General features: G+C 31.6%; 1 protein-coding gene across 3 annotated transcripts; it reads right to left on the bottom strand.

Annotated features, from left to right (window-relative positions):
- Window positions 1-49,428: 49,428 nt before the first annotated feature.
- On the bottom strand, window positions 49,429-55,893 carry LOC112288286 (uncharacterized). 3 transcript variants are annotated; one of them, XM_024532326.3, is made up of 21 exons: window positions 55,031-55,676; window positions 54,614-54,746; window positions 54,345-54,515; window positions 54,126-54,200; window positions 53,922-53,993; window positions 53,670-53,744; window positions 53,413-53,556; window positions 53,211-53,282; window positions 52,966-53,037; window positions 52,684-52,761; window positions 52,424-52,486; window positions 52,191-52,291; window positions 52,034-52,099; window positions 51,513-51,931; window positions 51,344-51,418; window positions 51,074-51,220; window positions 50,787-50,932; window positions 50,514-50,664; window positions 50,241-50,390; window positions 49,975-50,107; window positions 49,429-49,711 (listed from the first exon to the last, which is right to left on the bottom strand). In XM_024532326.3, the coding sequence occupies exons 1-21, from the start codon at window positions 55,149-55,151 to the stop codon at window positions 49,668-49,670; spliced, it is 2,508 nt and encodes an 835-aa protein (XP_024388094.1). In that variant the 5' UTR covers window positions 55,152-55,676; the 3' UTR covers window positions 49,429-49,667. The 3 variants fall into 3 exon arrangements, with proteins under 3 accessions (XP_024388094.1, XP_024388095.1, XP_024388090.1); XM_024532327.3 differs by lacking the exon at window positions 49,429-49,711 and having other exon boundaries at window positions 49,779-50,107; window positions 54,614-54,732; window positions 55,031-55,893; XM_024532322.3 differs by lacking the exon at window positions 49,429-49,711 and having other exon boundaries at window positions 49,779-50,107.
- Between the last annotated feature and the right edge of the window lie 16,196 nt (window positions 55,894-72,089).

Below are 72,089 nucleotides of genomic sequence, written 5' to 3'. Positions count from 1 at the left end.
CCAATATGCATTCCAATGTCTGATGCAGCAATTATAAGAGACAAGATCATTTAGTAACAGAATGTCCTTCACCACCCCAAATGACAGTACAATGTACCTTTTGTGGGGATAAGCATATTACCACCAACTGTTGGAATTTACGAAAGCAACAACAACTCAGTAACCAGATAATGATCCAACCGACTTCATGGGACATTATCCAAATTCAGATAGGAAATAAGTTTGGCTGGAACGGAAATCGTTCTAATAAGCCAAATAGAAATTTTTCCAAATTTTAAAATTTAGTATACTATCAGGAATACGAAACCAATGCTCAAGAAATGGTATCAGTAAGAATATTTTTAATATCAATCTTTTTAACAATCAAATTCGGATTCTGCAGTATCAATTGGACAACTAGGATCATTTATCCATCCGACTTAGAATAGGCAAAGCCGGTACATCCCAATAGATTCTTTCAATATTCTTGATGGTGTTGAAAGGAGATCACTTAGATGTTATCATTGTAGACAGATCGGACATTATGCTAGTGAATGTCCCAATCCAAGAACAAGCGATGACTATGCTCCTCTATGTGGAAATTGTAAGCAATCAGGATATACTTATCAGCAGTGCAATGCCCCATTTAATTTCAATAATTGAAACTAGCAAGTTCAATTGTAGAGTAAATCAAAGGAGAATAATTGAGATCCACAAGATTCACTAGTAAACTGGATAGAATGCGTGCATACCATGCTTACAAGGGCCCAACAAAAAGGAAAAGACCCAATCCCACAATTGGAGGAACCAATTTCTAAGGAACAATTAGACTCAAATCCAATAACCGTACTTGGATCGTCATCAGCATTGGGACCTGAATTGTCAAAACAGCCCAATGATGGTTCTGGTACGAGACTATTAATCCAACATGAACCAGTTCTATTACCCTCAAAGGACAAGGAGTGGCCTTACTCACTGAAAGACCCTCTCAAGGTGAAATAGTACGAAATAGCTTGTTCAGCTATTTCGGTATCAAACTTTGTGAAGCAAGATAAGCTATTGACAGGGATTAAAGTGAAGCCTATGAAAAAGAAAAGGGCTTTGGGAATCACTACAAATATGGAACCATATGATATATTGAAGGATTTGGATGAAATCAAACCGTCAATCTCAATGAAGCAACTAGTAGCGATTACACGAGAATGTCATTCTACATTGAATTCTTTGTTAATATGACCAAGAGCTCGGTCTAAGGAAGTTTGAGAAGTCACTTTGAACCTCGATCCAGGAGCACTGACTATTGATGTATCTATTAATGGAGTCCTTATTTTTGGAGTTCAAGTGGATGGAAGCTCAAGTGTAAATTTAATGACAACAGAAATAATGGAAAAACTGGATTTAGCTCAGTTGTTATCCACGTCATTGGTATTAAGAATGGTTGACCACAATCGAGTCAAGCCTATGGGTATTCTTTGCAGTATTGACACTGCTAAAGCAAGGATTATATATAAAATTGATTATATCATTTTTAGGTTACAAAGTTTTATATTATCATATTCATTTTATTGGGACGGCCATGGTTATACCAAGCCTAAGCTAAAAATGACTGGGGCCGGGAACACTAACTATCAAAAAAGAAAGAGAAATAATTATTTTACAAATGTACCCAATCCAATATCATGGAGAATCTCAAATTCCAGGCTCGAAAGTGACATCTAATAAGAAGGGTCAATCTGAGGATAACTATGATGAAATTACTAATGTAATGCAAGTCGACAATGACCCAATTTGTAAACGTAAGGAAGAAATATTCTACCAATATCAAGAACTTGGAGAATATTTTGTTCGTTTGGAGGATGCAACAAACTCCAATCATGCTATTGCCGAATGGATGGATAATCTCGCAATCAATAGAATCAATACATTCGAATCAGAATTGGGTAGTTCTCATATGTTGGATAATATAAGATATTAAGATTAGGAGAAGACAATTAAATCAGAGGTTGTATAAGACCCTAAATGTCAATCCATTAACCTGGGCACCAACGAAATACCACAACAAATTAAAATATATGCCGATATTATAGGTAAAGAATTGGATACTTGAAAATAATTTTTTGTCCATCACAAATCTGCCTTTGCGTAGTCATATGCGGATTTGAAAGGGATTCTAGCCAACGTGTGTGAGCATCACATTATTTTGGACGAGGGTGTTATACCAGTTCGTCAAAGATAACACTGGCTTAATCCAAAATATTCTCTTTTAGTGAAAGAGGAATTGGATAAACTTCTCAATGTGGATTTTATTTATCCTGTTCCGCATAGTATATGGATGTCGCTTATCGTGATGGTACTAAAGAAGAATGGAAAAATCAAAATATGTCAAAATTTTTGAAAGTTAAATGTGGCTACTAAGAAGGACTATTTTTTATTACCATTTACAGACAATATTTTGGACGCAATGGCCGGACATGAATGTTACTCATTTTTGGACGGATTTTTGGGGTATAATCAAATTAAAATTACCGAAGAGGACTAGTTGAAGACTATATTTATCACAGATTGGGATACATTCGCCTATAAAGTAATGCCATTTGGATTATGTAATGCCCCAGCTACTTTTCAATGGGTAATGACACAAGCGTTTCAAGATTACCTACATTTATCAATGGAGATATTTTTGGACGATTTTTGCACATTTAGTACAACGATTGAACATCTAGCATGTATAAATAACTATTTGAATCAATGTGATAAGTATGGAATATCTCTAAATTTAGAGAAGTATCAATTTGGGACACATTGTCTTTGTTGAAGGTATTGCTATGGACCTCGATAAAGTTACTCGTATATTAAATTTATCAAAGCCAGATACGGTGTCAGGCATACGCAGTTTCATCGGCCATGTCAACTACTATCGGTATTTTATTGAATCCTTTGTGATTATCTGTCAACCATTAACCAACTTATCAAAGAAACCCCCGTCAAATGGATCTAGCCCAATATGGACTGAAAACTGTACTTTTGCATTCGACAAATTGAAATGGAAATTGGTATCTGCTCCAATTCTTGTAACACCTTGTTGGACAAAACCATTTTATGTCTATGTAGACACGTCCAATGTTGCTATTGGATCCATTCTCACTCAAAAGGATGAAAAAAGATTAGATCATCCCATATATTGTACGAGCTGATAATTTGTTAATACAGAACAAAATTATAATACTACCAAGTGAGAAGCCCTTGGAATGATCTACTCTGTACAGAAATTCTGCCACTATCTACTTGGATATCCATTTGTGTTCCACGTTGATCATGATGCGCTTAAGTACATGATAAATAAACCTCAATTCAGCGGACAAATTGCTTGATGGATGTTACTTCTCCAAGAATTCAATTTTACGATTAACGTTCGACCCAACAAGAAACATGCCAATGTGGATCACTTATCTTGTTTAGCTAATATACTAGATAATGAGCCGATAAATGATACTCTTTCGGATGCACAACTATTCGCTGTGGATGTCATTACACCTGAATATGGTGAATTGATCCAATATCTAATGTTTCAGACTTTTTTAATTTCTTATAATGAAAAATTAAAGAAGCATCTGATTTTAAAAAGTGCGTCATATACCATGATTGGAGATGCCTTATACAAACAAGGGTGGGATGGAATTTTATGCCATTGCATCTTTCAAAGTGAAGTTCATAGAATTTTGGAAGGATGTCATTTGGACAGTTGTGGAGGACATTTTGCGGATGATAGCACCGCACGTAAGGCTTTAATGGTTGGATATTGGTGGCCAACAATGTTTTTAGATGCACACCAATATGTTCGTCATTGTGATCCTTGCCAACAAATTGGTCGCCCTAATGGAACTTCTACAATGCCATTGGTACCAATTTTGGCACAGGCACCATTTGAAAAATGGAATATTGACTTTGTAGGATCCATTGCACCTGCCTCTCAAAATAGACCAAAACATTATATTCTAGTAGCCATCAATTATGTCACTAAATGGGCGGAGGCTATGGCAACAAAAATTGATAATGTCAATACCATAGCAATATTTTTATATGAGAACATTATCACTCGTTTCGACTTTCCGAAAGAATTGGTGAGTGATAGCGGAACACATTTTATTAATGCAACAATTGAAGCATTAAGAGCAAAGTATGAAATCAAGCACTGTAAAACTATACCTTCTCATGCATGAGCCAATGGGCAAACAAAAAAGACCAACGGTATCCTATGTAAGATCTTAACAAAGACTATTTCATGAGCGGGAATCGATTGAGATACTAAATTATTTGCAGCTTTATGGACATACCATATTGCGTATAAAGTAACTACCAATTCTATGCCATTTTAATTGGTATACGATCAGGATGCAATTCTATCAATTGAATTGGAGGTCCAAAGTTTACAAATTATGTTGGATGAACGTATGGGAGACAGAGAATCTCTTTCATATAGGTTAGTCTATTTGGAGAAATTGGATGAAGCTAGGGCTATGGCTCTCTTGATCATGGAAGCTACACAACGCCGTAGAAAGAGTTATTATGACAGTAAATTATGGCCGAAATATTTTATGCCCAATTATCTGGTGCTACTTTATTATAACCATTTTAACAACTTTTTCGATAAGTTTCAAGTACAATGGCATGGGCCATATTGGGTGGTGGAAGGTTTCCTTAATGGTTCCGTTTAATTAGAAGATTTTTTAGGAACCGACTTTACAACTTGCTGTCATACTGTAAATGCTTACAGTATGTAAAAATTAGTTAAAACATATTATATGTTGATAAATCTAGATGTATGTTAGAGTGACTAGTAGATTAAACTAAAAGGAGTTGGAATAAGAAACTTTACTTTGTTTCTTTATTTCTTTTGATTTTGACCTTAATATATATATATATATATATATAGCACCTAAATGTTAAATATGAAACCTTGGGAAAAGGTGGAAATCTAAGGATGAAAATCTAAAATAGTAGGAAGCTAATTGGAAAGGATGAAAGCAAGGCATGGTCGGATGAAGGCAAGGAATGGGGAACTTCATCCCTATTGGTCGAATACCATGCCCAATGGACTTTGAGGAGGCTGCCTGCGACCTTAAGAAGGGTTTCGGCGACTTCAAAGGGAGCATTCGGATATTAGAAGCTAAGGTTGTAAATTTTAGGGTTCGGAAAACAATTTGTGTACAAAAATTAGAGGATTTGGAGTTAGGGTGAAAAAGTTATAACCGTTTGAAGTTAAGGTGTTTATTTAAGACATACTATTACTCTTTTGAGAGTACGAGGAGTTTTATAGTAGCTTTTGAAGATCGGAAGATACAATTGGAACGGCGATTTCAAGGCCTATATCTTTTATGAAAGAATTATTTCTTTTCGAGTTCATATGAAGGAGTTGTAAGGAGTTGAAGGCAACGCTTCCAAATCAAAAGTAGTAAGTAAGCGGGTTTGTTTGTAGTAATGGTTGAAGCCATAACTTGAATTTTCGGACGAATTTTTAGTTCAAACTTTTTGGAGAATGTAAAATTTTGTGTTAAAAAGCTATACATATAAATTTCGTGGCATTTGAGCTTATATTTTGTGAGGTATGAAGAAATTTGCACACGGATGTATAAAGACAAGGGTTTGAAGTGATTGTTAGGGATTTCAAGATATTTCAAGATCTGCAATGAATTTGTAGTTGAAAATTGTTTTAGAAGTTAATAAGAATACATTAATACCTCATGTAAAATTTGAGTTTTTTTGGACGGTCGGATTAAGAGATATGAGGTGTTGAAGTTCGGAAAAATCTCCACATAAGAATAAATAAGGATTTAGAAGATTTTATCATATTTTGGAAGTTGTGGGTTACTTGAGGATTGTGTATTTGGTGTAATTACTCAAAAAGAGAAAAATTATATATAAACTTAGGGCTTCCCTTATTTTCAAGCTTGATTGAATAATTAGTGATAGCTAGAAGCCCAGCATTTTCTTGAGGCAAACTCTCTCTACCCCGACATCTTGGTGCTTCCACTGAGAAAGCCTTAAGGCACTGATTTTTCAACAAGTTGAAATGTGGGATCAAAATCCAGGGTTTGGATTATCAGGAGGAGTGGGTGTCCATGATTTATTCTAGGCATTTGCTCAATTTATGGAAGAAAGGCAACAGGTGCATGGAGAGGATAGAAACACTACTAAGGCCTTACAAGTAGTAGTGGACAAAGTTGGGAGGTTTGATGGAAGGAATATCACCAGATTCTTAAGGATTTACACATGTGAAATGGAGGTGCATCAAGTTTCAAAGATGAAGTTGATTACCACCTTTGATTTGGCAGTGGTATTAGAAATCAGAGAAAGGGTGCAAGAGTTACATTCTGAGACTATATCATGGAAGAAATTTGAAGAACTCTTGAAAGATGAATTTTTTGAAGAAGATTCAGAAAGAATGACAAGACAAACTTTTTTGGAGTGGATTGAGCAAAGGCCAAGGAATCAATTGACTCCAAATGAATTAATCAGGGAATTTGAGACCAAGTTTGGGCAATTACCTCAACAAGAGAGGCAGCTCTTGAAAACAAGGAAAACTGGATTATTTTTACAAGCAGTTGATGAATATTTGGAAGACAAGCTTCTCTTTTATCTAACAGATAAGACATCTGAGACTAGTTTTACAAATATTTGGAAGCTAGTAAAAGAGACTGTGGGACTTTTGGCTAAACAACAGAAGATTAAGACTCGTGGTTTAATATTGAGATTGGAACCAGTGCCTACATCTCAGAATCAAGGACTACCTCAAAGGATGATCAAGACTATTAATGATGGTACTCTTGAAGAATTGATCAAGGGTATACAAGATTTTAAGATAGAAATGACTGAGTTGAAGAAATCCCAAATAGTAAATTCATCAAAGATAATTGAAGGCTCAAAGGGATTTGTAGAGAGATGTATGTGATGTGACAATCCAAACTACAAGCATGGTGAATGTGATAGCTACAAAGATGCAATCAAGGATGGTATTGTATACTTCAAAGAGGGCAAGATAAGACTCATAGGATCAAATGGACCTTTAAAGACTAATTTTGAGAAGGGTGGCATGAAAAAATTAGTAGAAGAGCAAATATCAAGAAATAATACCATACAAAGAGAAGGAGCTGAGTCTTACTCTCTTACAATTGAACAAAAAGCACTTAAGGCTATTTCTCTACCAACTACAGAAGTCATGATCAGGAGAGCTGAAGCTATCAGAAAAATGACTAAGTGGAATGATCCAATTGATGCTATTAGTATTAAAGCATATTTATGTAGAGATAAATATGATGATGATTTACATGATGCCATGGTTGAAGAAAAAAGAGGTAGAGCTATTCATGAAGAAGATATTATTGAGCCTAAAAATAAGAGGAGATCTCCAAGAAACAAAGAAGCTTTTAAGGAGCAAAAATCGGAGAAAATACCTTCTTCTACTCATCCTGGTGGTGCACCATTACCAAAAGAGTGGTGGGAGAAGAGCAAAGAGAAAGAAAAAGATGATGCAAGCAAACCTAAAGGTAAAAATCCTGCTTATAAGCTTCAATGTGACATTGAAACATCTATAGATATAAAGAGCATTTTGGAAGAAAAGATCTTAGATGCAAAAATTGAATTCACTCTGAGAGAGGCTCTTGGTATAGCTTAAAAGGATTTTCATGAGTTGATCATCAATGTAATAAAGAGGAAGAGGCAAATGACAACTGAAGCTATTATGATAGAGGCATTGGATACTCGAGTAACTATGGATGAGAAAGAAGAGATAAGGTAAGTATTTGCACAATTTGCAATACCAAAAGCTGGAATTAAGGTTGATATAGAGAATGAGGCTTTAAATAAATATGAAGAAGGTATAGATAAGCATCAAATGAAATGTACATCTATAAAAATTATTGGGATAAAGAAGAATGTACAAAAAGCATGTGTGAATACTTGTTCTAAATGTGATAATGATGGAATGGGAAGTAGTAGCTATTCAATTCTTTATTGGGCTAGAGCTACTATGAAGACATATGTGAGGTTGGGAGATTCTAAAGATCCAATTTTGGCTTTAGTTGATCATGGATGAGAAATCAATATCATGTCAAGGCGAATATATGAAAAAAATAAGTGGCCAGTTGATACCAATCATGGTTGGGTAATTAGAGCTGCAAACAACTAACAAGGTGATTTATACGGAGCTTGTCCAGCTGTAAGGACTAGAATTGGAGATGTGGAAGTAGAGCAAAATTTCTTCGTGCAAAACTCTGCTGCATATCCGGTAATACTTGGTCAATCTTATATTACAGCTACTAGAATGGAAACTAGAGTCTTGGATGATAGTTCACATTATGTTAAGATTCGTAGTTGAGATGGAAGGAAAGCTGTGTAGTTTATTATTGTAAAACCTATTCATGAAAGGCATAGAGAACAATTAAGAGGGATGCCTTTGGAGCTAGGAAACAACTTTGTGGATTTTTAGAAAGAACCCTTGTATAGAGGGGACACATGGATGCAAATAAGTCATCTACAAATCCTATTGTAGATAATATGAATTTTGGATTTTTAAACTTGACTAATAATGGATTTGTGAATATTTGAAAGATTAAAGATTTAGATTCTATACATAGAAGAAGGGTGAAGAAACAAGAGAAAAACTTAAAAAGAGTGGATTTAGTTTCAAGTGATGAAGCCATAGTTGGAGTAATAGAAGAAATAGGTTTAGAAGATAATTTGATAAAGGTTCTTGAAAATTTAGCTATAAGCATAAATGAAAATGCTATAGTAGAAATATATTCAAGAAAGACTTATGAAGAATTAGAAAAGATAGTGGTAATTGGTGGGCTTGCTACAAGCTATGGATTGAAACATGAAGCTAGAATACAAACTAAATATAAAGCTGTAGCAAGAAAGGTAAAGCCTATAGCTACTCAATTACCAGTTGATACTATAGATCATATCAACCAAGCAATTAAGGAGCTAAGTCTAAGAGAAGGACGTGGAATTGGGCATCAATTTATTTAAGAATCATTAATTAAATTGAAGATTGGAGGGGGTGATTTCTTGACATCAACAGAGAAAATTATATTTCAAGAAATGCTTATTAGGTATGGTAAGGCATTTGCCTCAACTCCTGTTGAAATTGGATGTGTGGATCCTAATGTTGTAGTACCTATGGTAATCTTTACTGTGCCGCATGTTCCATGGGATTTAAAGCCTAAACCTATGCCCAGAGCTTTACTTCCAAAGTTGATAGAACTACTAAAAGAGAAGGTGAAGATGGGTATTTTAGAACCTTCAATTGCCTCCTATTCTAATAGATGGTTCACAGTATCCAAGAAGTCAGGGACATTAAGGTTTATTCAGGATATGCAATCTGTAAATAGAGTAATTATTCGAAATATGAGATCATGTCTTGTAGTAGATGAAGTGGCTGAACAATTTACAAGTCATGCCATCTATTCTATTGGAGACTTATATTTAGGATATGACCAATTTCAATTGGCTAAAGAGAGTAGGGACTTAACTACCATTAAGACTCCTTTGGATTTAATGAGGATGTGTACCTTACCTCAAGGTGCAACCAACTCAGTGGCTCATATACAAAATGCTATGAATCAAATATTGAAAGAATTTATTCCTGAAAAAAACCATACTCTTTTTTGGATGATATACCTATAAAGGGAGATAAAAAAGAAGACAAGGATGAGACTATGGAGGTTGAAGGTTGTAGAAAGTTTGTTAAGAGGCATATTGAAGATGTGGCTCGAATATTGGAGAGATTGGAATCAGTTAATCTCACGTTATCTTTGGAGAAATCAAGCTTTGGAGTTGATGAGATTCTAATGGTGGAATACATGTGTGGCAGATTTGGTAGGAAACCAAACCCTGATAAAATTGATGCTATATCTAGAATGAAGGCTTGTAAAAATGTTACATAAACCAGAAGGTTTTTAGGAGCATGTGTATTCTATTATATTTGGGTGCCTCACTTTGCCCATATCTCAGAGCCACTATATAAATTATTAAGGAAGGGTAAAAGATTTGTTTGGGAAGAAGAACAAAAAATAGCTATAGAAAACCTAAAAAAGATGTTGAGTTCACCACCTGTGCTTAGACAAGTGGATTATCAATGTGGGAGACCAGTGGTTGTAACAGTAGATACAAGCCCTATAGCAATTGGATGGACTATTGGACAAGATGATGTAAAAGGGAGAAGATTTACTATAAGGTTTGGAGCCAGGATTCTTACAAAGAGGCAAAGGGCTTATCCACAAGTTAAAAGAGAGCTTCTGGAAGCACTCACCACTTTAAAGGTTGAGAGGAATTATTTGATTGGAGCAAGTATGGTTTTGGAAACAGATTGTTTGCCATTACTTGGAATGATAATTAATTGTACTACTCCAGACATTGTCATGTTAAGATAGATAGCCTACATAAGAACATTGAATCCTATTTTAGTACATATCATTGACAAAGAAAACTTGGTGGCGGATATGTTGTCTAGAGCTAGATATACCTTCAAAGAGAAAATGATGGTACTTGAAGGAGGTGAAGATCAAGAAGAGAAGAGTTATGGAAATTCATTTGCTACTGGTGGAATGGATTTTGGTGATAAGGTTCAAAAATTCTATGAAGGTTTGTATGAAGGCAGATTGAAGGATATTGGAATTTATTTAAGTACAATGAAGAAACAAGAAGGGTGGATAGATAAAACTTTCAAAGATATTAGACATCAATCCTATGGTTATTTGCTCAGAGATGGATTCCTATGGAAGAGGCCAAAACGAAGAGATAAAATCCCATTGAGGATAATAGGAGATCTTGAAACTAAGTTTAAGGTTTTAAGAAAATATCATAATACACTTTAGGCAGGGCACAGAGGAATTTGGGCTACATATATTAAGATCAAGGAAAGGTATTGGTAGAAGGGTTTATACAAGGATGTAGAAGACTTTGTGAGCTCCTGCATAGAGTGTCAACTACAATCTAAAGTTAGATACAAAGATGGATTACATCCTACTTATCCACCTTCAATACGTTTTCAATGGGTGATTGATTTGGTAGCTATGCCATTAGGACTTTGGGGTATGAAATATTTGGTTTTGGCAAGAGAAGAGCTATCAAATTATGTTGAAGGGAGGGCTTTGAGAACCAAGACTACAAAAGCAATATGCAGATTTATATTGGAAGACATCTTTAGTAGATATGGTAGCATTGGGAGGATGAGAGTTGATAGAGGAGAATTGGATGCTATTGAAGCAAGAGAATTTTTCAACAGACATGGAGTTCAATTGAAGTTGACTACTTCTTATAATCTAGAAGCCAATGGAAAGAGTGAGAGGGATCATCCTCCTATCATTTATGTATTGATTAAGGCATGTAAAGGTAAGTCAATTCAATGGCCTAAACTGCTTCCATTTGCTTTATGGACTGATAGAACTACTCACAAACCTATCACTGATTATATGCCTATGGAGTTAATGTTAGGACAAAAATCTATGATGCCAGCTGAAGAAACCTATCCTACATGGATGTTTTTATCTTTAGAAGATGATATAAATAGAGAAAGATTATTGGAGCTTTGAATCCAACAATTGGGTAGGTTACTTGAAGACTTACAAATTACAGCTGAGAGGTTAAAGAAAGCAAGATTGAAAAATAAAGAAAGATTTGATAAGACTCATAGGTTGAGGCCTAAGCCTATAGAGATTGGAAACTGGGTTCTAGTTTATGATAGCAGCCTTAAGCATCAACATAGTACTATAAAGAAATTTGCAAAAAAATGGTTTGGACCATATGTGGTGGTTACAGTACATGATAATACGACATATACTTTACGTGAGTTAGATAGAGCTATCATAAGGAATCCAATAGCAGGGAAGAGGGTGAAAACTTTCAAGAAAAGAGATGGGTTATTTCAAATAGAAGACCTTCAAGAATTCTTACCTCAATATTTAGACCAAGAAGATGAAGAGGAGTAACATGTGGCACATACCGGAGGATGTGCAGGTTTGGAAGGGATGGATGTCGTATTGTAAATGCTTACAATATGTAAAAATTAGTTAAAACATATTATATGTTGATAAATCTAGATGTATGTTAGAGTGACTAGTAGATTAAACTAAAAGGAGTTGGAATAAGAAACTTTACTTTGTTTCTTTATTTCTTTTGATTTTGACATTAATATATATATATATATATATATATATATATATATAGCACCTAAATGTTTAATATGAAACCTTGGGAAAAGGTGGAAACTTAAGGATGAAAATCTAAAATAGTAGGAAGCTAATTGGAAAGGATGAAAGCAAGGCATGGTCGGATGAAGGCAAGGAATGGGGAACTTCATCCCTATTGGTCGAATACCATACCCAATGGACTTTGAGGAGGCTGCCTGCGACCTTAAGAAGGGTTTCGGCGACTTCAAAGGGAGCATTCGGAGATTAGAAGCTAAGGTTGTAAATTTTAGGATTTGAAAAATAATTTGTGTATAAAAATTAGAGGATTTGGAGTTAGGGTGAAAAAGTTATAACCGTTTGAAGTTAAGGTGTTTATTTAAGACATACTGTTACTCTTTTGAGAGTACGAGGAGTTTTACAGTAGCTTTTGAAGATCAGAAGATGCAATTGGAACGGCGATTTCAAGGCCTACATCTTTTACGAAAGAATTATATCTTTTCGAGTTCATATGAAGGAGTTGTAAGGAGTTGAAGGCAATGCTTCCAAATCAAAAGTAGTAAGTAAGCGGGTTTGTTTGTAGTAATGGTTGAAGCCATAACTTGAATTTTCGGACGAATTTTTAGTTCAAACTTTTTGGAGAATGTAAAATTTTGTGTTAAAAAGCTATACATATAAATTTCGTGGCATTTGAGCTTATATTTTGTGAGGTATGAAGAAATTTGCACATGGATGTATAAAGACAAGGGTTTGAAGTGATTGTTAGGGATTTCAAGATACCTCAAGATCTGCAATGAATTTGCAGTTGAAAATTGTTTTAGAAGTTAATAAGAATACATCAGTACCTCATGTAAAATTTGAGTTTTTTTGGACGGTCGGATTAAGAGATATGAGGTGTTGAAGTTCGGAAAAATCTCCACATAAGAATAAACAAGGATTTAGAAGATTTTATCATATTTTGGAAGTTGTGGGTTACTTGAGGATTGTGTATTTGGTGTAATTACTCAAAAAGAGAAAAATTATATATAAACTTAGGGCTTCCCTTATTTTCAAGCTTGATTGAATAATTAGTGATAGCTAGAAGCCCAGCATTTTCTTGAGGCAAATTCTCTCTACGTCGACAACACGTTAATGGAAACTAGTTACGTCTGTATTATACGTAAACTCGGGAAAAGTTTACTCAATGGCGGGAGGAAGTCTCCATAATAATAATTACCCGACAGGAATATTGATGGAAAGAATAAAGAGAGTACCAAAACAATCAAAAAGTCTCCGCAATGTGAGGTCTAAGTGTGATCTGGGCTCGCCGTCTCTTGTAGTTATTACTAACATGGAACCGATGATGTTAGATATCTGTTGGTCATTGAAAAGGCAAAAAGATTTTAAAAATGCATAGTTATTTACGTTTTTACGAAGAATGGATAGACTACCACTAATTGATGTAGAACGAGTGGCGGAATATATAAAAAATTATGATCCAGAGGATGGTTCGAGTGTGGTAAGAGGAGTCCTGATTGGGATAGATGAGAATATCTTACACAAGGTCTTGCATTTACCAACTGGAGAACTTGAGGTGTGAGGAGACGTGTCAAATGAGTTCAGACCAGGAAGCTACTTCAAAGGAAGAATGTTGTTTCTCGAGCGAAATCAAGGATGGAAGGTACAGGAGGTACTTATGCCCGAACTTATGGAATGGATGCGGTTTGTTCAGAAGCGATTAGCATTGAATTGGCATACCACCTACATGGTAAAGCGATTACTGTTTTCCATGATAGAAATACTAGAAGGCATGGTATTCAATTGGGCAACTTATGTGGCCACAAGGATACATGCAGAAATGAGAGCTAAGTAGAAGATGGGGAAGTTTGCTTCGCTATTATATTCCAATTATGTAAACTTAGTGATTGAGTATACATTGAAACAGGAATCTCAACTAGTAATTCCAAGTTTACAAACGGGAACAGTTAGTCTAGAGATAATGGTATATGAAGTGGGAGAATCTAGCAGAGCGGCAGAACGAGAAGCAAGACCAATATCTACACCAGAGCGAGTTCCAATTCAACCGACAATAGAGATAATGACACCAATACCAGTTCCAAGGGAAAGCAACCAATTAAGGTTTCAACAGGGTGTAACAGAAGGGTGGAATCTGATAATTGAGTCCTTTCTATGACACCTATATAGACTACTTGTGAGGCCCAAATTTTATTCAATTAATTTTAATTATTAATTTTTTTCTTTAAACTATCACATCTTATTCATAGTAATATTTTTATGTTATTAAAAAAATAAAAGATTACTTACCTAGAAACAAATTGTGACTTGTTTTGTAATGTGCAATTGAATGATTGCACTTATATCACTTGTTTTGTGTTGTTGTTGTTGTTGTTGTTTTTTTTTTTTTTTTGCCTTTATTGCTCAAAATCCGACTTTGTTGCAGAGGGGAGATTGAAACCAGTCCAGGAGCATATACGGTGTTTTGATCAAATCCATGTGCTCTGTGCGTGTAAGTGTGTGTCTCTGGAATCGAGCCGTTCATCTGCTTGCGCAAGCTTGGCCCTTGGATCTTGCCTTGAGCAAGCTCTTGATGGGTGAGAAGGTATTGACCGTGCGCACATCCCCAGTCGGGGAGGCAGTCGGATGGTCATGAAGTCGGGAACTACCATCTGCTTTGTAGGCAAAGCGCAAGCCATATAAACCGGCATTTTCGTTATACCGTAGGGCACTGTTCTTCGTCGTCAGACTAGATGAATTATGTTCTGCAGTTCACTTGAACCATAAGTAAGCAGAGGTAGGCTCTACGGGTGCACTGCTTTGGAAGCCTTGTTTCAAGGATGAACTGACCTCCTGGAATGGGACGTGACGTGCAGTTGTTTAGATGTGATTTTGGAGGCATAGAAAAAAAAACCTCCGTCGACCACGCGCGCTCTAACCCCCCCAGTAGTCTGTGCGAGGGTCCCACCGGATTCAGCTTTGGATGCATTGCGCTGCATGCACTGACAGAGTTCAATGAAGTTCAACTAGTATAAAAACATCAGTGCCCTCTCATACTTCACATTATTCAGTTATCAGATATATAAGTCTCTGAACTTTCAGTGTCCAAGTTCATTGCTTCCTCTATTTCGACTATCGGTATCGAGTTGGCTCTTTTTCGGCGTGATATGGCGTGCTCGAAGGTCACCACTGTGATACATAACCTGACAAACCACGTCTTGGTTCTGAACGCTGGGACTCCACGATCTTCAGCAAAGCTAGCTACCTTAGAAATCGGGGGGGAGCACAAAATAAAGATGGATGTTAACTGGACCTACCAAGAATTCATGTTGAAGGGCGGTGAAGACGTGCAGAAGGTCGTTATCAGCTCAGACGAATGCGTTGATTTCGAGCGCATCGACGTGAGCGAAATCGATGGTAGGTTAGAGGTTCAGAGAGTGCCTCGCAAGCAGTTCGATGATAGTGCATATTCGCTGTCCACAAGGTGGCATAGGACCTTCATCCGCTGGCTGAAGGTGATGTGGGTTTAGTGGATGCAATAGGTAGAGCCGCAGGAATTTTCGGTCCCCTAATTTTTGAAGAGTAGCAACCCTGCCACAAGATTTGCAACTTTCACTATCACCAGTTCATACTCGTAGTTGATGAGGGCTATTCAAGGTTCTCAAGGTTGATCTTAATCGCTGATTCATGCACTTCATTTGACACCCATGGTACTTTGATAATAAAATCTTGGTTTCTGAAAGCATCGTGTGAGTGTGGGTGTTCTTCCGGCCAGGGGTTCCTGGTGGTATAGGATACGCTTGTAAGATCTGAACACCCCGCAACAATTTTGGTTTAGATTCATCACGATTACAAAGAGACGTTCCAGTTTGTTGCTTCGCTGCTGAACTTCAGTCTGTCCATTCGTGTTGTGGAGGAGTCGGGATGAATCTAAAGTGTATCCTATACCACCAGGAACCATATGAGCAAACTATTGCCGACAAAAATTAAGGGATGGGCAACTAATTTCGAGAAGTATATGGTAAATCTACCCTTTCGGTGGGGATAGTTAGAAGCGTCGGCTTACTGCTGGTCTATAAAGTTGTCCATGCAGTCATATAACAGCATTAGGCTGGCATGAAAGTCCAATTTTGTAGGGGTGTATTTCAATTCGTGGATCAACAAGTACTGGTTTGGGGAGGCAGTAGTGCAAAAAATAGAAAGAACTTTTCATCCTCACTCATGGTATAATAATTGAAGTTGGAAAATTAGGGATTAAATCATGAAGAAAGATCTATGCCATGTGTCATGTATGGTGAAATTACTATTTGTTGGAATAAAAACTTTTCATTTCATGTTGGTTAAAAACTTAGATATTGACTTCTAGTATAAAACAAGTTTTTAAGTAATTAAATGAAGGGGATGTAATATTTAGTATATGCACATTACTTTGAATAGATGCTATCTTTACTACATCACAACAATTTGATTTAATATGGTTCACCTAGCCTTAGAAGCCTCTCTATGGATTTAGATTTTGAATAGCTTATATTTTTGCCTTACAATGAGACCTTTTTAACATATCATGTTTTTAATATAGTATTAGAGCTTCTATAGCTTTGAAATCTTCTTAGAGTAGTTTTTGAGATATAGTCAAAAAGAGAGAGCTTTCAAATGAAGATAGCTAGATTGAAGATGTTATATACAAAAACTTTGGCACTAACAAATCTTTTTTTTTATCAAAATTTCTTTTAATCACTCAACTTCATATAAATATAATATAGATCCAAAAAAGTTTAAATAGTATCTTTTATATGAAATTACTATATAATATCATTAAAAGATTAAATGCATCATTTATATGACTTAAAGATAGTATTCTAGCAATACTTTTACATAAGAGTAATTATTCTACTACAAATAAAAGCCATCACTTTAATAGAAATAATTCCAATATTATATGACACAACTATAAATGAAAAAAATATCAACCTTATAAAAAATAATTCTTATCATCTTTTAAGATGAGACAACCATGAAAGTATTGTGATTTGAAATACAAGAACTCTTTATAAGACATAAAGACAATGAAAAAATGATTTTTATGGATATACATAATTACTTAGATAAAAAATCCTAGGTAATAGATTAATGTAGATAGATTTGATAATATCTTATGACAAAGCTTTTTAGAAGTTTCATAGATATAGATTTGACTTTAGATTTATTTATGGTTGATTGATAGGTTAAAAACTTGTTCAATAAGAACCACATGTTGCATGTATTAGTAGCTTGTAGTAGAGGTTAATTCATATGGCGCATATATAAAAAACTTATTTTACATTGAACATAAGACATGTATCTTATACATTGAACATATATTGGAGGTCCTATAAAATATTACTTTGTAACTCTTAGTTAGATAGTATATATAGAGATAAGAGTGAACCCTTCTTCATTCTTGTCAATGTCTTTCAAATCTTTAGTCTTACTTCAAGATTTTCTAGTCTTTTTATTCTTGGCAATAGCCATTTCAATTTTAATACTATATTAATTTTGAATGAATTTATATTCTTTTCAAGTGATATAAGAATACATCAAGTTTTCATTTATTTGAAATTTATGTCTTTGATAGTTTGTTAAAAGTAATAACTTATTATTCTTGTTTTTTAGAAGCAATTTGATCACCTCACTTCTATTATTATATTTTGAAGGTTATAGACTATTGATCTTTAAATTAATATTTTATTTTTTTATTATTAATTAATTTTTTAAAAAAAATAAACTATTTTTTTTAGAAATTTTTATTTATTATTAGAAATCATAGATTACCTTCCTCCAATTTAACTTATAGAATTTTTTGAGTTGTCTATAAAAAAAATTGTGGATGTCACTCTAGGTAGAAATAAAAATAGATTTGTTACTATTGCAAATCTTCACAAGCTTATCAACACTTATAAGATAAAAATCTCATGTATTTCTAATGTCAATCATAAAAGTATTAGTTCTAAGCCTACGGAAGAAGTTAAGAATTAATTCTTTGAAAAATGCCAAAAACAAAGTTTTGCTTGGAGAGGTATAAGTTAAGTTATAGCAACAATTTCTAAGTTTTTAGAAGCTTACTCATTAAAGAAAAATCTATGCAATGAACATAGTATATTTTAAATTTCTTATTAAGCAAGAAAAGACTCAATATCATTAAAAATAATTGTGCTTATATAACAAAGAACCTAAGCAATCTTCTTAACATTGTTTAAAGAAATAATATGACCAAAAAATAATGAACATGGTTACCAAAGAGGATGATGTATTAAAAAATAAGTTTTTTCAACTATAGTAGAAACAATGTGAATGAAAACTTGCATAACACCTAGTTAAGATCATATTCTTGCCTCAAATCTCTCACCTTGTTTTACAATAGAAGTTTATTTCAGGCCAAAAAAACACAAAGTCTATACTTTATTAAATTCAAGAGCCTCAACTTATTTTATAGATAAAGAATTTATTAAAAAATAAAAATATCTTTAATTAAGAAAAGTAAATCCATATATATAGAAATCACAGATGATCATTTCTTATCTTTTAGAGATATTATTCATAAAACTATTTTTTTAGATGTAGAAATTAAAGATCATAATAATTTAGTAATATTTAATATGCATTGATCTTCTTTCAATTCAATTATATTAGGATTATCATAGACAAAGAAATATAATTCTTAAATATTTTAGATTTTTTATAATCTTAATTTTTTCCATAATTTAATTTCAAATTCTTTTAATCAAATAAAAGTTCATAAATTCAAACCAATTAAATCCTTATTGGTAGATATAAGTGCTTTTATGGATATTACAAATAAAGAGTCAACTTTTTTTTATATGCAAAATCTATTTTTGATGGCAAAAAGACTTTAAGTAGAATTTTAAGCCAATAATAAGATTATTAAGATATTTTTGAGAAGAAAGATGCAAATATTATTTTAGAGCATTATTTATATAATTTTTTAATTGATCTTTAAGAAAAAACTCAGCTACTATTTAAACCAATCTACAACTTATTATTGAATAAGTTGGTAGCACTCAAGAAATACATTGATAAGAACTTTGCTAAGAATTTCATATCCCATTCAAAATCTCTAATAGGAGCTTTCATCTAATATGTAAAGAAAAAAAATAAATCACTGTAAATTTTTATAGATTATTGATGACTCAACAAAATCACCATGAAGAATAAATATTCTACGTCCTTAATATCAAGACTTCTTGATGAATTAAATCATGCTAATATTTGTACTAAAATAGATCTATAAGGAGCATACAATTTGGTACATATCAAAGAAGGAGATAAATAGAAGACAATATCTTGAACCAAGTATGGACATTTTGAATATAATATCATATCTTTTGGACTCACAAATGTACCAACTACTTTTTAAAATTTTATAAATGATATTTTTTAAGGATTTTTAGATGATTTTTTCATCTACTAATTAAATAATATCTTAATTTATTCTAAAAATATAAAAAAGTATAAATTTTATGTTTATCATGTATTATAAAAACTTAAAGATGTAGAATTATATACAAAGATTAAAAAAATATATATTTTATACTACTCAAGTTGACTTCTTGGGATACATCATTTCAAATGATGGCCTTATGATGGATTCTAAAAAAGTTCAAACTATCATAGATTGGTAGTAAAAGATATCCAATATTTTTAAGAATTTTTCAATTACTATTGAATCTTTATTAAGAATTTTTTTTGAATTGCAACTCTATTTACATGTTTGACATGCAAAGACAAACTTTAGTAGAACAAAGAAGCCGGAGCAACTTTTAAAGACTTAAAAACATCATTTATTTCTATATCAATTGTGAGCTCTCAATTATACTTCAAACTTATAATTTTTATTATTTCCTTATTTTATGATAATTAAATATATTAGATTTGGATTTATATAAGTAAAATTTAGTTTTATAGAATTTTTAGAATAGTAATATTTGATGGTATAAATCATAGTCGAATTCCTTGCATTAAGTTAATTAGGACCAAAGTGATAAGAGTTAAAAAATTAGAATAGTAATTTAATTAGTTTTAATAATTTAGAAGTTGTTAGTCATTACTATGAAGATTCACTAAGAACCTATGAGTTCACCTACAGTCATTTCATATGATTTAGAGTGAATTAGAATTAGAATTTTTTTAAAAATTTAGTGAAGTTTAGCAATGATAGTTTTAAAGATTTTCTCCAAATTCAACAAATCCAAGTAGCAAAGTAGTTTTTTTAATAAATAGAAGCCTTTCAAAACAAAGGAAGCATCAAATTCACCTTGTGGAGTGAAGAAAAGATGATGAGCACCCTCTCCTTTAAAATAAAAATAGAGCAATGAAATTCTCATTTTTGAAGAATTTACAAGAATTACTAAAATTCTTGTAGGTAAAAATCTTCATAAAAATTGAAAATGAGTATAGATTAAGGCATGTGAGTAGTTGATTTAGCATAAAAAGATATTTTGAACAAAATAATAAAGTTAGATTTATCAAAATAAAACATTTTTTTTGACCACTTATAAGAGCCATCAACCTTCATAATGAAATTAGCTCTTAGATGATTGAAGGCCGTAGGTCTATATAAGAGATCTTAAAAATCAACGATGGAGATGTGGCCGCCTTCTTACAAGCCACCACTAAATTGTATAAGAGTGGCTTGGTTTTCCAAGCCCTCTTTCTGTCACGGCCATAATCATGTAAGCTAATAATTACATATAGAAATAGGTAGAAGTAAGTAAAAGTAGATAAAAGTAAGTTAATTCTATAATATTTAATATAAAAACTTCCTAGAAACTTCCTAGATACTGCTTTGACTTCATAGGTGTCTTTAATTGACTTTTTGGATTAGAAACGTGGTCAACAAGTTGGCCATGTGCCACACATGTTGTTAGCTTGAAGATCAAGCTAACTATGTGGCCCACACGTAGAAAAACTTGCCTTGTAAGTCAAGGCATGTGTCCTACAAAGTCAACACATATTGGAGGTCCTATAGAACGTCGCCACATAGCCCTTAGTTAGATAGTATATATAGAGACAAGAGTGAAGGCTTCTTCACTCTTGTCAACTCCTTTCTTGCTTCTAGTCCAGGTTCAAGAGTCTTTAGTTTCTTGTCTTGTGGCAATAGCCATTCCAGTTTCCTTTTAATATACCTACTTGTTTATATTTTGACTTATTATATCGAGATAGATTTTTTGTATATTTTCCCTCATCGAGTCTTTGTCCTTGACAGATTGACAAGAGTGCACTTACAATATCAGAGCTTTGTTTTTCTTGAGTGAGAGTGGATTACCCCTTTATCTTGACAAGACATAAGCGTATTAGAAGTTTGCGGATTACCCACTTCTAAACTGATATTATTCTTAGTATCTTCTTTGTTATCAAGTCTTTCTTTTCTTTTGTCTTGAGCAGTATCAAACAAATTTTTCTTAGTGTCATTATGGCAGAGCTTGTTGAAATGAAGAGTGCAATGGCACAAATGCAAGAGCAAATGAGGGAGTTAATGCTTGCGATGCATCAACTCAATTCACCAACACATGAAAGAACAAGAATAGCAGAAAGTAGGGATATAGAGATAATCGGAGCTGCTTCAACATCTACAAAAAATCACATTCCTTCTCCAATTGTACAACACCCTGTAAGCATTAGAGAACCAAGAATTGCCTTACACAAGAAATTTGATGGTACGAGATCTAAGTTTCGAGGGTTCATCAATCAAGTACAATTGGCAATTGAACTTCAACCGCAAAGCTATCCAACTCCAGGAGTACAAGTCAGGTTTATTGGCACTCTACTTTCTGGTTCTGCATTATCATGGTTTTCGTCTTTTTTTGAACAACGAAATCCAATATTGGACAATTTGGAAGCTTTTTTGGCGGAGTTCCGATCTATGTATGGTGAACACGATGCAACTCGTGTTGTAACAAATAAGATCCGAATTCTGCGACAAGGAAATCGCTCAGTAACAGTATATGCTTCACAATTTTGACAACTTGCAATTGACATCAAGTGGGATGATGCTGCACTCATTAGTCAATTTCTTTATGGATTGTAATACGAAGTAAAGAAATTGATGCTCAACTTACCTGATCCTCAAACTTTGAGTCAAGCAATCGATTTTGCGGTAAAATGTGATAATCAACTTTTCGAATATCGATCTCAGAATCATTCACGGGAACCTCAACGTTATTACTCAATGGCAACATCAACATCTTTGCCAAACGTACATTCAGAAGTAAAAGACATGCAAATTGATGCGGTACGTTTTAAACCTCTAACTGAGCAAGAAAAGATTCGTCGTCGTCAAGAAGGATTATGTTTATATTGCGGAGAACCTAAGCACACTGCTCAATATTGTCCAAAGAAACGACGCAACTATAAAATGAGGGGTATGACGGTCAAAGAAGACAACATGTCGGAAAACGGATTCGTCCAGCTACAATAAGGACCGTGCAGCTGGAACTTTGTACAATTCCTAATGAAGGTCCTATCCTCTCCTCAGAACCCTCTCCTTGTTTTATAATAGACTTATATTTAGGACCTAAGAATTACAAAGCCTCTGCTTTATTAGATTCGGGAGCCTCAGCATGTTTTTTAGATGAACAATTTGTTAAAAGTCGTAAAATATCCTTTCTACAGAAACCTAAACCAGTACATGTAGAAGTCATAGATGGTCGTCCCTTGTCTTCTGGAGATGTCACTCATGAAACTCATCCTATAAAAGTAACAATAGACGGTCATGATAGCTACATAGCTTTTAACATAATTAAATCCCCGTCCAATCCAGTTATTTTAGGTTTATCCTGGCTAGAAAAATATAACCCTCGAATAGATTGGAATTCACGTAAATTTGACTTTTCCCAGAGCGTTGTCGTGTTGTAACACAAGTATACAGTGAAAATAAAAAGAAAGGGGAATTTTATTAATATTCAGTTACCTCGAATATTGGGAGCATCGACCAACTCCAGTACAAATATTGAGTGGTCAGGTTCAGTGACTCCGTTACATTCAGCCGGAGCATACTGAAATACCCCGTTCGATTCCAATAACGGGAGTCAGCATGAGGAGAAGGACCAATTCACACGACGGGTTCGAGGAGCCAATTGGATCCAATTTTGATAATCCAATCCGGGTCCTCTTACCCAATATGAGACCTGTATTGGTGGGGCAACCCAATGCAGTCTAGTTACGGGAAATCCAGGTCTTACTACGGGTCTTAGCCAATCTGACGCGAGGACCAATTTGACCCAATTACGAGAACATCCAGGTTACTACGGGCATCTTTCCCAATATAGGACCTAAATTGGTCGGGCGACTCAATGTGGTCCAGATTACGGGGTTCGATTCTGTTTCAGGCTGTCCTGTTCTCTGTGCCGTTTCAGGGAACGTTGTTTTCGGTAAATGGATTTCTTAAAGGTAAAAACGGAGGAGAAAGCTTGACGGCGAGAGCCAATTTTGGATCCAAGCTTGAGGTGGGAGCCAATTCCGGATCTAAGACGGAAGATTGAAGAAATTCAGAGGATAAGGTTAGGTGGGATATAGTTTTGGGAAGTGGTTTTTTTTTTTTGGAGGGAAATCGAGGGGGGAGCTAGTTTTCAAGCTTCTGCAAGGTTACCAGTTCGGTTTTCATTGGAGGTTTTTTGAAGATCAGGGGAATTAGAGAGAGGAGCTTCATGCTTCGGGTCGGGGAAGGAAAGACATAGAATTTGGATTTTTCTTCTTCGTAGAGTTTTGGGGAAGACTGAGGCAATCGCTGCTGAAGTCAGTGTTGTAATGGTGAATCGGGATTTTTAAATGAAGTGGGTTTGAATACTCTTGACTGTTTTGTGAAATCGAGTTACGTCTGTGATTGAAGGATTAAAAGGGTGTCTATAGGATTGAGTATGCGGAGTGAATGAAATTTATTGGGTTAATCTAACAAGACAGTCAGTGGATACAAGATCGTAAGTACAAAGCAGTATTGAAGGTTAACAGTTTGGGTTGTACGGGGTTCTCTGTAACGTCTAGAGACCTACCGGCTGGGGCAAAAAGGACTTCGACAAGCAGTCGAAGAGCACCCGTATAGATTTACGGTACATTGTTGCAGTCGTTTATATTCCAGCAGTCAAAAACTGATAGACTGCTTAACTATCGACGAATCTCCATACTACCTTCTACAGCCAGACGCCCGGCGCGTTCTCGAGCAGAAAAGCACGTAATATGATAGCGTTATTAATAGTTCCACTAACCAAGTAAAAAATTATAAGTCTAGTATAGTAAAACCCACACTGATAGGTGCAAAAGCATTTATACACGCAGCAAAAGAAGGATCAACTTTTGCTATTTATGCTACACCTATTTCTGAAAACGTAAAGACTTCAAGTGGCATTCCAAGTCAATATCAGGAGTATCAAGACGTTTTTGAGAAAAAAAATGCAGATATTCTTCCTGAGCATCGTCCATATGATTGTTCAATCGACCTCAAGGAAGGAACTCAGTTACCATTTGGACCAATTTACAGTTTATCGCAAGATGAGATGGCTGAACTCAAGACATATATTGACGAGAATTTAGCGAAGAATTTCATACGCCATTCAAAATCTCCAGCAGGAGCTTCAATTCTATTCGTAAAGAAAAAAGATGGATCTTTACGAATGTGTGTTGATTATCGAGGACTCAACAAGATCACAATCAAGAACAGGTATCCATTACCTTTGATATCAGGACTCCTTGACCAGTTAAATCAAGCTAAGATCTATACAAAAATAGATCTAAGAGGAGCATATAATCTAGTACGGATCAAAGAAGGAGATGAATGGAAGACTGCGTTTCGAACCAGGTATGGACATTTCGAATATAATGTCATGCCCTTTGGACTCACGAATGCACCAGCTGCTTTTCAACATCTCATGAATGATGTATTTCGTGAATTCTTAGACAATTTTATCGTCTGCTATCTAGACGATATCCTGATCTATTCTAAGAACGTCGAAGAACATGAAATACATGTTCGTCAAGTATTACAAAAACTTAGAGATGCAGGATTGTACGCCAAGATGGAAAAGTGTGTATTTCACACTACTCAAGTTGACTTTTTAGGATACATCATTTCAAATGATGGTCTCATGATGGATTCTAAGAAAGTCCAAACAATCATGGATTAGAAGATTCCAAGGACGGTAAGAGATGACCAATGTTTCTTGGGATTTGCCAATTACTATCGGATCTTCATCAAAGATTTTTCACGAGTTGCAGCTCCACTTACACGCTTGACTAGTAAAGATAAATTTCAATGGAATCAAGAAGCGGAAGCAGCATTTGAAGCCTATAAGACATCGTTTGTCTCTGCACCAGTCTTATATCGTGTTGACTTTTTCAAGGCATTTTTTATGGAAACAGATGTATCAGATTTTGCCTTGGGTGCAGTTTTATCACAAATGGGAATAGATGACAAACTTCATCCGATAGCTTTTCATTCAAGAAAATTCTCAGCGGTCGAGATTAATTATGAGATCCACGATAAAGAACTTCTTACGATCGTGGATTCCTTTCAAGAATGGCGTCATTATCTAGAAGGCGCTTCTAGTCTAGTCACTGTGTATACAGATCACAAGAACCTCGAGTATTTCATGTCAGCACGCGTGTTGAATCGTCGTCAAGCTCGTTGGAGTATGTCTTTGTTAAGATTCGAGTTCATTATCACTTATCGACCAGGAAAACAACAAGGTTTATCTGATGCTCTATCTAGACGTTCTTATTTTGCACCAAAAGAAGGAGATGCAGCTTTTGAGCAACAAAGAACGGTCCTCTTGAAACCGGAGCAATTTCATCTCCGAGCAATGAAATCAACATTGACTGTTGATTCAACTTTTCTCAAGCAAATCCAGTCCAGTATGTCCTCAGATCCTCTTGTTTATGATATCGAGAATAATTCTTTCAAGTCTCATGATCCTTCTAAGTTCGAGTTCAAGAATAATCTATTATATTTTGAAGGACGCCTATATGTTCCAGAAGGAGAAGCACGTTTACGTGTTCTTCAAGCATGTCATGACTTTCCAACAGCAGGGCACTTTGGATATAATAAGACTTTGGAACTCATATCAAGAGATTTTTGGTGGCCACAAATGAGGAAGTCAGTCAAAGACTTTGTAAAATCATGTGATATTTGTTCAAGATCAAAAATTCCTCGTCATCGACCTTACGGACTTCTTCAGCCATTACCTATACCAGAACAACCATGGTCTTCTGTTTCTATGGATTTCATCACAGATCTTCCAAGCTCAAGATCTTATGATTCTATATTTGTGATAGTAGATCGTTTCACCAAGATGGCACATTTTGTGCCATGTACAAAATCTATCACAGGTGAAGAAATAGCTAAGCTTTTCATTGATAATATCTATCGCTATCATGGATTACCTAAAGATATCATATCGGATAGGGGAACTCAATTTGTGTCAAGATTTTGGAGGACCCTTTTGAAGATTTTAAAAGTGGACATAAAGCTATCTTCGACTTTCCATCCTCAAACTGATGGACAAACAGAGCGCGTAAACCAAGTCTTAGAGCAATATTTAAGGTGTACTATCAACTACCAACAAGATGATTGGACAACCCTTCTGCCGTTGGCAGAGTTTGCTTATAATAATATGGTACATTCTTCCACGCAACAAACACCTTTCTTTGCCAATTATGGCTATCATCCACGACTTGATACTTTTGATTTTTCAAAAGTTGATAATCCTGCAGCAGAAGATATGGCAAATCGGTTGTCAGACTTACATGCAATAATGAAGACGCAATTGAAGGAAGCTCAAGAACGACAAAAGATAAACGCAGATCTATATCGTAAGGAGCAACCACAAATCAACGTGGGTGATAAGGTATGGCTACTTCGTCGCAATATCAAGACTACTCGACCTTGTGACAAGTTGGACTATCATAGGCTTGGCCCTTTTTCTGTTTCTGAACAAATCAACCCAGTTGCATATCGGTTACATCTACCGGAGTCAATGAAGATCCATCCTGTATTCCACGTGTCTCTTCTTGAACCATATAAAATAGTGGATATACAAGGAAGAAGACAAATGCCACCGCCTCCTATAGAAGTAGATAATAATGAAGAATTTGAGGTGGAAGAGATATTAGACTCAAGGCGGCGCCGAAATAAGCTAGAATATCTTGTTCATTGGTGCGGATATGATATTAGTGAACGCACATGGGAGCCATCCAGGAATCTAGCAAATGCATCAGCTAAAGTCAAAGTTTTTCATCAACGACATCCATCGAAACCAAGATGAAAATCTCTCTTATAAAAGAGACAAGATTGAGGCAAGATAACATTCAATTTCCTATCCTTGTTTGTAACTTCTTTACATTTGTGACGCTAATTAGATGGAGAGGCAACAACCAGCAGATTCAACTCAAGAACCTTCGTTTGTTGACCTGCCGGACGAGCCATTACGATTGTCACAACCTTCAAGACGACGCAATCGAGATGAACATCTTCAAAAACGACATGTTCTTCCTCGAATAGATGGTGAGATACAACGCGTTTGGTATCACGATTTGGGAAGGGACTCCCGATGTTTGGTGATTTTGCTAGAGGTAGGAACAATTCCTGATGGTGTTCCAAATATTCTATTCGAAGGAAGTTACGAAGGCCTTAACAATGATCAAATAACTGGGTGGTCTTTCCGCCCTGGTATGGGACACTACCGATGGTTGAAAGGCCCTATCAATCATCTTCGAAGAGAACAGAGATCAGAGTATGTGGCGAATACAATTCGTCGCATCATAGATTTCCTCAACATATGATGACCGCTCCTCGTGGAACTCGTCTCTAGAAGGGGGGGTAATGTCACGGCCATAATCATGTAAGCTAATAATTACATATAGAAATAGGTAGAAGTAAGTAAAAGTAGATAAAAGTAAGTTAATTCTATAATATTTAATATAGAAGCTTCCTAGAAACTTCCTAGATGCTGCTTTGACTTTATAGGTGTCTTTAATTGACTTTTTGGATTAGAAACGTGGTCAACAAGTTGGCCATGTGCCACACATGTTGTTAGCTTGAAGATCAAGCTAACTATGTGGCCTACACATAGAAAAACTTGCCTTGTAAGTCAAGGCATGTGTCCTACAAAGTCAACACATATTGGAGGTCCTATAGAACGTCACCACGTAGCCCCTAGTTAGATAGTATATATAGAGACAAGAGTGAAGGCTTCTTCACTCTTGTCAACTCCTTTCTTGCTTCTAGTCCAGGTTCAAGAGTCTTTAGTTTCTTGTCTTGTGGCAATAGCCATTCCAGTTTCCTTTTAATATACCTACTTGTTTATATTTTGACTTATTATATCGAGATAGCCTTTTTGTATATTTTCCCTCATCGAGTCTTTGTCCTTGACACTTTCTCTCTTCTTTAGTGAAATACAAAGCTATGCCAAATTTTGGCTTTAAATCTTAATCTTAATTTTATTTTGGATTTTGAATCTCATTGTGAACTTTTTGGATGTATGTGCATTGATTTTAATTGGAAATGATGGTCATTGGGTTTTTAAACATACTTCATTGTGATAGATAGCTCCTTTGGCTTTTCAAATACTCTAAAGATTTCAAGTGCCTAAAATTTCCCTCAATTAGTCATTTGATTTTTTGAGTTTTGATGTGAATTTTTTTTAATTATAGATTTTAGAATTAGCTCCCTAAAAAGATAATATTTTCTCAATTTAGAGTAAGAAAAAAAATTTGGTGAAATTTTGAGTACAAAGAAATTGGCTGCCTTGGCAGTTTAGATCATCTATCTTTGAAAAGGCAGTTCTCAATGCCTTCTATTTGGATTATTGTAAAATTTTGAAAATAAGTGTATCTTTAAGCTGAGCTTCTATTAGCATAACTTCTCTTTGAATTTAAAGATAGATTGAATTTTTGACAAATTTCCAAGTAAAGAGAGGTTGCTTGCAACAACAATATTCATTACTCAATTTTGAAGGAATATTTACATATTTCAATAAATTTCAACTCAATCCAATCTTAGATATTGGATTGAGTTTAAATTTATTGGAGCAAAATTTCGTTTAAATTATATTTGAAAAAACTAAAAACCATTAAATTTAGAGTTATTCACGATTTTTAAAAAAATTTGGAGTAGAAGGGAGTTGCTACCCTCAATTCTTGGATGTTATGAAGGTACCTTCACTTTTATCTAATCTCTCTTTAGATCCATTTTTACTTATGCATTGGACTCTACATTAGATGCAATATTATCACAAATAAGAGTAGATAATAAGCTCCATTCAGTAGCTTTCTATTCCATGAAATTTTTAGCAACTGACATCAACTTTAAGATCCACAACAAAGAACTTTTTGTAATTGTGGATTGATTTCAAGAATGGCATCATTGCAAAAAATATTCTTTTAGTCCAATTATTATATATATAGATTATAAAAAATTTAAGTATTTTATAGCAATATCTATTTTGAATTATTGACAAGCTTATTAGATCATGTTTTTATGAAGATTAGATTTTAAGATTACTTATCAACCAAAAAAATAATAAATTTTGTTAAACTCCCTTTCTAGATATTTTTATCTTATGTCAAAAAAAAATTAATGTTTAATTAACAAAAAAAAAAATCTCTTGAAGCCAAAGCATTTTTATCTTTGAGAAATGAAATCAATTTTGAGTGTTGATTCAACCTTTTTCAAGTAAGTTTAATTAAGTATATCTTTTGATCTTTTTATCTATAATATTAATAATAATTTTTCTAAGCCTTATAATACATCCAAATTTAAGTTCAAGAATAATCTATTCTATTTCAAAGAATGCTTATATATTCTAAAAAACAAATCACAATTATGTGTTCTTCAAGCTCGTCAAAACTTTTTAATAGCTTGATATTTCAAATACAACAAGATTTTTGGAGCTAATATATAAATTATATTGATGGCATCATATATAGAGGGCTATTAAAGACTTTGCACAATCATATAACATTTATTTAAGATAAAAAAATTCTTTATTATTACTATTATGGACTTTTTTAGTAATTACTTATTTTAAAAAAACCAAGGTCTTTTGTTTCTATAGATTTTATCACAAATCTTATAGTCTTAGATTCTTATGATTCTATATTTGTGATAGTAGATCATTTTATCAAGATGCCATGTTTTGTATTTTGTACAAAATCTATCATAGGTGAAGAAGAAATTAATTTTTTTTTTAACAACAACTATTATTATTATAGATTACTCAATAATATTGTATTAGATAGAAAGACTCAATTTGTATTAAGATTTTAAAAAATTCTTTTTAAGATTTTAAAGGTAGACATTAAATTATTTGACTTTTTATTTTCAAACTATTAAGCATAAATTAAATTTTGAAGTAATATTTGAATTGTATCATCAAATATCAATAAGATAATTAGAAAATTCTTTTGTCATTGGAAAAGTTTGACACATTCTTCTATTAAATAAATATTTTTTTTATTAAAATAATTAAGTAAAAGCGAAAGTAAAATAAGTTATATTATAGAAGATATTATCTTAAGTAAGTTGCTATTGGTCAAAAGGTTGACTTTTGGTAAGTAAGAAGACCAAGAGATAAGATAAATAAATAGGCAAAAGTTCTTATGAACATAGAAGATATGCTAAAAAATATATTTTTATAATAAATAAGATATCAATAAATAGTCTCATAGAATATTAGATGGATATATTCATCAAAAGATGGAAGTTACTTATTTGAATAGTAGCCACTATCTATAAATAATAGAGATTAGAAGTAAGAGATATCTTACTCCATCCTCTTTTTGTGAGCAACCTTACTAATGCTATGTGTTGTAACTTCAAAGTTCTTTTTCTTCAATAAGTTATGGATCCACTCACCTTTAATTATAAATTTTAAAGTTATATAAAGTCTTTTTTGTTGTGAAGAGTAGATCTTATAGTTATTGTTGATGTTAAAATTTGATATCTTCTGAATCATCTTTTGTATCTAGTTGTTGATGTAATTTTACTCTTACTTGTTATTAAATGCAATCATTGTCTTAGAAAATATCAACCACCTTAGAGTGATTTTATAGAATACTAATATTATATTTTTTTGTTAAATTACATCATTATTGTATTAATATTATGCTTTCATATATTGAATTTTATAAGAGATATTTTTATAATAATACGAAGGTAATTATGGACTTATAATTATTCTTATGATATAAGAGTGATTAAAGAGTGAAATCATTAATATACTTATAAAGAAGGCATTCAAATAAAGGCAAAGACGTGAAAGAGTTTGAAAAGTTTAGAAGTGACAATTTCTACCATTGAAAAAATAAATAAATAATTTTTTGTTCGCTTCATTTAATCTTTGAGACATTGTTAATAAAAATGAAGAGCCTTCAAGCAACAATGTTAATGTCAAGGTGAAGAAAGAGTATATATATCATGAAAGAAAGTCCTTTGAGATGATTATAATAAAACTTGATGATACCAATTTTTTTACATATAATTGCTTTTAATGGACTAATAAAAGCATTGAAGACTCTTTGTAATATCTATAAAAATAAAAACCTTGCCAATATTCTATGAGCAAAGAAGAAGTTCTTAATGGTAAAGATAAAAGAAGAAAATGACCTCATGGCTTATGTCAACAAGCTAAAAGCACTTGCAAATCAACTAGCAATTATTAACAAGCTAGTTGATGATAAGGACATTATATTGATATTACTTATTAATCTTTCAAAGTCCTACAACTACCTCATTATGGCATTGGAATCTATCAATATAAAAGAACTTACTATAAATTATATAATATCAAGACTAGCTTATAAAGTGACTAAGAAAAAAAAAAAAAAAAAAAAAAAAAAAAAAAAAAAAAAAACTTTATAGTGATGATTTTGCTCTATTTTAAAGATAAAATAAAAATATCTATTTTTACCAATAGATCCAAATCAAAGAAAAATATGAAGAATTTATATATTTATAAAAAATCTATGTCACTTTATAAAAAATTACTACAAAGATAAGAAAAGAGATAGGGAGAATATAAACAATGTTAGTAATAATTTTGGTAGAAATAATTATACTTTTATAGCAAGTAAAGGAGCGTCTATAGCTACTATATCTAAGTGGATTATATATTTGGATGCTACTAAGGGCATGATACCATATAAGTATTTATTTGACACTTATGAAGTAATTTCAACAACAAATGTTTAGTTGGAAGATAATAGCATGGTGCAAGCCATTAAAATTGACTCCATTGTGGTAAAAATTATAATAAAGGACCAAATAAAAAATATTAGATTGAAAGAAGTCTTTCATAAACCAAAGATGAAAAAAAACCTTCTTTTAGTGAACAAACTTATATCACATGGTTGTAAGATTTAATTTGACATGAATGGAAGTTTTGTAAAGACATTGGATAGACAACATATTATCAAAGGCCTAAGAAATGGCAACTTCTACTTTATCAATTGTAAGTAGGTGAATGAAGTTGAAGTTGGGGCATTTGTTGAGTTTTTATAAAATTAAGATAAGTTTGAAATTTGGCACCAATGATTTGATCATTTAAATATCAAAAGTATAAAAGAGCTCAAATCTATAGTAAGTAGCTTAGATCTTCGTCAATTTAGCTATAATGCTTGCTTATAAAGATTGTATCTAAGGCAAACAATAAAAGATTTTATTTTTTAAAAGAATTATAATACATACTAGGAAATTATTAGAAATTGCACATTTTGATATTTGTGGACCAATAAAGATACCATCAATTGAAGGAGTAAGGTATTTTGTCACATTTAATAATAATTTTTTAATAAAGGTTTAGATTTACATCTTTGAGCCAAGAATGAATATTTTTTAAGATTTAAGGAAACTAAGGCAATTATAAAGAAATAGTGTGAATGCAAGATCAAAGTGTTGTATATGGAAAATGGAAGTGAATATATGTCAAAGCATTTTGATGAGTTTTTAAAGAATCAAGGCATCATGAGATAAACCTCTATTCTTTATACTCCATAATAAAATAGAATTTTTAAAAGAATAAATTATATTATTATAGAGATAGCAAAGAGTATACTTTATGCACAAAACCTTGAGCATGAACATGAAGGAGAGGCTATGATTATTGCAATGTATATAAAAAATAGATGCCCTACAAAAGCACTCACATCAATGACTCTACAAGAAGCTTAGAATAGCAAGAAACCTTATATTTAACATATGACGATTTTTAAATGCGTTGCTTATACAAAGATGCTCAATTGTATGAAGTCCAAACTTCATGCAAAAGATACAAAATATATATTTATTGGATATTGTGAAGATATCAAGGCATATATGCTTATGTATTTAAAAACCAAGAAGAATATTAAGAATTGTGATGCAGAGTTTTTGAAGCATAAGAATGCTTGTAAGTGCTTGGAAATGTACCCAAATAGGAATAATGGTATATTTGTGGACATATCTTTAATTTCAGCAAAAGAAAAATGATGACAATAAAGATGGTAGAAATACAAATCAAAATGAAGAGCCAAAGAAGGTAGATCAAAGTATTTCTAAAATTGCTAGAATCAACAATAAAGACAATCAAGATATTGAAAATGATGATGATGAGGAGTATCAACTACTAATTATGAAAAGAAAAGCTTTAAGAAAAAAAAAATATATATATATATAGTAGAGACTTAAAAATGTAATTAGGTAAATCTTCATCAAATGAAAGGAGATATCCTTTGAGAGATAGAAAACCACTTGGTGAATGATAGAAGAACCACATCTTTCTTGAAATATGTGAAGAATATTTTAATATTGTAATCTTTGCTAATTCATTGAGTTTGTGTGATGCATTGAAATCCACGGATGCTATGAAGTAAGAGAATGCTATGAAAAACGAATATAAATTAATCATGAATAATAAAACATGAAAGATATTCAACTTCCAAAAAATTGATCTTCAATTGGTTGTAAGTAGGTATTTAGAATAAAAAAAGATGCAATAGATAATATTGTAACATACAAAGCTAGATTGGTTGCCAAAGACTACTCACAAGTTACTAGTATTGATTTCAATGAGATATTTATTCTTTTGGCTAAATTCAACACCATTAAAACTATTACAAGAATCAGAGTAAGAATAGACCTGGAGATACATCAAATAAATGTAAAGACGACTTTTTTAAATAAAAGACTAGAAGTTTTAAAAATTTTAAATAAATATGAAAGTAAAATAAGTAACATTGTAGAAGTTATTACTTTAGATAAGTTACTATTGATTAAAGATTTGACTCTTGGTATGTAAGAAGGCCAAGAAAAAAAATAGATAAACAAACAAAAAAACTTAAGAGTATAGATATTATGCTAAAGGTATATTTTTATAATAAATAAAATAATCATTAATAGTTTTAATAGAATGTTGGATGGATGTATTCATCAAAAGATGGAAGTTATTTATTACGACAACAGCCACCACTTATAAGTAACGAGTGTTGGAAATAAGAGATATCTTATTCTACACCCTCTTTATATGCAACCTTGTTGATGGCAAGTATTATTATTTCATAGTGCTTATTCTTCAATAGGTTATGGGCATGGTCACCTTTTACTTGTAAATTTTGAAGTTCTTTGAAATCTTACTTGTTATGAAGAGTATATCTTTTGATTGTTGTTCATATTAGAATTTGGTATTATTTAATTCTATTATTACATCTAATTATGGATATAATTTTGTTCTTACTTATTATTAAATGCATCGATAATCTTAGAGGTTATTAAATACCTTAAAATGATGTTTTAAAATACTAGTTGTAGAATAGGTAAATAAATTTTGTGGTAAGTTACTGGTTGGTTATTAACAACCTTGAGAATTAGACTTATGGTTAGGCAGTTTAGTTGGTAACAATAGGTTGTTAGTAGAAAAAATGATTAAGAATTCAAAGGGTCAAAATCTTTGAAATCTGCTAGCCGACTGTCCATCTTTTGGTACGATAAAGAAGTTGAGAAAAGAGAGATCAGTGCCAGACTATGAGAGTCGTAAGTCGGGGTAAGCTTGGTGCTACCTCTTTATTTTCTTTGCTTTTATTATTTGCTTATGAAGAATTGTAATTGAGAGAAGTATTGTTGAAATTGTGATTAGAATATTGTAGAATATGACTTTGGACTGACTATTTTGGAGAAAATCTATGACCTTGAGAATTGAGATTATCAAATTGTATTATATTAAGTAAAGATATTAAATTCTGTGTGATAAATTGACAAATTGAATATGATAAGTAAGCTAGAGATCAGGAATTGAATATATATAAACCGCAAAGAGAGTAAGTGGAAGATGAACTGATAAGAATATGGAAGTATTATTGAATTGATATTTGTAGAATAGATTATGTATTGAATTAAGATGGAAGTAGTAAGCCTTGGTATTTTGTAGTTTGATAATTGATTTCAGATAGCTAGAATACAGTCAATTATGACACTAACAGATCCAATTCATATAACCAGTCTTTTCCCGTTTTCGAATCTACCTCTATTAGTTCAATTGCTTTGGTATATTGAAGCTTGAATATAATAAAAATAATACTAGTATTATGTTTTTTTGCTGATGCATATCATTTGTGATCTAATATTTTGGTTTTATGTTGTAAACTTTCCTTGAGATCCTCTTTTAGTAGTAAGAAGTATTTTATGAGGTTAGAAGTATTTTATGAAAGAAGAGACGTGATTGAGGAGTGGCAAAGCTTAAACAATAGGTTTAGATAGAATACAAGGCTTGTGAAAAGTCCTATAAGTGAAGTTAAGAGTGATTAAAGATTGATATCACTAATTCACTCATAAAGAGGATATTCTAGGTTTCTAACACAACAACATTTTTTTGTTGATTTTGAAAGTTTTTTTTTTTTTTTTGATTTTTTTTGTTACCTCTCTTTTTTAAATATGGCTTTAAGTGAGGGTGAGGATTTGAAAGTGATTGAAAAATTTAGAGGTAAAAACTTCTACCATTAAAAGAAAAAAATGGATATTTTGTTGGCTTCATTAGACCTTTGGAACATTGTGGATGAAAATGTAAAGCCTCCAAGTGAAAATGTTGATATCAAGGTAAAGAAAGAGTACAAATGTTATAAAAAGAAGGCTTTTGGCATAATTGCATTAAATTTGGATGATGCCAATTTTTTCATATAATTACTTACAATAGACTAACAAAAGCATTGAAGATTCTTTACAATATCTATAAATATAGAAACCTTGCCAACATTCTATGAACAAAAAAAAAGTTCTTAATAGTAAAGATGGAAGAAAGAAATGACTTCATGGCTTATGTCAACAAGCTAACAGCACTTACAAATCAAGTAGCAGTTGTTGAAAAGCTAATTGATAATAAGGACATTATATTGATATTGCTTATAAATCTTTCAAAGTCCTATAACTACTTCATTGTGGCATTGAAATCTATCAACATAAAAGAGCTTACTATGAATTATGTCACATCAAGGTCTTCTCATAAAGTAATCAAGAAAAAAAAAAAAAAAAAAAAAAAAAAAAAAAAACTAAAGTGATGATTTGGCTTTATTTTTAAGATAAAGCAAAGTTAGTTTTTTTCATCAATATGATAATTAAAAAATAACATAAAAAATTACTATATTTATAAAAAAATATATCACTTTTCTAAAAATTACTATAAAGTCAAAAAAAATACAAATAATGCTTGTGATAACTTTAATGGAGATAACTATACTTTGATGGCAAGTGAAGGAGCTTCCATGGCTACTTTGTCTAAGTAGGTTATAGATTTAGGTGCTACTAAGCACATGACACCATACAAGTATTCATTTGATACTTATAAAGAAATTCCAACAATCAAAATTTAGTTGGAAAACAATGGTATGGTACAAGCTATTGAAATTGGATCCATTATTGTTGAAATTACTATAAAGAACCAAATTAAGAGGATCAAATTGAAAGAAGTCTTATATGTACCAAAGATTAAAAAAAAAAAAAAAAAAAAAAAAAAAAAAAACTCTTTTCTATGAAGAAACTTATATCAGCTGGTTGTAAGATTTAATTTTATAAGAATGTATGTTTTGTGAAGACATTGAGTGGAAAACATATTACCAATGGCCTTAGAGATGGCAACCACTACTTCATCAATTGTAAGAAGATAAATGGAATAGATTTCAGCATTTCTTGATTTTTCACAAAATCAAGAGAAGTTTAAAATTTGGCATCATCAACTTAGCCATTTAAATGCCAAAAATATGAAGGAGCTCCAACCTATGATAAGTGGCTTGAATCTTGGTTAATTTAGCTACAATGCCTTGACACTTGTTTGTAAAGATTGTATTTAAGGCAAACAACAAAAAGCTTTATTTCCAAAAAGAATTGCAACATATTGTCATGTGGCATGATTCTCTATTGAGGAATATATCAATTATCTAGTTGTAGAAAATTTAACTTAAACTTATTGGACAAGTTCCAATAAATAATATTTTTTTATTATAAAGGCCAAAAAAATATAATAATATCAAAAGATATTCTATTAATAAAATCTTTTTATATTTAAGAAGCTTTATACATATGATTTTCTAAAGGATTTAAAAATATCTTAATAATTTTTGCTAAATCAAATCATAATTAAGTATTTGTTGGTAAGTTTGATTTTCCATAAGCTTAAAGAAAATCTAGAATCCTCTTATAAATATCCATCTTTATATCATAATTTTATCATAGCTCCATATCTCCATCTTTAACATATATATAAATTCTTGGCTCCAAAAAATCCCTTTATTTTACATAAAACATCCAAATTGTAACAAAAATCCTTCAAAATATTTTTCTCCCACAAAAGATTTTTTTTTCTCCGAATTTTAGAAATTCATAATTCTTAATCTAATTATTTAATTTTTTTTCAAATTTTTAGAAAATTTAGGCTATACCTTTAAGCTTTGCAATAAAAAAAATAAACCATAAATCTACTACGGATTATCTGGCATCTTAGAAATCCTAGTAAGTGCATTAAACTCTAATTTAGAAGCACTTTAATACTATTTTTTCCATATTTCAAAATTCCAAATGCTATAAAACTTAAATATAAAAGTTTATTAATATGATAATATATATTTTTAGAAAATTTTAGCCAAAATCTTTTCAAATTACTTAAGATATGGCTCAAAATACAACCACTAGTAAATTGGGTTACTAACTACCCTTAGATTATAAGTTTTGACTTCAATTCATCCTAACTTAAAATTCATCAAGCAACATGCAAATTATATAATTAAAAAAGTTCTTTCTTTACCTCTAGTTGCCAATCCTTCATTACTTTTTATATGCATGTGTTATGCCTAAAAGAGTAATAGTAGGTACAAAATCCACAATCTAACTTTGAGCACCTAAATCTCTTTCATAAAACTCCAAATCATCCAAAATTTATACCAAAACTGTAGCTAAAAATCTAAACTCTTTGATCATAGCCTCTTAAATTTGAATTGCCTTAAAAGAGTAATCCTAATTCCTAATAAGACATCAGGCAATCTCCTTGAAGCCTATTAAGTATGCCTTTTGGCCAATAGCAATGGAGATTTTTATCATCCATCTCCATTTATCCATATGGATGCTGTAACTATTCTTTTTGCTATTAAAACTCCTCTCAAATTCTTTTTTTTATGAGATTTATATTATATATGCTCTAAATATTAAATAAAAGAAATAAAATATAATTTAAAGAATCATCAATGTCTAATAAATGTGGCTCTAAATATATAAAACTATTATCAATATAAAATCAACTTCAATAATAGTCTTTTTAATTAACCATTTTAAATTAATAATCTAATCATATTTTGTGATTAATTAAAATTTAATAATGTGGCTCTTATCAAATTATATAATAAATTATATATTAAATATTTATATTCATTACTTTCATATAATAGCCAAATCACAACATAATAACATATAAAAAAAAATTAGAAATTATATATTTTGATATTTGTCGATCAATGAAAATACCATGAATTAGAAGAATAAGATAAATTGTCACATTTATTGATGACTTTTTAAGAAAATTATGGATTTATATCATTAAAGCCAAAAGTAAATGTTTTTTAAGGATTAAAGAATTTAAGGCTCTTCTAGAAAAACAATGTAAGTGCAAGCTCAAAGTGTTATACACAGATAATAGAGGTGAATACATATCAAAACATTTTGATGAATTTTTAAAGATTCAAGGTATTACAAGATAATTCTTTACTTCCTATATTTCACAACTAAATAGAGTTGTTGAAAGAGCAAATTATACCATTGTGGAGATAACAAGGAATATGCTTCATGTATAAAACGTTAGACATAAGTATTAAGCAGAAGCACTGATAAATGCAATGTATATAAGAAATAAGTACCTAATAAGTGCACTCATATCAATGACTCTATAAGAAGCTTAAAGTGGCAAGAAACCTTGTATTTTACACAAAAAGATTTTTGGATGTATTACCTATGCAAAGGTGCCAGATTATATAAGGTCCAAACTTGATGCAAAAGGTATAAAATATATGTTTGTTGGATATTGTGAAGGTACCAAGGCATATAGGCTTATATTTTTAGAAACCAAGAAGATCATCAAGAATCATGATGTATAATTTTTGGACCATAAGAGTGCTTATGAGCACTTAAAGATATGTCCAAGTGGAAGTAATGGTATGTTTGTGGATACATCTTCAAATTTTACAAAAAAAAAAGAAAAAGATGATGATGTCGATGATGATAGAAATTCAATTCAAGATGAAGAGCTAAAGAAGATAGATCATAATGTGCCTATAATTGCTAGAATCAGCAATGAAGATAATGAAGATGTTGAAAATGATGATGATGAGGAATATCAATCTTTGAATGTAAAGAAGCAAGTTTTAAGAGCAAAGAAGCTTACAAGAAATCTTAGAGTGAAAGAAGGTGAAGCTTCATCAAGTGAAAGGAGATATCTTTTGAGAGATAGAAAATAACTTGGTGCATGGTAGAAGAACCACATCTTTCTTTAAGTAAGTGAAAAACATATCAATGTTGTATTCTTTATTGATCCATTCGGTTTGTGTAATACAATGAAGTCATGGATACTATGAAGTGAGAGAATACCATAGAAGAAGAGTATAAATTATTCATGGACAATGGAACATCGAAATTGACTCAACTTCCACCAAATCAATCTTCAATTACTTGTAAATGGGTATTTAGAACCAAAGAGGATGTAATTGGTAATGTTCTGAGATATGACTCTAGATTGATTATCAAAGGCTACTCACTAGTTGTTGGTATTGATTTCAATGAGACATTTACTCCCATGGCCAAATTCACCACCATTAAAACTACTATTGTAATTGGGACAGTAATAGATTTGGAGATACATCAAATAGATGTGAAGATAACTTTCTTGAATAGAAATCTAAAAGAAGACATCTACATGGATCAACTTCAAAGATTTTTAGAAAAAAAATAATATCTTTTTTGTAATTTGAATAAAGCCTTGTATGAACTCAAGCAATTTCTAAGGACATAGTACCAATGCATTGATACATTCTTTGTGAATGAAGGATTTGAAAGGAATGATTCTGATCATTCATTGTGTATGATGTAATGAAGTGAGTTCATATTGATTGTCATCCTTTATGTTAATGATTCAATCATCTTAATCAATAATATAAAGATAAAACATTGGTTGAAGGCAAAAAAATTTTAAAAAAATGAGATGAGTGATTTGAAAAAACTTCATTATTATTCAGAAGTAGAATTTATGAGAGATCATGCTAAGAAGACCATTATAATGAGCCAAAGCAAGTACATTAAAGAAGTGTTGAAACGATTCAACATAAAAGAGTGTAAGCCTATACATATACCTTTGGAAGCCAATTTAAAGTTCATGAAGCTCAGAGATGAAGAGTATCCTAAAATTGAAGGTCAAATGCAAGGTATTTTATATAAGGCAACAATGGATTCACTCGTATATGCAATGGTTGATACAAAGGTAGATCTTACATATGTAGTGAGTATTATAAGCTAAGACATATCAAAGGCTAGACTAATCCATTGGACAACCATCAAAAGAATGATGAAATACTTAAAAGATATTTTATATTTTAAATTGTGCTTGGGAAGTCATAACATTAGTTTGTATGGTTATTATGATGCGAATTGGATTAGAAATATAAATGATAGAAGGTCAATAATAGGATATGTATTTTTGCTTAGAATAAAAGCTATTTTATGCAATTACAAGAAGTAATCCACAATTGTAAGATCAACAATAAAGACAGAGAATATGGCATTAAGCCATAGTAGAATAGAGGCAATATAACTAAAATAACTTTTAGAGGACATTGGAGTAGTACAAATGAAAGAAATTTCAATAGAATGTGACAATCAAGGATATCTTATATTTGCTAAGAATCCAAAGCATTATTTAAGGACCAAACACATTGACATTCAACATGACTTCATAAAAGAAAAGATTGAAATGGAAGTGATTGATCTGAAGTATTGTACAACAAAAGACATGATTGTTGATTTGTTGACAAAAGTACTAATAAAGGATAGACATCACATATTGACAAAGGCATTAGGATTGAAAGCCTTTGATCAATAACAAAGTCAAAGTGTTAAAATATATAAATAAATGTGAAAATAAATTAAGTAACTTTGTAGAAGATATTAGTTTAAATAAGTTATTATTAATTAAAAGGTTGGAACTTAGTATATAAAAAGGCCAAGAGATAAAATAAATGAACAAACAAATGATCTTAAAAATATAAAGAATATGCTAAAGATATATTTTTATAATAGATAAGATAATAATGGATAGTCTTAGTAGGATATTGGATGGATATAATCATCAAAAGGTGGAAGTTGTCTATTAAGGCAGCAGCTACCACCTATAAGTAATGGATGTTGAAAGTAAAAGATATCTTATTTCATATTCTCTTTATATGCAACCTTATTGATGCTAGATATTGTGACTTCATAGTACTTACTTTTCAGTAAGAACAAAACATCTATATAGATCAACTTCAAGGATTTGTTGAAGAACAAAAATAATACTTTATTTGTAAGTTGAAGAAATCTTTATATGGGCTCAAGCAATCACCAAGGATATAATACCAACATATTGACATATTTTTTGTAAATGAAGGATTTGAAAGAAGTAAAACTAATCGTTCTATATATGTAATGTAATCCTCTATGTTGATGATTTGATCATCTTAATCAATACCTTCAAGATAATGGATATATTGAAGGCAAAGTTAAAAAAGGAGTATAAGATGAATGATTTGGAAGAGCTTTATTATTATTTAGGAATGGAGTTTGTAAGAAATTATACTAAAAATACCATTACAACGAGCCAAAGCAAGTACATTAAAGAAGTATTGAAACAATTCAATATAGAAGACTGTAAGCCTATAAATATACCTTTAGAGACCAATTTGAAGTTGATGAAGTTCACGGATAAAGAATTTGCTAAAATTAAAGGTCAAATATAAGATATTCCATACAAAGTAGCAATGGAATCACTTATGTATGCAATGATTAGCACAAGAGTACCTTTTAAGTAATTTTTAAGATATTTCAAATTGTATCTTGAAAATGATAATATTACTTTGTATAGTTATTGTAATGTGGATTGGACTCAAGATGCAAATAATAAAAGATCAACAATAAGGTATGTATTCTTTCTTGGAATGAGAGCTATTTTATGGAATTGCAAGAAACAACCAACAATTGTAAGCTCAACACTGGAGGTGGAGTATATGGCAGCAAGTCATAGTGCAATGGAGGTAATATGGTTAAGACAACTTTTAGAGGATATTAGAGTTATGTAAATAGAAGCAACTTCAATGGAGTGTGATAATCAAGGATATCTTATATTTATAAAGAATTCAAAGCATCATTCAAAAATCAAGTACATTGATATTCAACATCACTTCATAAGCAAGAAGATTAAAATAGAGGTGATTGATATAAAATATTATACAACAAAAGATATACTCATTGATTTATTATTAAAAATATTAATAAAGAATAGAAATCACATATTGAAAAAAGCATTAGGATTGAAAGCCTTTGACAAAGAGCAAAGTAAGAGTATTAAAGTAAGTAAATAAAAGTAAAAATAAAATAAATTATATTATAGAGGATATTATCTTAGATAAGTTGATATTGATTAAAAGATTGGCTCTTGGTAAATAAGAAGGCCAAGACATAAGGTAGATGAATGGACAAAAGATCTTAAGGATATAAAAGATATATTAAAGGCATATCTTTATAATAGATAAGATATCAATAGATAGTCTTTATAGAATATTAGATGCATGTATTCATCAAAAGATGGAAGTTGTCCATAATTCATCTTTTGTCAAGACTAAGATGGATGGATGAAAAAATATAAAGTAATTTTTTATTTTATCATAGTTTATAATATTTCAAGACCAAAATACTAATCACCTTAATCAATGACTAAACTTATATTATTGCAAAGAACTTTAAGTTATAACTAGATTCTATAATTAATTCCAATTCTTCTAAATATTTCTTCTATCCAACCTATAAGATTACGAAGTAAGACACCTCAATGTCTTACAATAAGAAGTATCAATTATTTACAAGTGGTACTTTTTATTGTAATACCTTCACATGGTACAAGCATTGTAGTCTCATCTTCTATAATTTTATTACTAATTAAATATTTTCAAAGCAAAAATAATCAAGTATTAGATCCAAAATCACTTAACTTTCATTCCCTACAAATCTTCTTTGAAAATAAGAAAATTCCTCCATTGTCATAGATATGGCATATTAATCTTATATCTAACTTTAAATCATGTTCTATTTGATAAAATATATAAAGATTCATTGCTTTTCAAAACCAAAAGCAACCATTGGTCAAAAGATTGAAGAATTTCCTTAATCAAAACAACAATCAACAATATAATCTTAGCAATTATCTAAAACAATGAAAAGTGTTCCACCTCCATATAATTTTGTAAAAAATTATAATACATTATTATTATTACTTAAAGAAAAACTAAAGAAATATTAAACTAAATAATAAGTATTATTTACACAATTTTTTAATGTATCTTTGGAACTAATAATATATGCAAAAGGTATATGTTTTCCAAAAACTAATTAATGACAAAGTATTACTGAAGAATAATTAAATTCACATGCTGCTATTTGAACATAGGTTTTGCATTGACTCTCTACCACAATGACAATAAATTACTTGCAAGTAGATTTTTAAACTTAAGTTCAAAACAAATAGAGGCATTGTACAATTTAAAACCAAATTAGTTGCAAAAGAAATTAGTCAAGTATAAGGACTTGACTTCACTAATACATTTTCACCCCTAGTAAAAATACAATTGTTCAAATAATACTAGCATTTTCTGCTTAGCAAAACCTTTGTGTCATTCAAATGGACGTTAAAACACCATTCTTTAATGATCTCCTTTTAATGAGGATAAGTAGATGACAATGCTAGAGGAGTTTCTCCATCAAGGGAAATAATGGTGTGTCATTTAAAGAAGACACTCTGTGGGTTGAAGAAATCACCCAATGAGTGGTATAGGGTGATAAATGCATTCTTGGCATCACTTGGATTTGTGAACTCTGACGCAGACAGCTGCACTGATCCAGATTTTTAAAATCTTTACATCTTCACACGCAGTCTAAAGCGGGGATTTGTAACCAGACAAACCTGACCATTATTAACTTCGATTGAATTTTAAATTCACTGACGAAAAATCCGGCCGGCCGATTGTAACTAGCTGCCGTCAATAAGAGCCTTGCCAATGTCACACGTCATGTGATGAAATGCGACCAAGCGAGGGCCTCGCTCAGGGAAGAAGGCGGGACCATCCGAAGGTCGATGGGATCGGTTTTCGACGCTCTTGGTTGCCATCGATACTGACACTGCTTTGAATCTAATCGCGAGAATGTCACAAAAGTGCGATTCTTTGGCTGTTGTAGGCTGCAGGGCCGAGAAGGTAGGCCTCTTGACTCGTGTAGAATTCTGATGCTTAAAACGTTACCTCTACTTCGAGGAATGCAATGCTTGTGCAAGAAATCAAGGTCAAACGTGACAGCGTTTCTTAGATGCGGTACTGGTGGTGCCGAAATTTGGCTCTGATGTGGTGGCACCCAGTTATAATCGCTGCACCATCCGATTGCAAAGTAGTTTTAAAAACAATGAAGTTAATTCTCTGCAGAGATGTTGTTTTGCTTAGAGAGAAATGATAATTGTAGTTGTAGCGTTGGATGGTAATATAGTTGGAGTGGAATGCTGTTTGCTGAGGAGAAAAATGCGCAGTGTTCTAGGGGAACATAGTGAGAGCAGCGAAGTTGCATCATTGTTTGGACTAAATTTGAAAGTGAATTGCAGCTGTTTATGTATATGATTCCTTCATATTATCTTGAAATATGGAATGAAAAAGTTAATTTTGAAAAAAAATTATATATATATATATATATATATATACATATATATTCGCTACATCAATGAAAAATATCAATTATTATTTTTTGACGTATATGCTAGCAAAAAAATCAATTATATAGGATTTAAGTGTCTAAGGACTTATTGTTAAACCGACTCTTAAAGCTATTGATAAGCTATGTTTTGATTTTTTTTCCAATCAATCTATTAGTAAAAGACATCCTGCAAAATCTTGCTAAAAAAAATATTGATTAATTTTTTTATTAAGAGCCTCCAGAAGGTCCCAAAAATACAATTCTTTTTCTTACAGGGTCTAAAAGAATGTAGAAAGCTTTACAATTTCAAAAATATATTTTTGACAAACATTGAAAGTGAAAAAATATACAGTAGTTATTTTTTATAACTATTATAACTTTTATTTATTTTCATTTAAAATAATTTCATAATTTTATTAAAACTAATTCGTTTATGTTAAAAATCCTCTAATAATACTTGCATACCATTTTTTAAATTCAAACTATATTGAATTTGGAACAATTTTCCAGGCTGGAAAACTTCAAATTCTGAAACCAAATTGCCATAGAATGAGCTTAGATGGAACCCACATTGTGCTTCTTGGAGGCTTGTTAAAACAGGGAAAGGAAAATTGAAGCTTCAGCTGGAATGCCACATTCTCACTGTGTAATGTATGTGGAGCATCAGATACTCTCATCTCTATATCAGTAAAGGGCAATTTGTTGCCATTGTATGTGGTTTAACCTTGATTGAGATTCCAGTTTAGATGCAGATCCTGACCATGTTCATTTTGAGTGATGTGGTTTCATCTGCCAGATGTCTGGGCTTGAGAAATACTCTGCACATGGTGATCAGATATGATTCTGGGAATATGTCCTGCCTTGCAAAAAGAAAGATTGAATACCTCCTGTTACAGAATTGCTTTGAATTTGAGGTCTTGATTTTGCAATTTTGTGTGAAGTGAGATGATGCTCTTCATTTTGTCAGAGTAGATCTTGGCAAATAGATAATGTTTGTAACATTGTAAAACTCTATTTGTAGCTTTAAGATGCAATACTTATAGATTTTTTGTGAATTTGCTTAAAACACCTACTGCATAACTAATGTTTGGTCTATAATATATTAGATACAATAATTTTTTAATTATGTGACAATAGACAGTAATAATCCTACATTAAGCTGTTTAATGTAGTGCTTAAGATAATAAGACTTGGTAGAGCTTGTAAGGTGATTCATTTTACTATTAGTGCAAAGGTTTCATTGTAGTTTATATTTTTTTTTGTTAAAAATATATTGCTACTAATCTAGCTTTGTAAATAGGTTATTTTAAATTATTTCCTTGCTTAAGCTTGTATATCCATTTAACTAATATATTATTTTTATTTTATGGCAAGGTGAGTAAATCAGGTTTAGGATTTAGGGTTTTTCATGCCACTTTGGATTTTGTACTACCTCATTATAATTTTTTGGTTCTATATTTGTTTTTACTATATTTACTAATTTCCAAAATCTTGTAGGTTTGTATACTATTCTACAAAATTTAGTGACTGTAGAGCAAATTTAAGGTTTTATTTTAGTTAAAGCTAAAGCTTTAAGTTTTGTTTCTAATTCAAGATTCATCCTTGGATTTTTAGCCAATCTTACCAAGTTAGTGGAATCTTAGCTAATATTATTTGGAATAAAAATAATCAATATTATTTGACCAAGTATTTTGATTTTATGTAGTGGTTTGTCTATTGATAATAGACCTAAAAAGAATATCTTTTGAAAAACTACTATGTCTTCATAAGATAAGATTTCTTTTAAAACAAAAAAATATATTTTTGTGAAATGTCACATCTTTTGTAATCCAAATCTTCTTCATATTAGGGTGATAACATCTATAAGTTTTAGACTAGTTATTAAATTCTACTACATTAACAGCTCCTAAAGATAGTTTAGAATCATGGTATTTTTAAATCTTATGAATAAATCTTTTGCAATAAAAAATTCTAAGAAATAATATATTGAATTTCTAATTATAAAGTTTTTTATAAGAAATTATTCTATAGTTAATTCGTGTAGGAGACAAATTAACAAGTAGATTAATTGTATTTAGTGTGTCTATTTCTAGCCATGGTGAAAGTTTAGTGTCAACAAATATTCCTCAAGCCTTATCAAGAATTTTTTTATTCTTCCTTTCAATAAGTCTAATTTTGTGAAGGTTTTTTAGATGTAGTAAGTTATTGATGAAATATATTTTCTTCTTTGATTAGATTGTAGAGAGTTAATTCTTCTTTGAAAAGATTGTAGGAGTTTCTACTTATGCTCTAATTTCTTTGAATACATTAAAAATGATTCATTTTGATAGCAAAAAATATAGCCATGTATATCATGAATAATCATTTGTAAATATAAGAACATAGTTTATTCTGCTCAATGATACTAGTTTAAAAGGTTTACAAAGATTTGTGTAAATAATTTCTTCTAAAATTTGACTACATATAGACAACTCATTGGAAATTGCTTGTTTATATAACTTTTTTAATTGACAAGATAAGCATATGTACTTTCTATTAGATATTTATAGAATATCAATTACTAGATTTTATAAAGACAATATGTATAAGTTAGCAAAGTTTAGATAGTCCATGTATAAATGCCATAACTACTTAGTAATATTAGTTATTTTTCTAATAAATAAGACTAATAAATCTAGACCTTTTGTTACGCATGTATAATTTAGATTTGTGATCTCTATAGCCTTTTTTTTTATTATTTTAGATGGTATAATATTTTTTAATATTACACATTTCTTGGAATCAAATATAGCCTTCTATTTGTAGTTTATGAGTGTTCTTATTGATATGATACTATTTTTAAAGATTGATACATAAAGAATATTTGTGATTTATTTAATTCTTCTAAATGGAGAGCATACATTGAATTTGTTGTCTTATTTAACAAGATGACCTTAGTCATTCACAATCCTAATCATTTATTCCCTTCAGCTGTTAATGAAGTCTTTTAATTTTTTTTTGATTTTATTGACATGTATATTTCTATCAATATTAAGCATCGAAGGCTCATTTTGGTTGTTTTTTGTGATGGCAAAGAAGATTTGCTAAAGGTCTTCATCATCATTAGAATCAAATTCTAAGACAACATTAACTTATTGGTCCTAATTCTTTATTATCAAGTATTTGAAAATATGACAATTTTTGGCCAAATGTCCCTATTTTTTGCAATGTCTATAATATCTTTCTTTAAAAGTATTTTGTTTATTGAAGTAAAAGTTCTAAGTGTTGCAAATGTTTTAATCTAAGAATATTAGTAGTGGCTTTTTGGAAAAATGTGCAAATTGACCTCATCCATTTTTACAAATGAATCCCTAGAGTCAAGCCATTAATACTTGTTCGTTGTTGTAATTTGTGTAATTGATATTGTGTTTCTTTTCTTGTTAAAGTTGACAAGCTAGACTTATGATAGAAGGTAAGGTGACTTTTGCTGATATTATTCTTGTGAATGGTAAGTAACTTGGAAGCAGATTTATCGGGGGTTTGGTAAATCTACATGGGTACTAAGTGATATATGGATTTTTTCAGCGCTACTAACCCTGATAAGATAATCCTAGCTATGTGGACTTGACTAGGCCAGATGACGTATGACTGATTGAGTCATTATGGAATCATTTTCTCAACAGTTACTCTGTGCGATCACTCTGTGTCACCGGGTGGTATACGTTTAGAAACTTGTGCTCATAATGATTAGAATGAGAGTATGCAAATCGTTGATCCGTTTAACGCCCTGTGTAGCCTCGACGTGGAATATTGAAAGAATCATACGAAGAAATCTGGAACGAGTAATGCCTCGCATCTAGCATGGGGGCGATGCACATGCCGATTGGAACATGTCATACTCTTTGGCATCGGGAATGGTGCATGATAAAGAAAAATCTGAACACCGCTTCCAGCCCCATGCTCTTAGTTGTGTAGATGCTTGTGAGTTGCATCTCAGGAAATTAATGTTTTCTTCAATGCAATTCTTCCAAACCTACGTCTATCTTGAAATCTCTCCCTGACAAAAACAATGTATCCAATCAATTACTGTGTCCATATCAATTCGACAAGTCTTAGAAGCTAAGTTAGAGAACACTCGATGGACATCGTTTGTTCGAATTTTCGTTTACTGTACAATATTGTCTACATAATCAGCCGTAAGAGGAATAAAACTTCAGCGTGGATAAAGCACTGTTTGGGTCATTTCTATTCGAGGACTAGCTTCAAGACCATCCATCCTAATACTGCTCGCATCGGAGCCTGCCGTGCTAATGGTGTCACCTGCTGTGCTGCTGTGTGAAGTCGGAGATGGAAGGAGTGGCTGAGAGGGCCATGATTGCAAAGATTGTACTGAAATAGTTTGGGGTGGTTTTTCTGCTGCTTGCAATAAAGGCTCCAGAATGCTCACTACAACCTGTCAAACCACAACTCACTATCAGAATTGTAAACGTCCTTGTCCACAGCGATGACCATAATCAAGTTTCATGGGGAAAGAATGAAACGATAGCCACTTTAGTTGTGACGAGGATGGGAAAATACGAGCATACCTTCATTGTGGGCCGAACGACTCTATTAAAGGATGAACACTTCAATCCCAGATCTACTAGAGTCTCAAACAACTCTCGTGGATAATTTCCCTCCAGTTTAGGATCCACTACGCTTTCAATCCCTTGGTCTGCCTCTCTCTTCTTTTTAGTCTGAACACGATGAAGACAAAACGGTGAACATCATTTTCATTTATATCACAATTCATTTACGGCCTATTTCCAATACTGATAGAAATTACGGCCTTCATGATTGTGAGGATCCGAGTAGCTAACCCATTCTATAAGATTGGATTCCTCGTCGTCAGGGCAATTCATTTCGATTGCTCGTCGCCCAGTCATGAGCTCCAGAAGGACCACACCAAAGCTGTAGACGTCACTGGCTGTCGTCAATTGTCGACGAAGGAAGTATTGAGGATCGAAGTACCTGAAACAGATAGTACGCTGGTAAATATACATGTATTCGCTTTGATTAAATCACTGTGTTTACTAGAATTGAAGGCATAAGTGTGGTTGCAAAGATTGGGAAGAAGACATGATGTGTTGTACCCTAATGTGCCAGCTGGTCCAGTAGACACATGGGTGTCAATCTCAGGCGACTCTTTAGAGATGCCGAAATCTGCAACTTTAGCTACAAGGTTCTCATCAAGCAGGATATTGCTGGGCTTTACGTCTCTGTGAATGACAGGAGGGTCCTGAAAAACCATAAAAAAATGGAAAGGACATAACTAGCTGCAAGGGTTTAATACATACCAATATCTACAAGCTGTAAAATTCAACAATTCTCTGCTGGAAAGGAATGTATGTAAAGATGGGAAAACCAGAGAGTAATGTACCGCAAAGGAATGCAAGTACTCTAAGCCTTGAGCGACATTCACCGCAATCTCCAACCGCTTGTACCAATCCAATGTTGCGCACTTGCCTTTGTTTCCATGGAGATGTCTGTGAAGATTTCCCAACTTCATGTACTCGTAAACCAGAATCTGTTGGCACACGGTACGAAAGAGAAAGTCAATTGAATGGCAGTGCAGAGCAGCTTAGGAAAGTATTGTCATCTCATACCATTTCGGCTGGGAACATTTCGGAGAGATATGCGTAATCAGTACCTGCTGATCACCGTCGTCACAAAACCCATTCAGTCTCACCAAGTTCTTATGATGAAGTCTGCTTAGTAGCAACACCTGAAAAACCAAAAATAGAAACCTGCATTACCGTCCACTTCTAAACTTAATTTGGAAAAAAGTATATGAAAATGTGAGATTAAGAAAAAGGTACCTCGTTTCTGAACTGTCCATGGCCAGACTCTTTGGACGAGCATCGAGTCGGGCCAGCCCGTTTGATGGCGAGCATGCGGCCATCAGCGAAATTCCCGACGAACACTTTTCCAAAACCACCCTCTCCAATTTCATGGGACTTATCAAACCCATCAGTTGCCTTGATGAGATCCTCGATGGAGAAGTGATGCACACCCCTTGGGATTTCCCACGACTGCATGCTACCGAACCTCATACTACACTCCTCCGTTTGGAAGTAGTCAGGATGAGAATGAGATAGGAGCGCGAGTTCCCTTTTGGCAGTTTTGCGTTTAGCAGCTCTCCACCAGAGGTATGACGCCAATAGAATCAGGAGTGCAACCCCTACTACCGGGCCAATCACGGCACCAATCGGTAACTTCTTGACGGAGCTTGTCATTACTGCAGAGTTTGAATTTCAATGGAAGTCAGAGCAAATTCGAAGACTAGATCACAGCGGATCATATCAAATTTAGTAACCGTGTTAAATGTTATAGATGTAACCTCCATAGCAGATGCAAGTCGTGGTATCCACCATGATCTGTCCGCTAGGGCAATCTGGGCATCTTCCTGCCATCAAACATGCGAGCTGATCCATGAGTCAAAGGTTGAGATAGATCATAAACAAAGTCAGTTGATCGTAGGACGTGGAGGAGGTTACCATTTCTTGTATACAGTTGAAAATTCAAGCAGTTCAGAGCCCTAACACATGCCGAGTCCGAAGCAGATTCATTATCCCAGCAGTTGTTGTCAAGGTTGGCTCTGTATCAGTAAAATTCATAAAAGCTGCATGAGAAATAAAAAATTAATTGGTGAAGAAACGTGCACCGAAGGCTTGAAACTGAGGCCATCAAAACTGAGACAGGAAAGGAGCATAAGGTGGAAGAAGCTAACATAATATCACTGTCATTTTGAACTCTTGGTTTGGTGCCCTCCAGGTAATTACACTGCAATTGTCTGCACAAATAAAAACCAAGAGGCCAATCCATTGTTCAGCAATGAATATCTGAATTTCATTTCACAGCTTATAATGAGCTAAAGATTTCAGGGGTTGCAATCAGAGAACCTACATAGAATGCACTTATTTATTTGAGCCAATCCAACAGAGGAAAGATTCAAACTTCATTTAATTACTAGCAATTTAGTGTCCTTACAGATTCTTAAAACTAGGAGCGATGATGTTCAGGACCGATGCGTTGATCGTACCGCGGATCTGGTTGTTGCTGAGTTGCCTGTACCATAATGTTTAAAAAACGTCAGCCCTGCAGTCACCTACATAATCCCAACTCAGTTCTGAAATCCTTCAGGCACAAACTATCACATAACTAAGAAAGTGTTCACTTACTTAGAAGCGGAGGCTATTAATTTCCTCCAACATATAAAAGAAATCTATGCATCATGCGCAGGTTAACAAGAATGGTTCGGTTCAAACTCACAACATGGAGAGATAAGGTTTTTGCAGTAGCCAGGAAGGAAAAGATCCAAATAAGTTGTTGGCATTGAGCTGTCTGCAACCCTCAGGGAATCAATGACATTCAGTACAGTGCCTAGAAATTGCCTCAGCCCTCTAACAGGATGGATTTTCTTCCGGATAAGTGAGCAAGAAATTAGAAGTAAATCTTGCTAATTCAATAACAGTAGGGTTCATCGTCTCTCTAGATTAGAATTTCAGGAATCTTACAAGTCGCTGATGCTGACCATTCCGCGCCACATCTCCGGAACAGGCCCCGTAAGTTTGTTCTTGTACAGAAAGCTGCACATATCACACCAACAAAACGTGAACCATTTATATACAGAAAGATTCGGTGATAGCTCGAGATATTTTCATATTGGCACTGATATTCAATGACACGATTTAACAAAGGAGAATTTTCTTTTCTTACATTTTCTGCAATTTAGTGAGTTTTCCAAGCTCTGGAGGAAGACCACCAAACAAGTTGTTCTTGCTTAGATTCAGATAGGTTAAGTTGGCGAGGCTTGCTAGTTCTGATGGGATTATACCGGTTAAATAATTTCCCCAGATTGAGCTGAAAAAATGCCGCCATTTATCAGTGATAGATATTTGGAATTGGATTCAAACACAAAGAAGAAATGAATACACAGAATGGAGTCAAATACTGGTGAGCAGATATTCACGTACAACTCTTTTAAACTCATCATGGTGCCTAGTATGCGCCCTGGAAGGGTTCCTGTGAACGTGTTATTGCCTAGATATCTGTTGAGCATGAAAACATTAACATATGCTCCCTTTAGTGACATAAATTAGAAAGAAGTGTCGGAAATTCAAATGGACTGAAATGAGGAGACTCTTGATATGACTCTTCTCTTTTGTAATGTTACCAACTGAAGGAAGAAAATGGTGAAAGACTGAAATCGTTTGTTTTTAACTCACAAATATTGAAGATTGCTCAATTCTGCAAGACGCACTGGAAATTCTCCTCCAATCATCGTATTGTCAACCCTTCTGAGAACATTGAACAAGACTCATGTCAACATGAAAATCCCAAATTAATTCCTGAACCACAAAATCAAAGGAACTATTTGCAGAACTGAATTGGGAAAAAAGCACCTGTTTAGAGAATTCTGCATCACTTACAAATTTTTAAGTTTCTTGAGGTGAAATATGGCCGCGGGAAATTTCGAAGTAGCCACCTCATTTGAAGTCAAAATCCTGAAAACAAGAATTCACCCTAAGTCACAAACGCAAACACAAATAATTGTAATGAATTCTAGTGTGGAAATTATGGATTGAATCTCTAGAAATTGCTTAGTTTGAACTGAACTCAATTAAAATTCCAGAGAATGGCTGACTCACAGACTCTCGAGATTAACCAGATTTGTAAGGGGAGCGAGGTCGCCCGTCACTTTGTTCCATGCGCTGCAATTCTTACAGACCTTGTTGTTTCCCATGTCTAGCTGCACCAGGGTCGTGAGCCTCCCCATAGCTTCTGGAATAGGTCCATTTAAGCCCGCATGTGTCAAGTTCCTGTGTAACTCCAAAATTGTAAGCTGCTGCACGAAAAGGGTCCTCGAAGTTGAGGATATTTGAACATTGAGAGTACAGAAGGTTAGACTGAAGCTTACAAGGTGATGACATTGCCTTGAGTATCACAATCAACACCTGCCCAGACTTCGACACAAGGGTCTGTGTTTACCAACCACGATTGATACTTCACTGTAATCCATCCGGAGTTTTTTAATTCCTGCAAGGCAACGCCTGTCCACAACGGAGTTAAATAAACTAATGTTGCTTCGAGGTGCATCCTTGCCATACTCGTAGCCCAATTTTCTATTCCTTGGCTATGAAGTAGGCATCGAGTCTTCAATTTTAGTCCAAGATTTTTAGAAAGGTGTGTTCGTTTTCAATATGTGTTGTTCATATTGAAGTAGGCAACCTACTTCAATATGGGAGTGGTGTGGGCTTTCGATATCCCCATTCTAAAGAAAATTGTAGTTAGAGTGATTGCCGATGCGACGAGCTATACTTGATGGGGGACATACCTTGTTCTAGAGTACCATAACTTGGGCTGCAAAAGAAGAAATATGGCAGCAAGAAAAGAAACTGCAGCGATGATGAAAATGTTGTTTTCCTTCGCCTCAGCAGTGGCGTGTAAGCATCCATCGATTCCGTCCTCTCACACGCCGGGCATTCAACCGGTCCAATACCAAGCCTTACAATTGAGTGTCACAGATCTTTGTCGAAATCTCTAGTCTCGGAAACAGAATTAATCTCCTTGGCTACATTGTGAGGACGTTCTCATGCACTTTCCATGCTAACATTTCCGACATGGTCCTGAAGCAGAGCAAGCTAAACTTTAACCCTCTGCTGCAAGCTCAGTACTATCCCCAGTTCTTTCACTCCGAACGATTACTGTGACAATTAACAGCACTCGTTGTGATAATCGTAGCAACACTCGAGTTAGCTCAAAAATGCTTATTGGATTTCCAGTCTAGATTAATCACATATCGATCCAGACATGGTGGGGGATCAATCTCTTTGCACCAAGTACAAGCACCCGGTCCATCCCCGACTGTCAATCAGATTCCAAACTAGCTCGAAACTCATTGATGTGGCTCCCCCCCCCCCCCATCGTCTCACCATTCTGTCGTCCTCCTCCGAAATAATCGTTGCCCACATTCGTTCCCCAACTTTCTCCTTGACTATTTTTCGCAAATTGCGGCGAGCGTACGTCAGGAGCCAGTCCACTTACTCAAATACCTCCCAACGTGCAGACGCATTGAGCACGTCATGCCATCAACCTCCAGCGCCAAATCGAATCAACCGATCAACTGCAAGACTAAAGCTCACGGTAACCACTGAACCAGTCTCGAAACTCGCACCCCGCTGTACCACACATGCAGACTCTATCAGAACGTACTCGTCCAGCCCTGCAGGACTCCATTATGGCCGCCTCGCTGTCAACAGTAGCCCAAGCGTGACACCGACATCTTCGAGGCTGCTTCCGAGGATACCTCCACATCGTCCCTCATAGTCATTTCAAAGTACTGTCTAGTCGACAAATATCGACGATTCCAGTGACCTACGCCAAAATCCGTTGCCATCGTTGAGCCTTTAGACAAATCGATATACGATTTTAATGACACAATCTGTCATTCACTGGCGATCCGTATCCCTTGGTGCATCGATACAGTTTCTTGTGAGCTTATAGACGTGCTGAATGCGGACTGTTCGAGTCAATGCTCGCGAGTGAAGCCTCCGTTTGGATTGCACCCATTGTGAATCTCCTCAGTTGTCGCCTGTCAGGGGAAAATATTGTGGAAAAATGTAAAAGCCGTGGGATTAAACCACCTGAAACCTGAAACAAAAAATGCTCATCTATTTAAACAACCTGAAACCTGCACAAAAAGCACTACGACCTCGCAATTTACTATGAAACCATGTTTTGCTGGTAAACTGATTTACTAGATGTTGTCGGTAAAACTTCTGCTTCAGTCAATCAAGTAAGAATTCAGTTCGAGTTGGAAAGCGACCTACGTAACGTCAACCTCCGCTCTGATCATTGAATCTCGAACTCGTTGAAAAGACGACACTGTCAAACAGACATAGCTGAGGTTCACAGGGGCCCATGGAATCCGATGTACTTCTCTCTTGTCTCTTTGAGCTTTTTCGCTTGGCAAGTTTATCTAATCCCATTCTCTCTCGATCCATAATAGCCAGTCTGAACGGCAAAATAGTGGTGTGCATTGACATCCACAGTCCCAATTATCTCCTCTTCTTCCTTTTTTCTTATTTTATTTCATGAAGGTGGATAGAGGCAGGCACCCATGTCAAATACCCTTTGCGACGAAACGGCACGGTTACTTCATACCGTCGGTCAGAGGGTCTATTTCTATGGCTAAAAAAGATCATTTCATTGACAGTCTTGAGAATTTGTTGTGTCGGTCCCCGAAGAAGTAATCTATGGGACAAGTTGCTTGTATTTGTGTATGACTGTATGTATAAATATTTATATATGTATATATGTACCTATATATGATTATCATTTTCGTCTCGTTTAGATATTCTTCCTTTAAAGTTCCACTGCGAATAGTGACCTGACAGGACTCCATGCTAAGCGCACATCCACGGATTAGATCTGCACTTGGATGTCTGAGCTTGGCAGTGACAAGCTAGATGTCTATTGTGCAGGAAACCAGAGGGAACGTGGTCCCAATCACAGTAGCGCCCATCAAAACCATTAGGGCCTGTTCACATTTACCAAGCTAGTGAAGTGAGGTGTTCAACTTGATGGAGCTTAGTCAAATAGTATCCAGTAGGGAGCAGCAAAGTAGGGAAATGGATTAAAGATCTAAATTTTGATTATTCAAATATTGAGTTTAGCATGTAATAAGGCTATTCTCCAGAGAGCACAACTGGTTTAAAAAGTTATAAAGAAATTAATCCACCCAACTTGTTTATGATTTGGTTATGAGAAATCTCCACTTCTATTTTGTGACTTTTGAAACTAATGTTTCTAATTTGTTTGTGGGATCAATGCATCTCAAAGGCTTCGATTTTTCATTTGTCCAAATATCTTCTCCAAAAAATTATTTTCGCCTCATTATAATCATAATTTGTCCAACACAATTATTTTTAAAAATATTACTTTTTATAAATTCTGATTTAATGAATAAAAAAAAGAAATCTTGTTAAACTGATAACATTAAAACAATAGAAATTTTTAGAAATGATTTTAACTAAATAATTAATTGATTAGCACATGCTATTTTATGTTGTATCTTTGAAATGAAAACTTACAATTATATAATACATATAGGAATCACTTTATCTAAAAGGGCACTTTAAAGTTTCTCAATGTTCAATAAGGAGATTAAAGCAAAAACATGCAACACTATTTATGGCTTATATAATGTCTTTTTCTATATTTATCATTACAAACATCAATGATCCTACCACCTCTTAGTACATTATCTTTCTAAATTCTGCATCTCATGTACTTAGTTTGACATTTGGGTAACTTTAGATAAGAAAATTCCTACCCAAATTTTTGACAATTTTATGTATATATCTAAACTAATGCAAAAAGAATTTTTTGCAACTTTATCTTCAGAAATTTAAAATCCTACATAGTAATAAATTTCTTTGTGAGTCATATCTAAATGTTCATGAAGATAGGTAATGATAGAATGAAGGTCTGAGTACTCAACAATACAAGCCAAACTGTTATTAAAAAAACTGGTGATAATCTCCACAGAGTGTTGATGCCACATATATACATAGAACTTTACCTAAGTTGGAAATAATCTATACTTCTTAAAAAATTCATTAAATTTTCTATTCCACATTCAAGATAAGTACTTTCATCTATACAAAAAATATTTCAAGATGCACACCAAATTTTTCTTACCTTTTTGTACATATCTTTCTTATTTATTTATATAAATAGATTCAATTATACTATTATTTAGAAATATTCTCTTATTGTTACATTGAATCGTTTCCAATTTTTCTTTGTTTGGTACAAAAAAGTCAGTTTGTACTAAATCAAACTTGATAAAAAGTAAGAAAGCCTCATCATAATGACTACTAATTACTTGTAAATATTCTTTTGCAACAAGACCAGCCTTGTATCAATCAATCTCTCTGTTTGGTGTAATTTTTATTTTTTATTTTATTTATTTTTTGAATATATACTTATAATTTATGTTTTAATAACTTGGAGGCAGCTTATACAACTCTCATGTCTCATTTTTTATGAGGGCCGAATATCTCTCATCCATAGAAACCTTCCAATGATGTTCTTTTATGGCATTTGAAAATTTTATAGAATCAAATTTTAAGCTTGCTAAAGCTTTCATAAGCCATATGTGAAACTTATAAGCACTTCTAAACTCTATGTTGTCAAATTGCTTTACTGGAACATGCTAATTAGTAGACCTCAAGATTTAACCACTTGCTCTTTTATTTGTAGATTTTTCTTCATCAATATTTTTAGAACTACTTTACTTGTTATCACTTTGAATTGCTACTTGTTGTATGTTGGTACTAAAGTTGACAATAAATATAACTTCAAGGCATCTATTGCTCCTAATTTTTCTTGTATGAATAAAGCTCTCTTCATTTAATTTTAATGCAATTAAATGAGAACTGACGAGATATTAATTACCTTCTATTACAAATTGATGACCTTTGTGCTGAGGTATCACGTTGAAAAAAGAGACCTTGTGACTTATATAAATTCTATTTGTAATAGGATTCCATACTTTATAAGTTTTAAAATTATCACAATAATCTGTAAAAATATGCTTCTTGTTCTTATAATCTAGCTTCTATATAAAATTTTCTGATACTAAATTATATGGTTTACATTTAAATTCAAGAATGTGATACAAATAGTTTTTTTATTTTTTTATTTTTTTAGGCCTCAAAAAGAATCTTTGAATTATTGGTAATCAATTAAGAATGTGTATAATGCTAGTTGTTTTTGTTCATAACTTTAGAAGCACATCTAATGTATGTAAAGTGATCCTTGTACTTTCAACAATGGTCCTATTATCATGCTCTATTCTTTTATTTTTTTTTAATAAATATGGTGTGATCAACTTGTGAATGATACGAAAAAAAAAATCAAGCTAATCTGAAAACGATTTGCTCATATACTCTCTTTTTGTATCACTACATAGTTGTTAAATTTTAGTTCTTATATATTTGAATACTCTCTCTTCTATAGTTTTTAAAAACAAGAAAAAATTCTAATATTTTCTTCATAAAATAAACATGGTACTATTTACAATAATCATCTTAAAAGAGAATCAAATTTAGGACTTTTTCTAAAGAATTAATACTCATTAATCTACAAACATCTAATTAAAAAAAAATTTCATTTTTCTTAGCATGGTTGTTGATGTTCTCTTTCAATAACACATTTTTTACAAAATTAATCCAGAATCTCTTGTAATTTTTGAAAAAAACCTTCAACCATCTTTTTTTTGTGCATATTCTTTACAACTTGAAGATTGATATGATTATAACAATGGTGTTATAAAACCATATTATTAATCTAAAAGATTGATGTTAAGGTCTGGACTGCATGTATGTATTCTAAATATTTCATTTTAATATAGATTTTATAGAGCTCATCTTCTCTTATTCTTTTCAAAAACTTAGCACCTTTTTTATTTTGTACTTAGTAATCATATAAATAGAATAGAACTATTATTCTATTTTTAAATACTTAATCAATAGAAAATAATTTTTTTCTTAGTTTAATAATTAAAAAATCACTTATAAAGAATGCAATTATAAACTATATCTTCTTCTTAAATAAAGATGTTGATATTGCTGTAGCCTTTAATTTACAATTGATAATTGTTTGGAATTTAGACAAACCATGTATTATGAAGTACTTACCAAATTTATTGAAACTAAGAACTATTATTCATCATGTGTTTATTTGCACCTTCTTGGCATATTAAATATAATTTTTTATTTTTTTGGTAATAAAATTACAATAAATGCAATGTTGATTGTAGCCAATTTATTTGCTTCATTTTTCTCATGTTGTATCTTCTTGGTATTTTTTTTTATTAGAATACTTTTTTCTCTTATATTTACATGCCTAATTGTCCTTCTTAGTATATTTATTACAAATGATCTTTCTCTTTTAATCTATAATAGGCTTTTCTTTTGAAATTCATTTGGCATTTACGTGGGATTTTTTATTCTTGCCCAAGAAATCTTATGCATTGTCTTGCTAAGATGAATTGCATCTTTTAAACAATATTTTTTTTTTAAAGATTGGCTTATAAGCTTTTGAATTGTTATTTGTCTAAAGATATGTTGTTTCAAGGTGCTAATACTTGTCAATATGACAACAATAGATTACAACTTATCTTGATAATGATTATAGATTCACTAACATTTTTATTCAAATCATTCATTTGACTTATTGTGGTCTTAGTTTTGCTAATATACATAGCTATATCATCACTTTGTTGGTGTTTGAACTCAAAAAACTTTTTTTTAAATAAATATTTATTCTCTAAAATACTTTATTTATGCAAAATATTTAATTATTTCTACATCTCATCAAAAAATTGTAATGTATTTATCTATCTATAATTTCATTATAAAATTTAGAGCAAACATACATTTTTAAAGTTTTATATTTTTATTCCATTCTCTCACAATTGGAGCCGCAAAACATCAAACAAGTAATATATCAATGATATCTATTACTTCTATAATATCTTTAGCATTAAAAACTAAAATACTTTATTAAAGGTCACACATTATGTAATATATACATATGTAGAATCAACTAAAGACTTTACTTAAATAAAAATTAATACAATACAAATATACAATATATAATAGTACTATGCTAGTAAGTATCATTAATATAAAAAAAATATACTAAGTAGTAGAATCAAAGTCTTAGATCAAATAAGATAATATCTAACATAACTAGCATTAGATCTTAATTAAAAATATATGCTACATATCAAAACATTATAAATCTATCAATAATTATAAATCAATTTTAATCAACACAAAGTTATATTATATAATATTTAACTTTAGAATATAGTAAGCATAAGGCTATGGAAAGATTTTAAATTACCTCAAATTTCTTCTTAAAATCTAAACATATATATAAAATATTTAAAAATATTTTTATTGGTAATTTTGAATTTTTTAAAATCTCCAACTCAATCAATTTATATTTCTATTAATTTTAAATTATAAACAATCTAAAGAAGGTCTTAAGGACATTTTAAGATATCCTAAGTGATTTTTGTTAGTCCTTGAGAAACCTTAGATACATCTTATTAACTTCTAATCAAACTCTAAATATTGTTTAAACAACTCTAAGAAAATCTTTGGTAAATCTTATACATTTTTTTAAAGAAACCTAAAAAATTCTTATTAAATCCTTAAAAAAATCTACTAAATCTTAATAACAATTTGATAAGCTTAAATTATTAAAATTCTATTTTTTTTTTATCAATACAACATTATACTCTTATTCTTTTTACAATACCTTTTAAAATAAAGCTTCTTCATTGTAAGTATATTCATTAAGTATTTATGAAATTATTTTATTAATTCAAATTATAAAGTATTTTTTTAACTATAAAGTCGTTTTTCTATCTATGTAATGCATATATACTTATTAATTTTATTAAATTAGTATATTAAGTCTCATAAATTAGATCTACTTATCTATTTTAAAAATTATACATGAATCTATGTGATCCTATCACAAAAAATAATATTTATAATAAAAAATATTATCTTTTTTTTATTGAGGATTTTTCTAGATATTTTTTAGTTGCTAGTTTGACCTAAAAGATTTAATGTTTGAACATTATTTAAGCTCTTTTTATTGCTATTTCAAGTATTGTTTTTAGTCTCTTTTTAAACTTCATTTTGATAATAATTTAGAATATGGTGGTAATAGGCTTATTAAATTTCATGCTATTTAAGGTTATAAACTTGTCAATTTGATAACATATTATTATAAAAAAAATTACAATAAAAATAAATGATTTAATTACATAGCAAGTTTGTGTTATACTTTTAGACGAGTATGAGACATAAATTATCATTCTTCCTTTAAGTCACTAATTACCAGAAGAACTTAGTTAAGATTTGGACAGTATACATGAGTTTTTACTTTTTCATTCTTTACACATTAAAAAAGATGTTCCACCACTAAGATGTGCCATACTTAATATGATTGCCTAGTATGTGTTTAATCACACATTGTCTGCTTGTTTTACAAAATACTAGACTAAGAATATCGAAAAAATAATGATACTTTATTACAAGTCAAATCTTATATATTGATGAGAAGTTCTTATTTATTATTAGTAATAGGTTAATTACTAAACTCCTATAAATAATAACTTCTCTATTGATATTATAACATGTTATAATTCTCCCACTTCAATGGAAAAGTAAAGCATTAGCTTGAGTATAGAATCAAAAAAGCATGTAATGTCTTGAATTTATCAAGAGCTGGAGCTTTTATAAAAATACTAGCTAGATTTTTGTTAGTATATGTATAATCTATTTATAGAATTCTATTAAATTATTCTTAAATCATGTGATATTTAATATCAATATTTTTAATACAAGAATAAAACTTAGGACTAACTGCCAATCTAATTCTACTCTCTAAATCATAGTATAAAATGATAGGTTTTTCTTGAGTATGACCAATATTTGTTAGCATTCATTAGTATCAAGTAATTTCTTTGGCTACCATGTAGTAGGTAATATATTTGGAATAGCTTATGCTTTCATTTAAACATTCTTATTTCTTTAATCTTCAACTAATTGGTCCACCATTTAAAAATAAAACATAGCCACTTTATGATTTTAAATCATCCAGATTAGCTACATAGTCAGTATTAGCAAATACAATAAGCGAATATGATGAATATGTGCAACCATAAATAAATTTAAAATCCAAAGTGACATGAATATATCAATTTTTTTTACAACATTATAATGTGTTTGAATAATTCTTTTTTAGAAACATGAGATGTTATTTAATTTATAAGTAATATCAAGTTGAGTTCTTGTAGAGGCAAATTCAAGACTACTAATAATATTTACAAAACAAAAAATTTCAACTATATGGTTGTTAGTAGAATTAATACTTTGAAGAGTAGAATTATAATTTGTTAGAGTAGTAATTAGAGATGATTTTGAAAATCCATAATCACCTAAAATCCTTTTTTAATAAGAATGCTAATATATGAATATAATTTTTGAATTTTTTTTTTTTTTTTTTTTTTTTTTAATTTGTAAATCAATATATGTGTTTGGATTATTGACTTTGGTTTCAAAAATGTCGTTCATTGTCATAAGTATATAATTTATATATTGAATATCTTGACAATATTAAAAGCCATCATTAATAAATATAATAACAATAAGTTGATTGATATTATTAAAATTATAAATACATATATTTGTATAATTTTGTTTAACTTTATGAGTAATAAGAAATTGATCAATATGTTGATTCTATATATGACTAGCTTCTTTCAAATCATATAAAGTCTTATATAAACTATATAATTTGGTTGAAAATTGAAAATTTTCAAAACTTAGAGCTTCTTTTATATGAATCTCTTGATTAAGTTGGCCATGTATGAAAGCTATTTTTATATCAAATTATTGAATAAGCATATCATAGATTGGAGTAATAATAAAAACAAGTCTAATAGAATCATATTTAACAGTAAATGAATAGGTCTTTGTAAAATCAATTCCATATTTTTGTAAGCATCTTTTTGCAACCAATCTTGCTTTGAATTGATCAATAGTGCCATCAGACTTTATTTTAAGTACATAAACTTATTTACAATTTATAGCTTTCTTTTCAAAAGATAAATTTATTAATTGGTAGGTATTATTATTAATTAAAGATTGATACTTCTTGTACATAGCATTTATCTATTCTGAAGAGTGTATCAAAAGAAGAGCCTCTTGATATGATTGAGGAACAAAAGGTATAAATTAAGTCATAAATTGCATAATTAATGGAACAGAATTTGACTTCAATAAAGTTGTAGATATATTTTACAAAGCAGTTAATGATTTCATAGAATCATGAATTGTTTGTAATAAAGTAATAGATGGCTTTGATAACTAATATTACAAAAAAATTGAATTTAAAGGAGTAGAAGGTTCTGAATTTCCAGTATTTTCTACAATGGATGCAAAAGATAATGTCTTCTTAGAATTTTTATATGTATATTACTACTTATTTATAAAATATTTAAAAAAATCAAGAGAATGACAGGATTGTTATACAAGATGAAGTGGAGATGATGAAAATTATGAATTTAATTCAAAAAGAATATCATGTGAATTTTTATTATAAGGTAAAATATTAAGAATATTATTAGAATTCTGCTGAGAAAGATCAATTACAATAGGAAATACATCATGTTAAATTAAATTATATTATAAATTTCTATTAATATCCAAATTATTATCACAATTAAAATCATTATTGTTCTACATATTTTCATGAAGAGCTTAACTTTCATGAGGAGCTTCATTTTCATTACTCACACTGATTAAACAACCATAATTTTTAATATCTCGAGCATTATTTTTGTTGCTACCTTTAATAAAATGATCTTAATTGTTATAAAAATGATTATTATTGCTCATATTGATATTATTCCTATGATTGACATGATCAGTACTTTAATTGTTCAATTGGAAAAGATAATTTTCTGTAGAATTATTCATATTACTTTCATATAATTGAGAATTGTGAAAATCCAAATTTGTAGTGATAAAATTTTAAAGTATACTTATAGATGGTATATTTAATTCCAGTAAAGAATGTTGTATAGATTTGTAAAAAAATTTAGAAGATTCTTAAAAAAAAACTTTAATTGAAGCTATACTTTGAATAACATTTCCTTTGGATAGTATTTCTTATATATAATTGTATTCATCAAAGATAATATTACAACTGATTATTACTTATTTATGTCTTAAATTCTAGATTTGATAAGCTTTTGATTCATTTGAGTATCCAAGAAATTGTTGAAGATCAGCAAGTACTTGCTTAGTTACAACCACATAGAGATTAAGCATAGTATGTTGCTAATAGTAAAAAGGCAGCAAAGAGTTAAAGTAAGTTATTGTGGTGGCATCAAGGATTTAGTTGGATGAGGTAGAAATGGATGTAATATCAAAAGGATGGAAGTTGCCTCGTTAGTGAGCAAACCACCACCTATAAGTAAAGAGTGTTGGAAGTAAGAATCATCTTTCTCCACACTTTTCTTAGACTACAATCCTTGCTAATGCTAAGTATTTTTAACTTTTAGTATCAAGTTTTTTTCTTAATTTTTCAAGGACATAAATACAAACTTTGCATCAAAAAGGTTGCATATGAAAAAAAAAAAAAAGGCTTATTTGTAGTGGAAGCTTTAAAAGGAGTGATACTTGGAAGAAAACAAGAATATGTGTAATTTAAGATATAATCTATGTTGTCAATAGAATTTGCCCAAAATGCTAGATCAAGATGAGCATGATAAATCACACTTCTAATAGCCTCTATAATTTTATAATTGTTTCTTTCTAAAATTCTATTTTGCTCTGGAGTATATAGAATTATTAATTCATGTTTTATGCCTTCTGTATATAAAAATTCATTAAATCATTGATTACAAAATTCTCCTCTATTTTTTGTTTGTAAAGTAAAAATCTTATGATTTTTGTGTCTAAATATGGTTTTAAAAACCTTTTAAAAACATATAAAACCTTCTTATTTTTGAAAAATTAATATCATGTAGAATTATCTTAAAATAAAATATAATATAATGACCTTCCATAACATAGCACACTCATGGAACCACATATCACTTTGAATAAGTATGTTAGGTTATGAAGCTCAAATACAATATAAATTTTTAATAAATGTGTTTTTGTGGGACTTGCAGAAAGCATATCTAAAACATAATTTTGGATATTCAGTAGATTTAAGTCAAATACCAATTATTGAATCATTAATAGCCATCTTTTTTATCATATCATAATACAAGTGATCAAGACAAAGATGTCATGTTTGAATATTTTATGATTCTTTTGAAGATAAAATATTACCATAAGAAGCTACATAAGAGATAGTTGTTAGAAGAAGAAGAATTGCATAATTTAGAATATAAAATCTTTGAAGAAAACTTTTATTATTATAATAGTATTATTTTGAATAAGCTCACATGTTGAATCCTTGAAAAGAATAAATATTTTGGAATGACTTGCAATCTTTGTTATATTAAAAATATTTCTTTCAAAGCTTAAAATATAAAGAACTTATTGTAGAAGATGGATTTTAGTTGAAAAAGATAATTAAACAAAAATCTTGATATCATCTATTTCTATCACATAATATTTATGTCCAACATTTGTTTCAACAATCTATATTACTTTTGCTAATAGAGATTTATAATTAATGAACCAATAAAGCTTGTTAATCATATGATTTGTTGTACGACTATTAGCTATCCATTCTTTTATAATTCTTTCACATACTAGTACATTGTTAGCTCGAGTAATATCAAAATTATAATTAAATCTATTTTTATTTAGTTCATAATATTGATTTTGATATAAATCATTTGAATAATATTTTTTTGATTCTGAATAAGGAGCTTTTGAAATATGAAAAGTACTAGAATTCAAAGATTTTACAAATGAAACTTATGTATTTTATTATGATTGTAATCCAAATGGTTTAAGCATTGATTCTTAAAATTTTTGAGGACAATCCATCAAAGACATGGATCTCAAAGAAAAAAGTCCTCAATACATTCTTTTGACATTAATAAGTACTAAAAAATCATTCAAAGATGATATATTATTGAATTAGAATGGTATCACAGACATATACATTTATCTCAATAGTTACTTATATGATTAAGTAGAAATAGGTAAATATAGAATAATTTCATGAAGTCTTTTAGAAAAGCTTCTTAAAAGCTTTATAGATGTGGTTTTGACTTTAGATGTATTTGTAGATTAGAAACTTGGCCAAAAAGCTAACCATGTACTGATAGCTTATGGAACAAGTTATCTCCATGTAGTAGTATGTGAAACAAGCTAATTATATGGCACATATATAGATAACTTACCTTGTAAGTTAAGACATGTGGATAGCAAAGTCAATACATATTCGAGGTCGTATAGGACATTGCCACATAGCTCTTAGTTAGATAGTATATATAGAGATAAGAGTGAAGCCTTCTTCACTCTTGTCAACGCCTTTCTAGTCTTAGTCTTCTTTTAAGACTTTCTAGACTTCTTTTTTTTGGCAATAGCCATTCTAGTTAATATTATATCATCTTTTGAGTGACTTTCTAGTTCTCTTCAGTGATAGGAGAGTGTATTGAGGATTTTCTTTCTTCGAGATTCATGTCCTTGATAATTTGACAAGAGTGCTAACATATTGTTTCTATCTTATTTTAGAAGTAAGTGGATTATCCCACTTCTATTGTTGTATTTTGAAGGTTATGGACTATCCACCTTTAAACAAAAAAACTTGTTTTATAATACTGATTTTTTCCTTAAAGAGAGTAGATTACCTCTCTTTGTGGGATTTATTATTAGAGATTGTAGATTACCTTCTTCTAATTTAACTTTTGAATTCATTTGAGTTGTCCATGGAAGGAAAGATTATTGATGCTATTCTCAACAAAAGTGAAAATAGATTTGTAACTATGATAAATCTTCATGAGCTTGTTAACACTCTAAGAATAAAAATCTCATGTATTTTCAATGTGAATCATGAAAGTACTATGCCTATGCATATGAAAGAAGTTCAGAATCAATGACAAGAAGTTATGTAGTTGAAAGAAGTAAGTAGATCAACATCACAACCAAATCCAGAGAATTTTGCTTCTATAAGTATGACAGGAACAAGAATTAGTATGCCTAAGAAGTTTGATGGAACAAGATTAAAATTTTAAGGATTTTTGTAAAAAATCAAGCTCTATCTAAGATTGCACCTTTTTCAATATCCTAATGGATTTTTCCAAGTTGGATTCATAAGCTTTACTATTAGAAAGTGTTCTCTTTTGGTTTGTATCTTTAATAGAAAAAGATTCATGACTCCTTTATGATTTGAATTCATTCCTAGAAGTGTTTACGGTGTCATGTTGTGGTTCGGCTACTATATGAAAATAATATAATTATGTACTTAATATATAATTTACTAAGTAATATGGTGAGAGCCATATTAATAGATTTTAGTTGGTTGTAGAATATAATTTGATTATTAACTTGAAAAGGGGTTATTAAAAAAATTACTATAGAATTTTTATAACTTTAATTTCTTTTGATAGTAGTTTTTAAGATCAGTTTTGATTGATAGTAACTTCTAAATATTTAGAGTCACCTTTGTTAGACATTGGTGAAATTTGAAAACTTATTTTGATTCTCTTATTTGGTGTTTAAAGCATTAACTATGTAAATCTTATAAAAAAAAGAGTTGAAGAAGGATTTTTGTAGCAAAGAGAGTTTAAGGCATCCATATAGATGAATAGAGATGGATGATAAAAATCTTCATTCCTATTGATTAAAAACCATGACCAATAGGCTTTGAAGAGGCTAATCAAGGCCATATTAGAGATTAGGGTTAGTTTTTCGGGGCCATTTGAGCTTTGGAGGCTAGTAGTAGTAAGTATAGGTTTTTGGCTATGGTTTTGGTACAAAGTTTATATGATTTGGAGTTTATATAAAAGAGATATAGGTGCTCAAAGTTAAGGTGTTGATTTGGGAGCTGTTGTCACTCATTTTAGCATAACACACGCGTATAGAAGGCAATTGAGGATTGGCAATTGCGACTAAAGAGAGCACTTTTGCAACTACACTTTTTACATATTATTTGCTAGATTCTAAGTTGAAATGAAGGAGTTATTAGATTTTGAAGTTTGAGACAAGAAAACCCTTCATGGAAAAAATATGTTTTGAAGAGATTTTGTTATATTTTGAGTTTTATGCAAATTAAAGGAGTTTTGGAAGTTAAGACAAGATTCATATAAAGGTTTAAGCTAAACTCTCTACAACTAGATATCCAATGTATTCCCAGATAGCAAATCATGCCATATGATAATGACCACATTTGGAGAAAGTAATCAAGAACTAGTAGTAAAGACCAAACTTTTATCTTTATGGCAAGATTCACGATTAGCAACTATATATGTTGCCAAATTCCAAAACCTCACTTGTAATGTGGATTGGAATGACAAAGCACTTATCAACTAATTTTGATATGGGTTGAAGGATAGCGTCAAAGATTTGTTATTAATAATGCCAAAAATAGAATCTTTAAAATAATTTATTACTCAAGCCATTGCATACGACAATCGTTTATTTGAAAGGCATCAAGAATAAAGATTTGATTGAAGAGGAACAAGTCAAGTAATGGCAACAGCTCCCAAGTTTTTTGAAACGTATTTGTCAAAGCCGGAACCAATGCAAATTGATATGTTACATTTTAAACCTCTCAAGAAGTAAGAAAAGACTTGATGTCACCAAGACGGGTTGTGTTTATATTGTGGAGAAGCTAAAGACACTGCTCAATATTGTCTAAAGAAGCAACGCAATTACAAAATGAGGAGCACAATTATCAAAGAAGATAATGTATTAAAAAACGAGTTTTTTCAGCTACAATAGGGACCGTGCAATTGGAATCATGTGCAATACCTAGTAAAGGTTCTATCTTCTCCTTAGTTCCTTCATCTTGTTTTATAATAGAAGTATATTTAAGACCTAATAATAACAAAGTCTTTGTCTTATTAGATTCAAGAGCCTCAACATGTTTTATAGACAAAGATTTTGCCAAAAATCAAAAAATATCTTTGGTGAAGAAAGTTAAATCCATACATGTAGAAGTCATACATGATTGTTTGTTGACTTCTGGAAATATTACCCATAAAACTATACCTTTAATTATAGCAATTAAAGATCATAACAACATAGTATTATTTAATATAATAAAATCTCCCTCTAATCCAATTAGTTTAGGATTATTATGGCTAGAAAAATACAACCCTCAAATAGATTGGATTTCTCGTAACCTTAACTTTCTTGATAGTATAATCCAAGATTGCATTAGTAAAGTAGAAGTACATAAGTCCAGTATGTCCAAACCTTTATTAGTAGGTGCAAAAGCTTTCATGCATGCTGTAAAAGAAGGATTATCTTTTATTATATATGCTACATCCATTTCTAATGGTGAAAAAATGTCGAGTGGTATTCCTAATCAATATCAAGAATTCCAAGATGTTTTTGAAAAAAAAAATGTAAATATTCTTCCCAAGCATTGATCTTATGATTGTTCAATTGATCTACAAGAAGGAGCTCAACCACCATTTGGACCAATCTATAGCTTATTGTAGGATGAATTGGCTGCATTAAAAGAATACATTGATGAGAATTTTGCAAAGAACTTCATACACCATTTTAAATCTCCAGCTGGGGCTCCTATCTTATTTATGAAGAAGAAAGACTGATCTTTTCAAATGTGTGGATTATCGAGGACTCAATAAGATTACCATTAAAAATAAGTATCCTTTGCCTTTGATTTCAGGTCTTCTTAACCAACTCAATCAAGCAAAGATCTATACCAAAATAGATCTATGAGGAGCATACAACTTAGTTTGTATAAAAAAAGAGATGAATAGAATATTGCTTTTCGAACTAGGTATGGAAATTTTGAATATAATGTCATGCCTTTTGGACTTACAAATGCACCGGCTGCTTTTGAACATCTTATGAATGATATTTTTTGTGAGTTTTTAGATGATTTTGTTTGTTATGTAGATGACATTACAATCTACTCTAAGAACTCAGAAGAATATGAGCTTCATGTTTGTCGCGAGTTACAGAAACTTAGAGATGTAGGATTATATGCCAAGTTGGAAAAGTGTGTATTCTCAAGTTGACTTTTTAGGATACATCATTTTCAACGAAGGCCTTATGATGGATTCCAAAAATGTACAAACTATCATAGATTGAAAGATTCAAAAAATAGTACAAGATGTGCAATGCTTTTTGGGCTTTGCTAATTACTATTAAATCTTCATTAAGAATTTTTTTTAAGTTCTAGCTCCACTTACATGTTTGACTTATAAAGACAAATTTGAGTGGAAAAAAGAAACAAAAGCATCATTTGATGCTTTAAAGAAGGAGTTTATTTTTGCACCAATCTTATATTGCATTGACTTCTCCAAGATATTTTTTATAGAAATAGATGCGTGAAATTTTGCTATAGCTGCCATATTGTCACAAATAGAAACAGATGATAAATTCTATCTAATAGCTTTTTATTCGAGGAAATTTTTAGCAGCTGAGATTAATTATGAAATCCATGACAAAGAGCTCCTTGTAATCACGGATTCATTTCAAGAATGGTATCATTATCTAAAAGGCATCTTAAGTCCAGTTATTATAAATACAGACCACAAGAACCTCGAGTACTTCATGTCAGCACATGTCTTGAATCGTCGTCAAGTCCATTGGAGCATGTCATTATCTAGATTCAATTTAAAGATAACT

This window comes from Physcomitrium patens, chromosome 11 (assembly GCF_059467195.1).
Source record: "Physcomitrium patens ecotype Gransden chromosome 11, ASM5946719v1, whole genome shotgun sequence".
NCBI classification, from domain to species: Eukaryota; Viridiplantae; Streptophyta; class Bryopsida; order Funariales; family Funariaceae; genus Physcomitrium; species Physcomitrium patens.
Note: the sequence above shows the minus strand (reverse complement) of the source record. Positions and strands in the feature narration are given on the sequence as shown.

Coding starts and splice junctions, on each gene's coding strand:
- LOC112288286 (XM_024532322.3), bottom strand. CDS start 55,151: ATGGATGCTTACACGCCACTGCTGAGGCGAAGGAAAACAACATTTTCA. Junction 53,745..53,921: donor TTGAGCAATCTTCAATATTT/GTGAGTTAAAAA, acceptor CATGCTCAACAG/ATATCTAGGCAATAACACGT. Junction 50,391..50,513: donor AATCCAATCTTATAGAATGG/GTTAGCTACTCG, acceptor CATCGTGTTCAG/ACTAAAAAGAAGAGAGAGGC.